The 72,089-nt window shown below is 42.3% G+C and overlaps 1 protein-coding gene across 1 annotated transcript; it reads left to right on the top strand.

Annotated features, from left to right (window-relative positions):
* Positions 1-48,230: 48,230 nt before the first annotated feature.
* LOC140475999 (EEF1A lysine methyltransferase 3-like) lies at positions 48,231-56,094 on the top strand. Its single transcript, XM_072567900.1, has 3 exons — positions 48,231-48,269; positions 50,373-50,484; positions 53,532-56,094. The coding sequence occupies exons 1-3, from the start codon at positions 48,231-48,233 to the stop codon at positions 53,942-53,944; spliced, it is 564 nt and encodes a 187-aa protein (XP_072424001.1). The 3' UTR covers positions 53,945-56,094.
* Positions 56,095-72,089: the final 15,995 nt, after the last annotated feature.

The following is a 72,089-nucleotide window of genomic DNA, read 5'->3' as shown; positions in this document are numbered from 1 at the left end:
ATAGAACTTTTTAAAAAGTTACATTCTCAAGTGAACTTTAACAATTGGTGTCATGTCGGCCCAGATAATGCATTTAAAATGTGAGGTGCCCTGTGTGAGACTGTCTGTGCCACAATGGCCTGACTGATTCTAATCTAAAAAATGGATTTACAGAATCTTACATGGATTTATGCAGTTTTTGAGCAAAATAAAATGTAATTCTGCAAGTACAAATTCACCCATAAACTTAGATGTGTATGTGGGGTGGGGGTGGGGGTGGAGTGGGCGTCGACACTCTGACATGTCTTGCAGCATCTACTGTGACAAGGTTGTGTGGTGTTGTCCTGAAAGCCAGGCAGTTTGCTACAGACAATGATCTGTTTAAGGTTTGGTGGTTGTTTAAAAGCGAGAAGTGGAGGTGTGGGTAAGGTCTTGGCGAAGTCAGAGTGTTGACACGGATACCACCATTACACTTGGGGGCACCTCCCAACATGTACGTGGCAAGTACTTATGCAACTCAGCCAATGTTGTCTATCTCATATGCTGCAGGCAAGGATGCCCTGATGCTGGTACATTGGTGAGACCAAGCAGAGGCTACAGAAATGGATCAATGGACACTGCACAACAATTAACAGGCAGGGGTGTTCCCTCCCAGTCAGAGAACACCTCAGTGGTCTGGCACTTTTGACCTCAGACCTTCGGGTGACCGTCCTCCAAGATGGACTTTGGGACAGGCAACAATGCAAAGTGGCCGAGTAGAGGCTGATAGCCAAGTTTGATACCCATAAGGATGGCCTCAACCGGGACCTTGGATTTATGTCACATTACAGGTGACCCCATTGCACTACACACACTCACACACATATGAAAGAACTAAAACCAACATGGTCATTCTAAAAGATGAGAGACTTAATAAACAATCCAGGTCTTTTTCAAAATATGTTTTCAGTTACATCGCACTGTAAACTTTTGCTATAAATTCTGTGTCTTACGATCTTATATTCCACAACCACGCGATGAAGGAGCAGCGCTCTGAAAGCTAGTGCTTCCAAATAAACCTGTTGGACCTGCCTGAATTGCTGTGCTTTTCCAGCACCACCCTGATACTGCAAAAATGCCATCCTGTATTCCCAATTCCTCGGCCTCCGCCGTATCTGCTCCCAGCAGGACCAATTCCACCACAGAACACACCAGATGGCCTCCTTCTTTAGACATTGCAATTTTCCTTCTCACATGGTTGAAGATGCCCTCCAAAACATCTCATAAACATCCCACACCTCTGCCCTCAAACCCCACCCCTCCAACCGTAACAAGGACAAAACCCCCGGTCCTCACTTTCCACCCTACCAACCTTCGCATTAACTGCATCATCCGCCAACATTTCCGCCACCTCCAAACAGCCCCCACCACCAGAGATATATTTCCCTCCCCACCCCTTTCCGCTTTCTGCAAAGATCATTCCCTCTGTGACTACCTGGTCAGGTTCATGCCCCCCAACAAACCACCCTCCCATCCTGGCACCCTCCCCTGCCACTGCAGGAATTGCAAAACCTGTGCCCACACCTCCTCCCTCACCTCCATCCAAGGCCCCAGAGGAGCCTTCCTCATCCATCAAAGTTTCATGTGCACATCCAACAATATCATTTATTGTATCTGTTGCTCCCAATGCAGTCTCATCTACATTTAGGAGACTGGACACCTCCTAGCAGAGTGCTTTAGGGAACATCTCAGGGACACTTGCACCAATCAACCCCACTGCCCCGTGACCCAACATTTCAACTCCCCCTCCCACTCAACCGAGGACATGCAGGTCCTGGGCCTCCTCCATCACCTCTCCCTCACCACCCAATGCCTGGAGGAAGAAAGCCTCATCTTCCGCCTTGGAACACTTCAACCCCAGGACATCAATGTGGACTTCACCAGTTTCCTCATTTCCCCTCCCCCCACCTTACCTCAGTTCCAACCTTCCAACTCAGCACTGTCCTCATGACCTGTCCTACCTGCCAATCTCCTTTCCCAGCTCTTTCTCCTATCCGCTCCCCCCTCCCCTCTGACCTATCACCTCCATCCCCACCCCCATTCACCTATTGTACTCTTGGCTACCTTCTTCTCAGCCCCACCCCTCCCACACACCCCCTCCCTCCCATTTATCTCTCCACCCTGGAGGCTTCCTGCCTCTATTCCTGATGAAGGGGGTTTGCCTGAAACATCAATTTTCCTACTCCTCGGATGCTGCCTGACCTGCTGTGCATTTCCAGCACCACTCTGATCTAAAAACCGTTGGGCTATAACCTGGTGTTCTGTGATTTTTAACAAAATCCCTTATAAATTCTGTGTCTCACTAACACCTGATGAAGGACAAAGTTAAAAATTAGATAACACCAGGTTGTTGTCCAACAGGTTTATTTGGAAGTACAGTACTAGCTTTCAGCACGCTGCTCCCTCATCAGGTAACTAATGGGGCAGGATCATAAGACACAGAATTTGTAGCAATAGATCACAGTGTCATGCAATTAAAATTATGTATTGAACAAACCTAGATTGCTGTTTAGTCTTTCATTTTTTAGGGTGGGTTACAGGTTTCGGTTCATTAATATGTAAATCCCAGAATTTCTTTTAAGTCACATTCTCGAAATAACTTAAGGTTTTATTAAAGAAAGGAGACATTTTAGTTCAGATAATGCATTAAAGGTGTGAGGTTAGAGTCTGTCTGTATCCCAATCTTGAGTCAGACTGGTTCTATTTCCAAAGTAGGATTTTATAAAATGTGATATGGATTGATTGACTGCCTGCAGGTTGCGTGTTTTTTGAGCAAAACAGAATGTATCTGCAAATACAATTCTGCAAATGCAAATTCACCCCATAGACTTATATGTATATGTGATGGAGGGAGAGAGTTGTGTAAGTGTGTGCGTGTGAGTGTGACTTCGCGTGAGAAAGTGTGTGCTTGCATGTCTGCCTGCTTGGTACAGTGAGTGCGTGAGTGTGACGGAGTATAAGTCTGTGAGTGTGTGTGTGCGTGCATGAGTCTTTTTTTACAAAATGAGACGTCACTTTTTTTCATAAAACCATGAGTTATTTGGAGAATGTGACTTAAAAGAAGTTCTGGGATTTACATATTAATGAACTGAAACGTGCAACCCATTCTAAAAGATGAAAGACTAAACAGCAATCTAGGTTTGTTCAATATAGGGTTTTAATTGCATGACACTGTGATCTTCTGCTGTAAATTCTGTGTCTTATGATCCTGCCCCACGAGTTACCTTGATCAGGGACCAGTGTTCTGAAAGCTAGTGGTTCCAAATGTTGGACTATAACCTGGCGTTGTGTGACTTTTTTTTAACTTTGTCCACCCCAGTCCAACGCCAGCACCTCACTAACCTGATGAAGGTGCAGCGCTCCGAAAGCTAGAGTTTACAGATGAACCCGTTGGGCTATCACCTGGTGCCGCGTGAGTTTTGACCTTGTCGAGTCAAAATGAACAGAATGACTACTTGTAGCCTCCTTCTTCCTGGTTCCAAAGGAAGGTGCTGATGGTTTTGAGCTCGCTCTGTTGCACTTTACGTTTTAAAGAAGGCGCTGCAGCAAAACAGAGCCTGCGCACGGATTTCCAAAGCCGTTTCCAAAAGAACGCGGCTTTTAAACAAGAATTATGAGGCAGCCGCGTTGGGAGAGCAATCCTTCTGCTTTGTAGGGACACTCAACAACAAATGCATCCCTGTCTGCGCATTCTACTCCCAGAGATTCACACTGCGGGGTCTTGTCTGGGAATCCCCACTGTGTGCAGTGATCATTAACCAAACCATTGACAGCTCAGCTATGGTTACACACACGATCCGCGGGACTGATTGAGATCAGCAATTCCTCACATGGTGTAAATTCACAGCAAGAGGCCCGGGCGGAAGCCGCTCCTATCAACTCACAGGCCAGTAATCCCGTCTGAATAACGCACATATTTCCATTAATTCAGCCACAATGCGGTTACAGAAACAAATTCATCTCCAGCAGCCGTCACCAATGATGAAAAGCGAGGAGCACTGGAGACCTCCAAAAGCGTTGTCAGTCCAAGCACGTGTGTGATCAGGCTGATATATAGATATCAGGATTTTTTTCTTTCTTGAGGAATTATTGGAATGTAAGCGATTGTTTCGAGATGACCAGAGTTCAACTATTTAGCAGATGCGCTACAGTTATATGCACAGTCTTTTCACTTGGTGTGTTGTGAGTAATGCTGGGTTCTCTACAGTTTTCTGCCCCAAGACAGTTAGTTCCACGGCCACGGTTTGGTTCTGACTGTGGGTTACAGAGATCGACAGAATGACCCCTCCGCTGCTGGAATCAATCTGAGCCACATAAAACATTGAATATAGTACAGTACAGAACAGTACAGGCCCTTTGGCCCTCGATGCAGTGCCGGCCTTTTATCCTACTGTAAAATTGGACTAGTATACATACCCTTCATTGTACAATCTTCCATGCGCCTATTCAAGAGTCGCTTAAATGTCCCTAATGTATTTGACTGTACCACTGCTGGCAGTCCATTCCACACACCCACCACTCTGTATAAATAACCTACCTCTGACATTGCCCCTAAACCATCTTCCAATTACTTTAAAATTATACTCTTTTATGATAGACATTTCCATCATGGGAGAAAGCCTTTGGCTATCCACTCCAGCCACGGCTCTCAACATCTTGTACACCTCTATCAAGTCACCTCTCATCCCTCTTCACTCCAATGAGAAAAGACCAGCGCCCTCAACTTTTCTTCATAAGACATGCCCTCCAGTTCAGGCAGCATCCTGTTAAATCTCCTCTACACCTTCTCTAAAGCTTCCACAGCTTTCCTATAGCGAGGTGACTATAACTGAACACATTTCAAGTGTGGTCTAACCAGGACTCTATAGTGCTGCAGCATAACCTTGCAGCACTTAAACTCAATACCCCTGCTAATGAAAGCCAACACACCATATGCCTTCTTAACAACCCTATAAACCTGGGTGGTAAATTTGAGCAATCTATGGACATGGACTCCAAGATCCCTCTGCTCCTCCACACTGCCAAGAATCCCGCCTTTAACCCTGTATCTGCATTCAAATTCAATTTCCAAATGGCTTCACACTTTTCCAGGTGGAACTCCATCTGCCACTTCTCAGCCCAGCTCTGCATCCTGTTTATGCCCTGTTGCAATCTACAACACTATCCACAACTGTGCCTACCTTCGTGTCGTTGACAAACTTACTAACCCACCCTCCCACTTCCTCATCCATGTTATTTATAAAACTCACAAACAGCAGAGGTCCCAGAACTGATTCCTGCAGAACACTGCTGGTCACCAAGCTCCAGGCTGGATACCTTCCATCTACCACAACACTCTGTTGGCTATGGGATAGCCAATTCTGTATTCCTGCAGCTAAATTTTCCTATATCCCAGTGATACTTTCTGAATGAGGTAAAAACAAGGACTGCAGATGCTGGAAACGAGTGTAGATTAGAGTGATGCTGGAAAAGCACAGCAGGTCAGGCAGCATCCAAGGAGCAGGAAAATCGACATTTTGGGCAAAAGCCCTTCAGGAATAACTATTTCTGATGAAGGGCTTTTGCCCGAAACATCAATTTTCCTGCTCCTTGGATGCTGCCTGACCTGCTGTGCTTTTCCAGCACCACTCTAATCTAGACTCTACTTTCTCAATGAGCCTACCATGGGGAACCTTATCAAATGCCTTGCTGTATACCACATCCACAGCTCTACCTTCATCAATGTGTTTTGTCACGTTCTCAAATAATTCAATAAGGGTTGTGAGGCATGACCTACCCCTCACAAAGCCATGCTGATTATCTCTAATCAAACTATGGATTTCCAAGTAAGCATAAGTCCTGTCTCTCGGAATCCTCTCTAATACTTTGCCCACCACTGACGTAGCACTGATTGGTCTGTAATCCCCAGAATTATCCCTATTCCCTTTCTGGAAGAAGGGAATAACATTTGCCACCGTCCAATCATCTGACACAACTCCAGTGGACATGTAGGATGCAAGGTGCAGCCATCTCTTCCTTCGCTTGTTGCAGTAACCTTGTGTGCATCTCGTCTGGCCTAGGGGAGTTACCTATCCTTATGTGTTTTTCAAAATTTTAAGCACAACATCCTTCCTAACATCAACCTGTTCAAGGTCCCTATCAGGAGAGAAACTGAAGCAAAGCATTTATTAAAGACCTCCCCTACTTCCTCTGACTCTAGGTTCAAGTTCTCTCCACTATCCCTGATTGGCCCTATCCTCACTCTTGTTCCTCACACAAGTGTTAGGGTTTTCCTTAATTCGACTCACTAAAGCTTTTTTGTGCCCCCTTCTAGCTCTCCTAAATCTATTCTTCAGTTCATTCCTTGCTACCTTGCAACCCTCCAAAGCCCTGTCTGATCCTTGCCTCCTCAACCTTAAGTAAGCTTCCTTCTCCCTCTTAACTAGATGTTCCACATTCATGTCATCCAAGATTCTTTCAGCCTATCACCTCTTCCTTGCCTCAGTGGGACAAACCTGTCCAGCACTATCAGCAAGTGCTTCCTAAACAACCTCCACACTTCTGTCGTGCGTTCCCCTGAGAATAGTTTAGGTGCCCCAGTTCCTGCCTAATAGCATTGTAGTTCCTTATCCCCCAATTAGATACTTTGTCATAATGTCTGCTCCTATCCCTCTCCATGAGTATAGCAAATGACAGGAAGTTGCGATCATTAACACCAAAATGCTCTCTCACCAAGAGATCTGACATCAGGCATGGTTTGTTGCCAAGAACCAAATCCAATATGGCCGCCGCTCTAGTTGGCCTATCTGTATATTGCATCAGAAACTCCTTCTGGACACATCAGACAAAAACTGCTGCATCGAAACTATATGGATTAAGGATGCTCCAATCAATATTAAGTACAGTCCAGTGAACTATCCACGCACACTGAAACTACAGTTTGTGAATAATGTGTTGGTGATGGAAGGAAAATCTTTGCTGGAGAACTCTAAGGCAGAGCCATACAGCGTGGAAACAGACCCATCTGTCCAATTTCTCCATGCCTACCAAGTTTCCCCGAACTAAACTCGCCCCATATTCCTCGAAAAATTTCCTATTCATGTACCTGTTCAAATGTCTTTTAAATCTTGTAAGTGTACCTGCATCCACCACTTCCTCTGAACGTTCATTCCACATACAAACCACTCTCTGTGAAAACGTTGCTCCTCGGGTCCCTTTTAAAATTTTCGCCTCTCAGCTAAAACATATGCTCTCTAGTGTTGAACTCCCCTACCCTGGGGAAAAGACCTTGGCTATTCACTTTATCCGCGCCCCCTATGATTTTATAAACCTCTATAAGAAGGACTATCCTTTGGAAACTCAAGCTGGATTTACTTAAAGTTGGACAGTCAAACAGAAGTGCGTATGCAAAGGGCGGAAGAAGTTTGCAAATGGTGCCGACACGATTGTCCATTTTAAATTTGAGTTTGCTTTTTGTTTATTAGTCAGCCCTACTAATGGGTATGAGGTTGGACACCCGCCATGAATTCGATGCGTTGCAGATTGTACACGAAGATTTAAACGGCCCACTCTCAGTCCTAAAGCAGTACAAAATCATACAATGCATAAAGCACAAAATATTTTTGACTTAACGTTCTCTTCTGGGTCTCTGCAGTTCTAAAATTATTCGGTTTCACTCCTTGTCTTTGTCGTTTCCCTGCAGTTTTGTTTTCAATCACATAACCACTCAGTTCCCCTTCTAACACCAGAGTTGAAACCGCCTCCTCTACACTCTTGGGGCGGTACATCTCACATTCTAACCACTCGCTGTGTAAGAAAAAGTTATTTTTTCTTCTCTGGTCATCACTGACTCTTAGGCCGATCTCCTCAAAGGAATAACATCTGCTTTCCAACATGTCTGCCAACGGAAGAAAGTTCGAACAAACTTCACTGTCCAGCTGGAAGTGTTCACGACGCCTCTATCAAACCACTTCCTGATCTGTTGTGGTTCTGTTCGCCGAGCTGGGAACTTGTGTTGCAGACGTTTTGTCCCCTGTCTAAGTGACAAGGATGTCACCTAGTTAGCACCCGAGCTACAAATCTTCTCACAAACTTTGAACACTTCCTGATCTTTTCGATGTGGACCTTTCCAGATTTCCCGAAGTGAATTTCTTCATCACTAGAACCAATCGTTCAATCTTTCCTGCAGCTTCGGTAATGCTATCATATGGTGTCATGTCCAGAACTGAACACAGTATTCCAGGTAAGGGTCATACTATGTTTTCTACAGGTTAAACATAACGGATTTGGTTTTGTACTCGGCGCCTCCATTTATACCTCCCTGAGTCCTCGTGTATTATGAACTGCTTCCTCAGTCTGCTCTTTAAATATTTAGGCACATAAACCCTCAGAGGAGTTATTGAATTCTCTTTGGAATCATATCCTCTGCTGCATTTTGCCTCCTCTCCATCTCCCTATTAACACGAACCAATTTACACTTCTCTGCAATAACTTTCACTTGCCACAGCTACTGCCAAGTTCACAAGCTGATCTATGCCTTGAAGCTTATCACTATCTTCCTCGCAGTTTATATTACTTCCAAATTTTGCACTATCATCAAGTTTTAAAACTGTACCATATACACCGCAATCCAGGTTACGAACGTACTAACGCAGTGGTCCTTCTTCGGGTTAGGGAAATAATTATTCTCCAGTATTCTCTGTTTCTTATCATTGCGCCAATTTTATTTCTGCGATTTTACTCCTCCTCCTATTCCGTGGGTTGCAGCTTTTCTTTTATATATATGGCCTCTTATCAAATGCCTTTTGCAGTTGTCCGTGCACCACATAAAATCACGCACTCTCTACTCCAGCAAAGTAATCAGTCTTGTTTGTTAAATATGGATAATCTTGAATTGGCTGGATTCCCACAATTAATCTGCCTTTGCCCAAGTGACGCATATTTTGTCCCTAATTATCCTTTCTAAAACTTTTCCCGCCATTGAGATATGATCGTCCAGCTTTTGGTTATTATATTTAACTTGATGCCGCCTTTTGAACCCAAGCTGAAATATTGGCAATTCTCCAGCTCGCTTGCGTCACTAAAAGTCAGCAGAAAGTTTTGAATAGCACCTCTGCAATTGCGTTCTTTATTTCCTCTGCATCAGTGGGCACATCTCATTGCATGCTGACTCGTTTCATACTTATTCTTTATTATGTTCTAGCCCATCGGTATCTCAATCATCTTTTATGATGACTTGGGCGTCGTCCATGCTTGTCGAGGATAAGTGCAAGTTATTGCCATCTCCTCCAAATATACATTCCCCTAAAGGACAACCATCCTATCTACTCTTTATTTTACCATATTTCTGCTGTTTATATCTATATAAAATATTTGGAGTCCAATTTATGTTAGCTCCCAACTTATTCTCATACTCCGTCTTGCTTCTATATTTTTCACTTCTCATACAGTCATAAAGTCATAGAGGTTTACAGCATGGAAACAGGCCCTTCGACACAACTTGTCCATGCCACCCAGTTTTCTCAGTTAAACTTTTTACAACCTTGGTTCTGGATTGCACTATCTGCTGTCATCTGTCAGATGTACCCTTTTGCTTTGACAATTTTATCTTGTTTTCTTTTTGTTTCAGTCTCCAGGCAGCTTTGCATTCATTCATCAACAACCACTTCTCTCCTCCTTTGTGCTAAGTAGGATTGCTAACCATGTAAATTCAGCGCTGGTTGTAGTACTGAATCTCGAAGAATTGATAGAATGCATCTTTAATACTCTGGTGGCCTTCCTGATTAGGAACCAAAACAGACAGGAAAGGAAATAATCTGAGACCAACCAGTGGAAAGAATAGTTGATATAGCTCTACTCCATATGATGATAGGAAATAAGAATAGGAATATGCCATTTGGCCCCCGGAGCCTGCTCCACCATTCAGTCGTTGAAAAGTGTGGTGGTAGAAAAAGCACAGCAGGTCACACAGCATCCCAGGAGCAGGAGAATCGATGTTTCGGGTATTAGCTCTTCATCAGCAATGTTCCTGATGAAGGGCTAATGCCCAAAATGTTGACTCTCCTGTTCCTCCGATATTGCCTGACCTCCTGCGCTTTTTCCAGCGCCATGTTTTTTGAATCTGACTCTCCAGCATCTGCAGTCCTCACCTCCACTATTCAGTAGGATGAGGCTGGTTCAACATTTGTCACATCCACTTGCCTGCCTTCTCTCTGACATGCTCAAGAATGTGCTTATCTCAGCCTTAGATATAGACAAAGACTCTGCCCACAGCTCTTTTGGCAAGCAGTTTCAAGGATTCTGAACTTCTAAGAGACAAAACCATTCCTCTCTCAGTCTTAAATTGGAGCCCATTTATTCAGAGACTGTGCTGTATCACGAGGAGAATCATCCTCTCTGTATTTACTCTGTTAATCTCCTCAAGTATTCTATATATCTCAATTAGATCACCTTCAAATTCCAACGATGAGTCCCAAACTGATTAACCAGAAGACAATCCCGTCATACTGGGCTTCATCTCAGTGAACCTTCTCTGAACTGCCTCTGATATTTAACATCTATCCTTAAATAAGGAGAGCAAAACTACTCACAATATTCCAGAAGTAGTCTCACCATCAGCATCTTTCACAGATGCAGTCAGGCTTCAGTATTCTTATACTCCAAACCCATTGAAATAAGGGCTAACATTCCATTAGCTTTTCTGATTACCTAATTAGACAAGAGGCCAGCTGAAGTCTAACTGTTGTCTTACTCACGTTAAGAGTAACCTCCTTGTTCTTGCATTCTAGCCCCTAGGAATAAAGCTAAGGATACTGTAAGCTTTATTAAATGCACATGATCTACAACCTTTCTTTGACTCTATATATTAGATTAGATTACTTACAGTGTGGAATAAGGCCCTTCAGCCCAACAAGTCCACACCGAACCGCAACCCACCCATCCCAGTACATTTACCCCTTTACCTAACACTACGGGCAATTTAGCATGGCCAATTCACCTGACGTGCACAGCTTTGGACTGTGGGAGGAAACCCATGCAGACACGGGGAGAATGTGCAAACTCCACACAGTCAGTCGCCTGAGTCGGGAATTGAACCCAGGTCTCTGGCGCTGTGAGGCAGCATTGCTAGCCACTGTGCCACCGTGCCGCCCATATATATTAAAGCCAAAACCCCTCATTTCTTCAGAGCCTTAAAATACTATCCTTCATTTTATACTCTAACTTTCTTTTCCTCCAAAACGTATTCCTTTGTACTTCTCCATGATAAAGTGCATTTTCTGCCTATGTGCTCAGTCCACTAACATGTGAAAGTCCTTTTAGGGTTCTACTCTTCCCCCTCACAATTTATAATGGTCCTGAGCTTCATCTCACAAGCAAACCTGGAAATAGGTCTTCGAAATCTATATCTTTATTACTTATGAATATGTCAGGTAAACCAAATGTCCCATTACCAATCCCTTCATAACTCCATAACAAACCTTCCTCCAGTCCTGAAAAACTCCATTAACTAGAACTCTCCATTTCTTACCATTCAATTTCATATATCATATTGCTACCATCCATTTTATTCTCTGAGTTTTAACATTGCACAGAAGTCTGTTGTGCAGCATTGTATCAATGTCTTCTAGAAGTCCATACACACCACAGCAAGAGGAACATCATTCTCAATGCTCTTTGTTACTTCTTCAAAAAAAACTCTACCAAATTAATGAAGCAAACTTCCCCTTCAGAGATTTGTACTAGCTCTTTTTAATTAACTTCCATAGGTCCATGTGACTATTAATTTTATCACAAATTCTCATTTCTAGGAGTTTTCCCACCACTGAAATTAAACTGACTGGTCTGGAATTGCTAAGCTCATCTGTATCCCTTTCTTGAACAAAAGGTCACAATTGTGATTTGGCAGTTCACTGTCTTCATGTCTGAGTCTAAAGAAGTTTAAAAATTATAGTCAGTCCCTCCAAAATTCCCACTCTCATTTCCTTCAATATCTTTGGATACATCTCATTTGGTCCTGGTGCCTTAAGTTCTTGACCCTTAACCAATACCTCCTCACTTTCAATTTTGGACCATCCGAGTAGTCTTTCTCCATCAGCGTGACCTTGGTAGCATCTGCTTCCAGGACATGTGCAAAGTATTCAGTTAATACCTCAGTCATGCCCCAGCATGTATTGTTCTCCTTTTTATTTCTTCATTGACCTACTACTATTTTTACCACCCTTTTACATCTGATATGCTGAAAGAAGATTTGGGGATTCATTCTTACTAGCTGTCAGACTCTTATTGTAATCAATTGCTTTCCTTTTGCTTTTTCATTTCCTTTCTAAACATTTGATATCCAGATTTGTTTTTGATTATATTTTCCACTTGACATGTATCATAGAACAATTTTCCTCATTTATCTTCACTTGATTTCTTTTTTCATCCTGGTACCTCTCTATTTTTCCTACCTTTCTTGCCCTACAGGGCAACATGGTGGCTCAGTGGTTAGTACTGCTGCCTCACAGCAGTACTATTCCATCTTCGGGCCACTGTCTTTGTGGAGATTGCACACTCTCCCCATGACAATGTGAGTTTTCTATAGGTACACTGGTTTCCTCCCACAGTCCAAATATGTGTAGGTTAGGTGGATTGGCCATGCCAAATTGTCCATAGTGTCCAGGGATGTGCAGGCTAGGTGGATTAGCCATGGGAAATTTAGGATTACAGGATGGGTGGGATGATCTTCAGAGGGTCAGTGCAGACTTGATGGGCTGAATGGTCTTCTTCCATTGTAGGGATTCTATGATTTCTATTTTTAAGGGAATATATCTTTACCTTGGCTAAACCATTTCTTTTTTGAAGGTAGTCCCATTGTTTGACTTCAGTTCTTCCCAGCAACCTAAGGTGCCAGTCTACTAGAGTTGAGTAGAGTAGATTTTATTTGTCATTTCTACCATATACAACTGATACAGTAAAAAGCAAGACAGTGTTCCTCCAGGGCCATGGTGCTACATGGACAGCACAAACTACACAATAATACAAAGAGCGGCATAAAATGTATAAGAAGTATAAAACACACAAATTACAGTGTAATAATAAAATGATAATTCATAGGCATTGTTCGAGAAGCAATTTCAAGTCATGCAAAGAATTTCAGATGGAAAAGAGTCTGTGTTACTCTGCATTATTCATTACTCTTCCCACCAATACTCTAAACCTCATGGTGCAGTAATCAATCTTCTAAATGCTCTCCCAATGACATTTGAGCTACTTAGCCTACCTCATCTGATGTACTTTGGTACATCATTTCTTATTGATCTTGACAGATAGTGCAGAAAAATCTCCTGCACACAAAGTAAGGATGTTTGCACCATTTATCCTTGACATTCATATAGGTAACATTCAAATAAGTCCCATATTATACCAAAGTATTTGTCCTGCTCTATCACTGCCTTGCAATTTTTTTCTTGAAAGGTTTCCTACTAGTTGGTGGTATATAGGCTATACCAACCAATGTCATTGCACTTCATTTTTGCTTTGCTGTAGCTAAATTGATGCTGTCATTGAATTGTATAGGACATTCTCTTTCTCTAATACAGAAATACAGTCCCAATATCCAAAGAATCTAAGCCGTCCCTTGACAACATCTTTCTAGCTTCCTATTCATTTGTCTTATCTTGTTATTTCCCTGTTTATGTGCTTATGGTGTCTGGAGCAATCCAGAGATTGCTACCTTTATGGTCCTTACTTTTTTTTACATAGTTCCCTACATTCTGAGTGCAGGAGCACACCCTTTTCTCACCTACATCATTGGTGCTCTGATGCTGCTCTGTGACATCATTTACTCTGGCACTGTAGATTTTGGGATCAGGTTTACTTCCCCAGCTACGTCTGATTTTTCCCTGAATTAATGGTTCTTCCTTCCCTCCTTTCCAGGTGAGCTACATGCAGTGCCATGGGTTTGGTTCTTACTGCACTCTGAAAGGCACCATTACTTTCACCAGTCTCCAGAATGAAGAATTGATTAGTGAGCACACTTTTCTCTGGGGAGTCCTGCATTACCCTGCCTGGTTCTCCCGGACTGTCTGGGAATTATTCATTCCCTCTTTGCCCACATGTTCCTACCTTGCAATGGGATCACCTCCCTAACTGTGCTTCCACTCAAGCTCTGAAACCCAGAGCTCATGTTTCTGCCACTTTCTGCACAGAGCACATCTAGATCATGTGATTTGTCAACAACTCTCTGAATGTCACAGGCTTGGCATTCCACATAGCTGAGCTGTCCAGACATAACCTAAACTTACTTTTGAAATACTTACCAAAAGTTGGAGTTTTGAGAGTGGAAAGTAGAACTGTTCACCTTTTCTCATCAATCAGCTCTTTCTCATATGCTGAAAAATTGATAGTTTAAGGTAAGGGGAGGAACCAATTCATATAACCAAAATTTTAAAAAAGTGCACCTCTTTCCAGTTCTTTGTGATCTTCTTTGGTTATCTCAGTTGGCTGGAAGTGGGTTTGTAACACAGAGTGATACTAATGACGCTGGCTCACTTCTGACACCCACTGAGATTACTGTGAAGGGTTCAGCTTCTCCAACTTCTCCTTTGCATGCTGATCCTCAGGTTAAACCACCACCAGTTGCTTTCATGTAAAGAGGGAGAAGCCTTATGATCCAGTAGAATTAAAGAGACTTTACCTTTACTGCATTATTTTAATTAGAAACTGAATTGGATCAATCATATAAATACTACGGATACATAAACAAGTCAGAGTTGGGAGATTGCCATGTGTAGCACACCTCCAGAGTTTCCAAAGTCTGTCCACTATTTACAAGACACAAGTCATGACCCAAATAGCATTGTGTGGATGGGTATCATTCAAGACGTTTGACACCAACCAGGACAAAGTGATCCACTTGAATGGTGCTGCATCCTCTCATTCAATGTCCACTCTCTTTATCATTGATGCACAGAGATCGCAATATGTAGCAACTTGAAGGTACATTGCAGCAACTCACCCAAACTTCTCCAACAGTATCTTCCGAGGCTGCAATTTCTGCTGTTTAGATGAACAAGGGTAGGATAAGAATGGGAGCATGACCATCTGCAAGGTCTCCCCCCTCAGCCAAGTTTCACACCAACTAGTTTGAAACTTCGCATTGATTTGGACTTCTCACAATTCCTTCAGTGCTGCGGAGTCAAAATCTCTGAAATTTCCTCATTTGGCAGCATTGTGGGAGACCTTGCACTGCAAGGACGGCCGCGGTCCATTTCCACCTTGGTTAGGGCAATTAGATAGTTACAACAAATGCTGTTCTAGCCAGCAACACTTCTCTGAACAACTGCTTTGGTGTTTGATTTCCATGGTTTCATAATTCTCTACCCTGCTGTCATTTTTCTGAGACACATTTTCAGCAATTTGGTTGAATCAAAGCATCTCTGTGCTCAGAAGTGGTGCAGATGAAGGGGGATGAGTGAGGATGTGTTCTGGTGTTGCAGTGGGGCAGTCAAACTGTGCTTGGGTTAGTAGATCTCTACTTTGCATTAATTGAATGTTAGTGCTCTGAAAGATGTCAATTATTATTTTCAGACAGATAACCTGATAGTTGGGACATAGTTACTGGCATAGTTGAGATACTACTAGAGTAGAAACCTAAAACCCTGAAGCTAATGCTCTGGAGACATGATTTCAACTTCACTGTGATAATGACCATGAAACCCTTTTTGGTTGTTCTCGGAGCAAAAAAATAACTGCTTTGTTAATGCCCTTTGTCTCTTTCTGGTCAGGGAATCTGCCCTCATTACCCTGGTCTGGTCTACATGTGACACCAGACTCACAGCGATTTCATTGACATAGCAATACACTTAATGTTAGGGTACTGGGGAGCATTGCCGAACAAAGAAACCTAAAAGGTTGCCAGTTCATAATTCCTTGATAAGGAAGCCAAGGTGAAGAAGTCATTTGGTACACTGGTCTTTAATAGTCAGTGTACTCAGTATGGGAGTTAGAATGTCATGTTGCAGCTGTACAAGAAATTGGTTTGGCCACTTTTGGAATACTGCATTCAATTCTGATCTCCCTGCTATAGGAATGATGTGTTAAGCTTGAGAGAGTGCAGAAAAGATTTCTAAGGATATTGATAGGGTTGGAGGCATTGGAGGTTGATGGGTGACCTGATAGAAGTTTATAAAAGTCGTGAGGGGCCTGGATGTAAAAGGGACTTAAAGGGCACTTTTTCATGCAGTGGCTGGTGCATGTACGAAATGAGCTGCAAGAGGAAATTGTGGAAGCTGGTACAATTGCAATATTGAAAACACATCTGGATGAATATACGAATAAGAAGGATTTAGTGGAACATGGGCACACAGGGTGGCTATGGCCTAGTAGCATTATCCCTGGGCTTTTAATCTTGACACCCAGATAACATTCTGGGTACCCAGGTTCAAATCCCATCACTGCAAAAGGTGGAATTTAAATTCAATTTTAAAAAACTAGAATTAAGAGTCTAATGGTAACTATGAATCTATTGTCAACTGTTGGAAAAACCTATCTTGTTCACTAATGTCCTGTCAGGAAGGAAACTGCCACTTTTACTTGGTTTGGCCTCGATGTGATTCCAGAACCACAGCAATGTAGTTGATTCTTAACTGCCCTCTGGGCAATTAGGGATGGACAATAAATGCTGCCTAGCCAGTGACTCCCTCAACCCATGAATGAATAAAGATAAAAATTTTGGCTAATGGGGCTAGATTAATTTAGGATATCTGGTTGACATGGATGAGCTGGATTGAAGAATCTGTTCCCATGCTGTACAAGTCTAAGAGGTTATGACTCTTAGGCTCTCTGACATGTCCCTAGCAAGCCACTCAATTCAGATACAATAAAGAATGGGTAACAAATACTGGCATTGCTAGCAACACTCATGAATTAAGGAAAGGAGTTTGTTGATTGTGAAATTGTGATGACAGATGGATTGAGGATTTTGTTAGAGAGAGTCTGAAGATGGTAGTTTGGAAGTGAAGGCTTTCAGGCCAATAAGAGTGAGTGGCTTGCAATAGAAATGAAATGAAAGTAGACAGTAAGTAAAATGTTGGAATTTGATTGAGGAAGCAGAATCCAGACTCAGGAAAAAAATGAGCCGGACAGGATAGCAGTGTAGGAGAAAATGAGTGGGATAAGCCATCAGGAATATGGTAGGAGAAAGTGAGGACTGCAGATGCTGGAGATCAGAGCTGAAAACTGTGTTGCTGGAAAAGCGCAGCAGGTCAGGCAGCATCCAAGGAGCAGGAGAATTGACGTTTCAGGCGTAAACCCTTCTTCAGGAAGAAGGGCTTATGCCCGAAACATCGATTCTCCTGCTCTTTGGATGCTGCCTGATCAGGAATATGGTGCCAGGCTAAAGAGGCAGTTTACCTCCATGGGGTAAAAAAGACAAGTTTGCTGAACAAGTGTGGAAACAGACTCAGTCACTTGTTGCGAGAGCTGAGAGGATGGAAAGAAACATTTTGTGGTTGGAGAAAAAGTACCAGGTTGTTTTGTTTTAGTTAATCCCCAGAACATCATCCTCCTGATCATCAGCAAAGTCTCTGAACAGGATGACCCTTCAGATAGCACATGACTGGGTGGAAGTGAGAAGTCAGTATCGACAATTAATATTACTCATTCAATTATGGGATGCAAATGTTACTGGTCGTGCAAGCATAGACCACCCTCACTTAGTTACCCCTGAGAAGGTGTTGATAAGCTGCCTTCTTGAACCCATGTGCTGTATGTAGACCCACAGTGTCAAATGGCTATATATTTTCAAGTCAGGATGGCTAGTAATAGAGTCATAGAGATGTACATCATGGAAACAGATGCTTAGGTCCAACTTGTCCATGCCGACCAATCTAGTCCCACCTGCCAGCACCTGGCCCCTATCCCTCCAAACTCTTCCTATTCACATGCCTTTTAAATCCACCACTACCTCTGGCAGCTCATTCCATACACGTACCACCTCTGTGTGAAAATGTTGCCTCTTAGGTCTCTTTTATATCTTTCCCCTCTCACCCGAAACCTAAGGCCTCTAGTTCTGGACTCTCCCACCGCAGGGAAGAGACTTTGTCTATTTATCCTATCCATGTCCCTCATGATTCTATAAACCTCTATAAGGTCACCCCTCAGCCTCTGAAGCTCCTGGGAAAACAGCCCCAGCCTATTCGACCTCTCCCGATAGCTCAAATCCTCCAAGCCTGGCAACATCCTTATAAGTCTTTTCTGAACTCTTTTTTCAAATTTCACAACATCTATCCGATGGGAAGGAGACCAGAATTGCACGTAATATTCCAACAGTGGCCTAACCAATGTCCTGTACAGCCACAACATAACTTCCAACTCCTGTACTTAAGGGTTTATGCCCGAATCGTCAATTCTTCTGCTCCTTGGATGCTGCCTGACCTGCTGTGCTTTTCCAGCAACACATTTTTCAGCTTCTGTACTCAATACTCTGACCAATAAAGGAAAGCATACCAAACACCTTCTTCACTATCCTATCTACCTGCAACTCTACTTTCAAGGAGCTCTGAACCTGCACTCTAAAGTCTCTTTGTTCAGCAACACACTCTAGGACCTAACCATTTTCTGTGTAAATCCTGCTAAGATTTGCTTTCCCAACATGCAGCACCTTGCATTTATCTAAATTAAACTCCATCTGTCACTTCTCAGACCATTGGCCCATCTGATCAAGATCCTGTTGCAATCTGAGATCACCTTCTTCGCTGTCCAAAACTTACTAAGCATACCTTTTATGCCCACATCCAAATCTTCCATGTCCTTTCCCACAGTAAACACTGATGCAAAATACTCGTTTAGTATCTCCCCCATCTCCTGCAGCTCCACACAAAGGCTACCTTGTTCATCTTTGAGGGGCCCTATTCTATCCCTAGTTACCCTTTTGTCCTTAATGTATTTGTAAAAACCTTTTGGATTATCCTTAACTCTATTTGCCAAAGCTATGTCATACCCCCCTTTGCCCTCCTGATTTCCCTCTTAAGTATATCCTGACTGCATTTATCCTCTTCTAAGGATTCATTTGATCTATCTTGTCTATACCTGACATATGCTTCCTTCTTTTTCTTAATCAAACTCTCAATTTCTTTAGTCATCCAGCATTCCCTACACCTACCAGCCTTTCTTTCACCCTAAGAGGAATATACTGTCTCTCGTTATCTCATTTCTGAAGGCTTTCCATTTTCCAGCCATCTCTTTATCTGCAAACATCTGCCTCCAATCAGCTTTTGAAAGTTCTTGCCTAATTTTATCAAAATTATCCTTCCTCCAATTTAGAACTTCAACTTTTAGATCTGGTTTATCCTTTTCCATCACTATTTTAAAACTAATAGAATTATGGTCGCTGGCCCCAAAGTGGTCCCCCACTGACACCTCAATCACCTGCCCTGCCTTATTTCCCAAGAGTTTTGCATGTTCTCTAGTAGGTACATCTACATATTGAATCAGAAAATTGTCTTGTACACACTTGACAAATTCCTCACCATCCAAGCCCTTAACACTATGGCAGTCCCAGAGTATGTTTGGAAAGTTAAAATCTCCTTTCATAACAACCCTATTTTTTTTACAGATAACTGAGATCTCCTTACAAATTTGTTTCTCAATTTCCCGCTAACTATTAGGGGGTCTATAATACAATCCCAATAAGGTGATTATCCTTTTCCTATTTCCCAGTTCCACCCAAATTACTTCCCTGGATGTATTTCCCGGAATATCCTCCCTCAGCACAGCTGTAATATTCTCCCTTCTCAAAAACGCCACACCCACTTCTCTCTTGCATCCTTTTCTATCCTTCCAGTAATATTTGTATCCTGGAACATTAAGCTGCCAGTCCTTCCCATCCCTGGGCCATGTTTTTGTAACTGCTATGATATCCCAGTCCTTTGATCATAACCATGCCCCTCAATTCATCTGCCTTCCCTGTTAGGCCTCTTGCATTGAAATAAATGCAGTTTAATTTATCAGTCCTCCCTTGTTCTCTGCTTTGTCCCTGCCTGCCCTGACTTTTTGACTCGCTTCTTTTCTCACCTGTCTCAGATTGATCTCCTTTCTCACTATCCCCTGGATCCTACCCCCCTCACATTAATAGTTTAAATCCCCTTGAACAGCTCTAGCAAACCTCCCTGCCAGTATATTAGTCCCCTTCCAATTCAGGTGCAATCTGTCCTTCTTGTACAGGTCACTTCTACCCCACAGAAGATCCCAATGATCCAAAAATGTGAATCCTTCTCCCATACACCAGCTCCTCAGCCATCTGCTCTTTCCTCCTATTCCTACCCTCACTAGCTAGCAGCACCGGCCAGTTGAGAATTTCTCCCTGATTCCTATTGACTCCAGGTTTGTCAATAGGTATTATACTAAAGAGTTAAACAATCAATCAAATATTCCAAACCTCTCAACAAATAGAGATTCATTGAGAAAGAAACTTTATGACAGAATGCATAATTATGGCTAACTAAAAGAGTTAAAAAATGATATCAACTGAAAGAAAGAGCATATGCTACTGCAAAGGTTATTGGTAGGCTAGAAAGATGTGAATATATTAGAAATGTGTAAAGAATAATGAACAAAATTTAAATGGTGAAATTAGAATATTAGATAAAACTAGCCAAACATATAAAAACATCAGCAAGAACATTTTCAAGTATATAAAAGGAAGCCAGTAGTTATAGTGAATGTCTGTGCCTTGAGGGTAGGAATGGAGGACTAATGGTGAGAAATAGGGAAAGGAAGAGATTTTGAACTAATATTTTCCATCTATCTTCACAAGTAAGAGTACTGTGAAAGTAGTAGAAACTCAAAGGACAAAACAGAAGGGAGGACTTAAAAGAAGTTTTATAACTGGACAGAAAATGTACTGAATAGCTAATTGAATGCTAACATTAACATAATAACCTGCACATTCTGCTTTCAGAATAAATGGATACAGAGATATTGGGTTCATTTGTTACGGGCTTCCAATATTCCACAATGCTAGAAAAGTGCCAGCCTTGGAAGTTGCAAATGTAACACACCTATTCAAGAAAGGAGAGAGATGAAATCAGAAAATTATGCATGGAATATTTCCATTTTCAGTTCATGTGTTTTGACAGTACAGATACATGGTATCTGATCAGCCATGGCTCAGAGTGACTTTTCTCATGAAATCCTCCACTCTTCATCTTATTAATTATGCAGCCAGGCTCTTGGGTAAACTTCTAGGGAATTGCATGGACAGAAATGCAGAAGATCTTGGCCCTGCTCGGAATTCCAGTGTTCATGCTATGGGTGCCTTATCTAAAACCCAGCTGTAATTACTTAAGGCTCCGTAAGTCAGAGATTGCCCCTCACACTTCGGTGCTTGACTGTTAGCACTGGGAACATGGCTCAGAGAAAAGGAAAGATAGCTCCCTACTTTATGACAGGTCACTGGATATCTTGATAAATAAGGTGGCTGAAAAGAGTACAGTCTTTATTCCACACATAGTCAGCCTGGACCCAAATAGCAGAAGGGTGATTGCTCTATCCAGGGTGAAGCAGAATGTCAGCAGTGTAGGAAGAAGGTCAATGATCTTCTGTGCTCCATGAAGGAAAATAGTACCATCTTATTTCTGCCACATAATGCTCAAAAGACCATGACTCAATCAAACTCTGACATCATGTACACTTCTCACCAAGCTATATGTACAACTCTCACTATTGCATGCATCATGCCTACTCAATGGCTCGCAGACACTTTATCCTTACATATTACTAATCCTCTGTGCCCTCATTCAAGGGAGATTGTTCACCACCTGTCCTGCTTATGTATTATGGCTAAACACTCCCTAATTCATTGTCATCACATTCATTTCCTTGGTCTCATTGTAGGAAATACCGCATTAACCCCACTCGCCCACCCTGGAATAATATCTGTACACAACTGCAACTGACCTACCTGTAATCCCTGGACTGGTTGCACTTGACCTGCAGAATTAACCATGATCTAATTCCTGGATTGTCAAGCTATAGATACCCAGAGTCTGATGGGACTAAGTGCCTTACTTACCATGATCAATCCCCTTGACTGGAATCAGATGATCTCCCTGACTGACTGTATGTAATGATACCTCCAGACTGGTTGAAGTTACCCTGCACCCCAGTAAGGACGCCTCCCTTTCAGACAAGGCACATGCTTGAAACCTAAGCTGTGTGTTTGCCACATAAACCTATAAGCATGCTGCAGGTCGAGTGTTAATGGAACATGGTGCCACACAACCACATGGCAACCCCTTTGGCAGTATAAGCGGCTGCCTCTCCCTCTGTAATGCTTGCCACAGAGGGCAGGCAGCCTGTAATTGAGCATTAAAAACCTTGCACACGAAGAATGCAGGGATACCTACACTAAATCATTGTTAAGCATGTGAATGCATGTGAAGAAAGCAATGTGAAGGAGAGAGAGTTTCACAGTTTCATAGTAATAGAAGCAGGGGTTGGCCATTTGGCCCATTGAGCCTGCTCTGCTATTCATTAAAATCATGGCTGATATTTCCATCGTCTCAGTTACCCCTACTTGCATTATCCCCAGAACCCTTAATTTCCCTACCATGCAAAAACCCATCCAACTGTGTCTTGAATATAGCTAATGAAGCTGCTTCTACTGCTTCCTTGGGCAGAGATTTCCATAGATTCACTACTCTCTGGGAAAAGCAGTTCCTCCTCATCTCTGTCCTAAATCTACTCCCCCTAATCTTGAGGCTATGTCCCCTTGTCCTAGTCTAACCCACCAGTGGAAACAACTTGCCTGACTCTATCATACCTATCCCTTTCATAATTTTATATGTTTCCACAAGACCCCCTCTCATTCTTCAAAATTCTAGTGAACACAGTTCTAGGCAGGTCAACCTCTCCTCATAGAGTAACTCTTTGGCAACCCCTAAATAATCAGTGAAGAGAGTGAGTACAAGAATAGAAGCCAAGAGCCATAATATGCATCTTGTGTGGATACATGAGATATGCATGGGTTGTCCCTACACACAAAATGACATGGCAGAAGTATACAGCCTGGCGTCCCTCAGTTCCAAGGTAAAACATTGAAAGAATAATGTAGTGGCTGAGTTGATTTGAGAACAGGCATTATGATGTAGTGATGATAGGTTTTTGCTTTTGCCAAAGTGTACGGACAAAGTATGTTGTCAATGGAGCATGAATACATATTGTTATGAAGAAGCAATTGGGTTCTGGGTGGGATAAGATTTTCCTGAGCTGAAGCTATCGCTTGCCCACTCTGATTTAGATTTCAGGAACTTATCCCAGCTATTTTCTTGGGAAAGTAGAGAAGAATTAGATGTGGTGTCTAAATAAGGTGAGTTGGGCTATTAATTAAATGCAAGTGCACGAAAATAAGGCATCTGTTGCTCAAGTGCAAGATTCTGAAATCACTATTTATAGTTGGAGGGAAAAATTGCCAAACTTTATTCTCAATGTTGACATTTTCATTTTTGTTTTGTCACAGGGTATATCCAGATTTTTCACTATTACTCATGTCATGTCAGCATGGGAAAATTCCACACCTAAGCCAACTTGTTTAGCATCTATCATTAGGGAAATACTCAAATTCATTATTAATAAAGCACTAATAGGATATTTAGGCAATCATCATACAATCATAGAGTCACAGAGATGTACAGCATGATCCAACTCATCCATGCTGACCAGATATGCTAAATTAATCCAGTCCCATTTGTCAGCATTTGGCCCATATCCCTCTAAATCCTATGGATTCATATACCCATCCAGATGCCTTTTAAATGCTGCAATTCTACCAGCCTCCACCACTTCCTTTGGAAGCCCAATCCATACATGTACGACCCTTTCCATGAAAAAGTTGCCCAATAGGTCCTTTTAAAAACTGTCTCCTCTCCCCTTAAACCTATGCTCTCTAGTTTTGGACTCCCCTGCCCTGGGAGAAGACCTTGGTTATTCATCCGATCCATTACCGTCTTTTTGTAAACTTCTGTAAAGTCACCCCTCAGCTTCCGAAGCACCAGGGAAAATAGCCCCAGCCTATTCAGCCTCTCCCTATAGCTCAAACCCTCCAACACTGGCAACACCCTTGTAAATCTTTTCTGAACTGTTTCAAGCTTCACAGCATCCTTCCTCTAGCAGGAAGACGAGAATTGAATGCAATATACCAAAAGTGGCCTAACCAATGTCCTGTAGAGCCTCAACATGACCTCCCAATTCCTATCCTCAAAGCACTGACCTATAAAGGCAAGCATACCAAATGCCCTTTTTACTATCCTGACTACCTGCACCTCCACTTTCAAGTAACTTTGAGCCTACATCCTAGGGTCACTTTGTTCAGCAACGCTCCCCAGGATCTTACCATTATGTGTATAAGTCCAGTCCTGATTTGACTTTCCAAAACGCAGAACCTCACCTTTATCGAAATTAAACTCCATCTGCCATTGCTCAGCCCATTGGCCCATCTGATCAAGATCCTGTTGTACTCTGAGTTAACCTTCTTTGCTTTTCAAAACTCCACCAACTTTGCTGTCATCTAAGAGCTTACTTACCATATCTCCTATATTCACATCGAAATCGTGATGTGGAGGTGCTGGTGTTTATATAAATGATGAAAAACAGTGGATCCAGCACTGATTTTGAGGCACACTGCTGGCGAGAGGCCTCCAGTCTGAAAAGCAGTCCTCCTCCACCACCCTCTGTCTCCTTCCTTTGGGCCAGTTCTGTATCAAAATGGTTAGCACTCCCTGTATTCCATATGATCTAACTTTGATAATCAGTTCAACCTTGTTGAACACCTTACTGAAGTCCATATGTATATCACATCCACCACTCTGCCTTCATCAATTCTGTTTGTTAATTCTTCAAAAAAAAAGCTCAATCAAATTAGTGAGACACGATCCCCCATGCACAAAACCATGTTGACTGTCTCCAATCCGTTCTTGCCTTCTCAAATACATGTAAATGCTATCCCTCAGGATCACTTCCAACAACGTGCCCACCACTGATATCAGATTCACTGATATCAGATATCTCAACAAGGGGCCCAGCAATAACACCCCTAGCTTTCCGCAAGGTTCTAGGGTACACCTGATCAGGTCCCAGGGATTTATCCACTTTTATGCACTTTAAGATATCCAGCACCTAATTTTCAAAATGTCGATATTTGTTTCCCCATGTTCTATATAGAATCAGAGAATGCCTGCAGTGTGGAAACAGGCCATTAGGCCCAACAAGTCTACACTGATCCTCTGAAGAGTATCTCACTCAGTTATGCTACATTTCCCTTAATTAATAAACCTAACCTACACACCTTTGAACACTATGGGCAATTTAGCATGGCCAGTTCACCTAACCTGCACATCATTGGATTGTGGGAGGAAGCCAGAGCACACGAAGGAATCCCACGCAGATACTGGGAGAATGCACAATCTCCTCACAGACTGGAATTGAACCCGAGTCCCTGGTGCTGTGAGGCAGCAATGCTAACCACTGAGTCTTCAATATCCTACTCCACTGTAAACACTGATGCAGCATACTCATTTACTATCGCCCCATCACCTATATTTCCTGAAAATCAGCAAACTCTAATTTTAAGTTGATCCCAAATTTTTTTGTGGATTCCCTCTCCAGTCTCTTACCAACCTCATTAAGCTATTAACTACCTTTTAAAGTAATGTTTCAGTCATTTTCATTCTGAACCTGAGAGGAAACAACCTCAGTGCAACCTTTCCTCCATACCAATTATTCAGGTATGATTTAACCACAATGTCAGACCATTGAGCATAACTTCAATTTTCTTGAATACCAGACCCATTGAGACTTATTTCTAACATTTTAGTAGTTTTTCTGTTTTATTTTTTGAACATGTATGTTATATCCATTCTTGGCATGTGCCCATTCATTACTCAGCTGGCATTTATTGTCCATTCATAATGGCTATTGGTACTGAATCACCTAATTGAGCTGCTGCAGTGGTTTGGGTGCAGATACACTGACAGTGATATCTGACTGAACTTTGTGCAGGAACCTAATTTTCTGCTCCAGCACAGGCTCTAGAATTTTTGCTCTTACTGCATTCTTGAAATGATGAGACCCAAAGGACTTGTGAGTTTGTACAATGTTAACCATAAATCTTTCAGTATCAGTGGAGAAATAGTACGACATAAATTAATGGTCTAAATGTGAATAAATTACCTTGACTTGAAGACCTGTATCCGATACAGTTTTCAACAAGTTTTGATCATTCAATTTGCATTCCATTGGTCGTACAAAACTTGATAAGTATTGAATGGAGAGACAAATGCCAAAGGTTTTCATCTGACAGTCATCAGCATAAATGCAAGGATGCCAAATTTGGAATGATCACAGCAGACTCAAAAATGGGCCCAAGGCCATCCATTTCAGATCTGAGAAGGGCCTACTCTACTTCCAATTGCCCTAAAAAGGCAAAATATTTCAAAAATCTGAGCAACAGTTTCAGGGATCCATTTCATGTTACAATGCAGTGGCTAAATGTGTAATGTTTTCCAGTAACAAGATGCTGCTGTCCATAAAAAGGGCATTTTGCTGACCATGCAATTAAATAAATTCAGACATGAATTTCCATGTTGTTGCAATGCCAACTATGTAGGTCATACATTCAAACAATAGGCTGGTTGGATCAAACTCTTTGGTCCTTTGCAACAGGCAGAGTGAAGACTGCACTGTGCCAGCATGTGTTTTACAGCCCAAAGCAAAAGACATATTGTTTGATGTGATCTTGAAACTGGAGGGCATTTGCTGAACAATCCTAAGTGTACTAACTGCTAACTACAGATCAACTTAAGGTATTCATTTCAGATTGTAATGTGACTCCCACACACTTGCTAGAAGTGACTTATGGAGCAACCCATTTTGTGCAAACCAAAGGAATGGTTTAAATATTGAAACTTTCTTAAATTGCCCAGGATCATGGGGATTTTATCTTTCTCTGTTGCTTTCTTATTCCACGTCTCAACTAATCTGAGTTGACTTGCTGACCAATTCTTTTCTCCTGTAGTATAATTTGAAATTTGTCATTCTTGCATTTGTCCTAGTGAATGCAAGATGAAATGTTTCACCTCCATGTCTTTTAGACACTTTCCAAAATCAGAATCTTTATAAGGTGTTATGTAAGAAAGGAGGAAGAGAGAAACAATGGAAGATAGGTCCTTTGACATAGCAGCAGTGGACAAATACTGTAATCCAATTTAGAGTTGTAGGAATGGACACTTAGAAAATCCTCTGAAGAGCACCCATTATTTTTTGAATTGCCAATCTGTTTCAATTTTTCCCAGACTTAATACTGCTCTGTATTTCTTCTCGGTTCCAAGACCAATTTTCCTAGAAAGTGAAGTAGGGTGTAAATTGGTGGGGATTCTCTTAATACTTATGAGTTAGGTGGGGAAGAGGCACAGACATTCTTATGGCACTAGTTGCAGTATGAAAAATTTAAGGGTCCAGTTTGAGTGTAGTGAATGGTTGCATGTTAGTTAATGGTTGCATATTAGTGAATGGGTGAGATTACGAATCGGCAGGATGGAAAGGTGAGTTGGCGGATGCAGTAAGTGTATAAACAGGTTGGGTAGGTGAGTTAAATGGGTAGGTATCTGTGGTGTTTGAGGAAGAAGGTGGGGGTGGTGTGGTTGGGTGGGCTGAGTTGATCGGTAGTTTTGCTTGCAATTGGGTGAGTCGATATGTGGTTCTGGTAGTAGGTTGATACGCCAGGTAGATAAGGTGGTAGGTAGGTGAGGTGATACTTCTGTAGGGTGGAAGGTAAATAAGGGGTAAGTGAGTAGGTAGATGAAATAGTAAATGTGTCAGAGATATTAAGCTTGGACCTGGGAGGTTGTCGTGTTGGAGGGCAGGTAGTTGTTTGATAAAGGATAGACAGGTCAGCTCAGCACAGGTAATCATGGGTTATATTGAGTGTTCAGGAAGGGTAGGTGATCAGATAAGAGGTCAGTCAGAAAGTTGGTTTGTCTCATGGTCAGTGGTATAGGTCAGGGAGAGCTGCTAGTTGATTGAGGTGAAAGTGAGGACTGCAGATGCTGGAGATCAGAGTCAAGATTAGAGTGGTGCTGGAAAAGCACAGCAGGTCAGGCAGCATCCGAGGAGCAGGAAAATTGATGTTTTGGCCAGGAGCCCCTCATCAGTAATGATTCATTCCTGATGAAGGGCTCCTGCCCAAAACATTGATTTTCCTGCTCCTCGGATGCTGGCTGACCTGCTGTGCTTTTCCAGCACCATTCTAGCCTTGACTCTGCTAGTTGGTTGAGTTCAGTGATGGTTCATTGAGGAATCAGAGGTGGTAGTTACAGTGGTGTGGAGGCATTTGGATATCAGGGATAAAAGGAAGTGATGTACATGTGGGATTGGGGTTGTAGTTCATGTGTTGCTGGGGTTGTTGTGTGCCAGAAACTAATCAGCTTCTAACAGTGGTTAGGAGGTAATTTGGTGTCAATGGTAGGGTGGGATGCAGGTTTAATGACTACTCAGGGGTCAGGATAGGTAGTCATGGTGTCAAAAGGGAAATCAATGGTTCAGTATTAGTGAATGGGATTTACAGAGTTATATAGCATGGAAACAAATCCATTCAACTTGTCCATGCTGACCAGGTTTCTCAAACTAAATTAGTCCCATTTGCCTGCATTTGGCCCATATCCTTCTAAAACCTTTCTATTCATGCACCTGTCCAAATGTCTTTTAAATGTTCTAACTGTAACTGCACCCACCACTTCCTCTGGCAAAACGTTCCACATAAGAACCACCCTCTATGTGGAAAAAGTTACCCCTCAGGTTCCTTTTAAGTTTTTCTCTTCTCACCTTAAAAACATACCTTCTGGTTCTGAACTCCCTTACCTTAGGGACAAGATCTATTTAAGGATGTAAGTTTGCTCGCTGAGCTGGAAAGTTCATTTTCAGACATCTTGTCACTATACTAAGTAACATCATCAGCGAGCCTTCGGTGAAGCACTGGTGATATGACCCACTTTTTATTTATGTGTTTAGGTTTCCTTGAGTTGGTGATGGCATTTTTTGTGGCGATGTCATTTCCTGTTCCTTTTCTCAGAGGATGGTAAATGGGGTTCAAGTCAGTGTGTTCATTGATAAAGCTTTGGCTGGAGTGCCACACTGCTAGGAATTCTCGTGTGTGTCTCTGTTTGGCTTGCCCTAGAGTGGATGTGTTGTCTCAGCTGAAGTGGTGTCCTTCCTCATCTGTATGTAAAGATACTAGTGAGAGTGGGTCATGTGTTTTTGTGGCTAGTTGATATTCATGTATCCTGGTAGCTAGTTTTCTAGCCTGGTCATCCAATGTAGTGTTTGTTACAGTTCTTGCAAGGTATTTTTTAACTGACATAAGTTTTACTTGTTGTCTGTAAAGGGTATTTCAAGTTCATTAGCTGCTGTTTTAGTGTGTTGGTGGGTTTGTGGGCTACCAGGACGTCAAGAGGTCTGAGTAGTCTGGCAGTCATTTCCATGATGTCTTTGATGTAGGGGAGAGTGGCTCGGGTTTTTGAATGCGTTTTGTCTGCTTGTTTGGATTTGTTGCTGAGAAATCAGCAGTCTGTGTTCATTGGGTACCCATTCTTTTTGAATACACTGTATAGGTGTTTCTCCTCTGCTCATCGTAGTTCCTCTGTGCTGCAGTGTGTGGTGGCTCATTGAAATAATGTTTCAATGCAGTGGCTGTAGTTCAGTATTTGGTCTGTATGTGTTGTTTTCCTATAGACGCTGGTTTGAAGTTCCCCATTGGCTGTTCACTCTACTACAACTCTAGGAATGGCAGTTTGTTGTTGTTTTCCTCCCCTTGAGTGAATTTTATGCCAGTGAGGGTATTATTCATGGTCTTGAATGTTGCCTCTAATTTGTTTCATTTAGTGGTGACAAAGGTGTCATCCACATAGCGGACCCAAAGTTTGGGTTGGGAGTTGGCAGAGCTGTTTGTTCGAGTCTCTGCATTACTGCCTCTGCTAAGAACCCTGATATCGGAGATCCCATGGGTGTCCTGTTGGTTTGTATGTAGGTTTTGCTGTTGAAGGTGAAGTGGGTGGTAAGACATAGATCCATTAGCTTGACCATATTGTCCTTATCGTCAAGCGGTGTGTACCACCCGTGCTTCACCAGAGGCTCACTGATGATGTTACCTAGTATGTTGATAAAACGTCTGAAGATAAACCTTCCAGCGCAGTGAGCAAACTTACATCTAGAACCTCAACCTGAGTGACAAATCTTCTTAAAACTCACTAAGACATATTTGACTCTGCAGTTACCCAGGAGTTAGATTAAATATTTTCTGCCTAACATTTCCTGGGTAACATTCCATGTAATAACATCAGAATTGCTTGAAGCCTCTGAGTCTAGCTCAGAGAGATTTATGGGGTGGACCCCAGGGAGCAGGAGAATTGCCCAATGAAAATTAAAATAAAACAGACAATTCCCATGGAGATTAGCATATATGAATTGCTGGAGCTGAAAGATTTGGCACATCATATACTATTTGAAAGTCAGCCCAAATTGATGAAAAGAAAATCAGATTCAAAAACTGTGTTAGAGATTTTAGTGATGCAACCTACAACCTGGTTAAGGGGAATGAAGGAGTTAAGTGGTTGTAGTGCATTTGGAATTTCAAAGGAAATTCACCAAGGTGTTACTCAAAAGCTTGTTACACAAAATTAGAATGTAGGGCTAGGATGAAGTATTACTGTGGACAGAGGATTGATTAATTGGCAGAAAATAGAGAGTAGGAACAAACAAGACCATTCTAAAATGGCAGATTGTATCTCATAGAATACCACAAAGATCAACATTTCTACTCCAGTTATTTTTAATTTATAAGAATGATTTTGATGAGGGGAATGCAGGAACATAACCATCTGTTGCTACAAAGTTAGGTAGGACCATAAGACCATAAAACTATAAGACATAGGAATGGAAGCAAGTCCATTTGGCCCATCAAGCCCACTCTGCCATTTAGTCATGGCTGATGCGTGCTTGAATTCCATTTACCCGCACTCTCCCCGTAGCCCTTAATTCCTTGCGAGGTCAAGAATTTATCAATCTCTGCCTTGAAGGCACCCAACATCCCGGCCTCCACTGTGCTCTGTGGCAATGAATTCCACAGGCCCACCACTCTCAGGCTGAAGAAATGTCTCCTTATTTCCATTCTAAATGGACCCTCTCTAAGTTTAAGGCGATGCCCACGGGTCCTAGTCTCCCCGCCTAATGGAAACAACTTCCTAGCGTCCACCCTTTCTAAACCATGCATTATCTTGTACGTTTCTATTAGATCTCCCCTCAACCTTCTAAACTCTAATGAATACAATCCTAGGATCACCAGCCAATCATCATGGAAGGTACACTTAGGTGGTGTTAGGGGGCAATTAATCAAAGAAAGCTTTTGGAACGATGAGAGATTGGAAATTATTTGTATTTAGATCGTCTTGACTGTTCTATATAAATGACTAAACATTCAGTTAGTTCCTAGGATAAAGAGATTCTCCTTCAGGAAAGATTAAGTAGTCTAGGCCCATATTTCCTTATGTTCAGAAGGACGGCAGATAGTCTAATTGAAATAGCTAAAATTCCTGAGATATTTAGCAAAGTGGATATTGATGTTGTTCATTGTGGGGATTCTCACAGGGTCACAATCTCAGACTGAGCTCTTCGTCATTTAGTTCCGTGATAGTTCTGTGGAGAGCTGTGAATCTTTGCAATACTCTGCCGCAGCAAGCAATAGTTGCCCAATCTGAGTATATTGAAGACAGAAGTCAATAAGCCTTTCACTAATAAGGTAACAAGTAAGGGTATTGAGGAGTGCGCAGTTCCAGTAGAATTTAGCCATTAGATTACTAGATGGCAGAACAGGCAAATGGCCGACCCCAACTCGTGTGTTAAAATGTTTTGACACCCCTCACTCCGTATTAAATACCTGTTGGACTCAGCATCCAAACAGGTGGTGGATATTTGATCAGAAATTTGCGCAATAACCCTGGAATCCACGTTCGAAAATGCTGCAAGATGCAGACTGGGCAATTCTGCTTCTTAGATTCCCGCTAACCCCAATGTCGGACAACTGCCGTGACGTTACCATCTGCAGGACACTGTAACAATCGCCAGTCAATAATTGGCAGGTATGGAAGAAGAGGGAATAACATGAGGGTTCATTGTATTTATAACTGCAATTCCTGTGATATGGCCGGTCGGAACATACTGATACCCACCTTTACACAAAGTCGCCCTGTGTGATTAAAACAAAACACTATCTGGGATTTAGGAGAAACCGATTCTGGGAGTGGCACAGACATTAAATTCAGATCATTGTTGGTTGGAGAGAAGCCGTAAATCAATGAGGCTAACAGCCCTTCTCATGAGGGAATGCCATCTCAAGCCCAGATAATTGGGCATGCGGCCAAGTTGAAGGCGGAATGGAGGAGGGGTGCGGCAGTCTGTTGAAATTATGGGACAGGGTCCGCTCCTTTTGGTTTGTCATCTCCATTGCGGGAAGTGTGTCGCTCTGGGACAGAATGCCTCGCCACGTCAGGCAGAGTTAAGCCAGAACTGCATCAGGGCAGAACTTGTGTGAACGCCGGTACCAAACCCGAATGAGAGAGAGTGTGAAGCAATGATGCACCAAAGGGCACTATGGTTTGATAGCACGTCCTAAGTGAAGATCGCTCTCAGCACAATGCTGCACCACTAGTTAAAGCATTGGATCCTCTCTTTTATTCTCCCCTCCCCCGAATCTTTGGAAGTGACTCTCGGTCACTTCCAACCCCTCAGATGTAAATCTAGAGGAGTGTGCTATTTATAGAGCAGCTGGCAAAACTATTAGTTTAACACGCTGCCAACCCTAGTTTGCTTGCAATCATTAACCCATTTGAAATAAACAGATTAATGACCGAATCAAAATAGCCATGACTGGAATTTAGTTCAAAAGCATTGACCCCCCCCTCCCCCCGCCCCCCGCACACTAAAAATAACTGAGGACCACTTAAAAGCCATTAATGACAGCTCAGTCGCAAAAAATCAGCCGGGCTTCTGCAGGCGAGGCGACAGGACATTGTCGTAGGGGTAGGGGGAAGAAACGCAGAATTGTCCACTGCATCTTTTGCATTCAGGCAACCAGAATCTCTTGGTGGGACACAGGTCAGCATCCCTGTGACGCTGCAAGGACGCCACAAGCCGGCTTCAAACTGCCGTGTAGAAGGATGAGGTAAATGTGGAGGCAGCACACCGAGTGGAATCCACTGGACTCTCCCTCCGCTGCACGGACTTGTTTTTGTTTTAGCTGGCGATCGAGCGTTGATCGCGTGTGTAGCATCCCTTTTGCTGGCGAGTGTGTTTGCCACGCTTTGACCTCACTTAAAGTAAATAAATGGGGTGGGGCGGAGGGGGGGAGGTGGGGGTTGGAAAGCAAGGCGAAGATGTCTCTGACTGGACTCTATTTGCCTGAGTCAGGTATGGCCAGTTCCATACCACCACCACCCCCTCACTTCTCTCCCACCCCAACGGACTGCTAACTGGTCCAGGCTTGACATCCCTCCATCTCGCTTCCAGATGATCTTGCAACCTATTGAGAGACAAGGCAAAAATCATCGAACCCGTTCTCTTCATTAAAAAAACAAAATGCTGTCCAACTCTGTTTCGGAGCTTAACAGCATGCGCCTAATTTTGTAAGTTTAAGTACACAATGTGCGGCCATCCTGGAGATAAAGTGTTGTACCACCCCACCATCCCCACGCCCCCTCTCCACCCCCACCCCCCCCACCTTTAACGGGGCAAACCGAAGCCTTAATCCTCCAATTTCTCATTCATGGGAGTAGGAGGAAGGTGTTCCGGGCCGGCGGCGAGCTTTCAATGAGGTGAGTGATCATCAGAGTCAAGCTGCGCAGAAACTGGAGGTGAGTCATTTTGCCTTTCATTGGGCAAGAAAATGCCATGTCTAAATGTGAGAGCAAAAGAACTTCATAGCTTTAAAATATCTTTGCAAGCTCACAATGCTTGTCAGCTTGTTATAACAAGGAGAATTCTAGTTTAGGAGCTGACGGACAAAAGATCTTTTCAAATGTAAAGTTTCAGCATTCCACTTTCCTCCGGGTGCTCCCGTTTCCTCCCCCAGTCTAAAGATAGATATATTGGCCATGCTCAATTGTCCATAGTGTCCAGGGATGTGCAGGTTGGATAGGTTAGCTATGGGGAAATGCATTATAGAAAGATGGTAGGGGATTGGATCTGGGTGAGATGCTTTTCGAAGGGTCGGTATAGACGGTGGGGCGAATGGCCTGATTCCCCATTTCCCCATTCTATAAGTGTTGTAAGAACTACCTGCTAGGAAGCAGAGTGCTGCCCTTACGTGGTCCGTACTTAGTGTTCATGGTCAAACTGCACACCTAACAGGGAGAATAAACCGGTGCTCATTCTGAAATAATTGGGTAAAGCAACTACAACGGAACATTGGCCAAAGGCCACAGGGTGTAAGTTATGGGACCAATATTAAAGCTGAAAGCAATAACAATTACTGGAAAACACTCTGCACTGTTCTACCAATGCAATTTTAGCTTGAGATGTGTTAAAAAAAACAAATGCTTTGCTATCAGTCAAGGATTGCCTGACCAGCAAATATCTTGGTACCTCGAAATGTTGAGCTACGGTTTAAGCGAGCGGAGCTGGCTGGGTTCTTCAGTGTTATTGGTTACCCGATAATCACGGAGATCGAGCACATCCTTTCAACCACTTAATTCCCTTGCCCTTCGGCCAACCTTCACTCTCGCCCTCCCTGTTTCGCCTGTCCTAAACTCCAGGCTCTCTTCCAACGTTAGCAATAACCTGTGCCTGAGACGCAATCAACCCCTCAGTTTTGATCCTCACTGACTGACTCTCAACTGATACTGTCCAAAAACTGCTCTCGATCCCCCTTATCTGGACAAATCACCTCTTGATAGCCCCCTAGCCCAATCTTCCTTCTCTTTGCAAAGCGCTTCAACGGAATTTGCTTCCTCAAATTCATGCCGTTGTTTCCCACAACTCCCTCCAATCAGGTTTCCAGGGCAATGCTTACAAGTCCATTGTAAGAAGTTGTGACAATGACCAGGATTAACAGCCTTACCTCCTTCTCAATCTGTCCACAGCATTCAAGAGTATACCACCCGATCCCATTCTCTAACTGGATGGAACTGTAATGTTTTATTGGTATCTGTCCTGCAATGACTCTCTAAATCGCCAACAATGAACATTCCAGTTGTATGCGCTCCAACCTCTAGTATCGTGTTTTAATGTTTTATTGTCTGCGCTGCTTTCAGCTCCCTTAGCTCAGACTCTGAATTCCCTCCCTAAACCACTTCACCCCTTTAAGACAAATGTCTCCTTGTATGTCTTGGTGCCAGAAAGATTTTACAGTAAATGACTATTGTTAAGGGCACTGGGACATGTTCACATTAAAGAGCTTGTAAAATCTAAGCCCCATTTGCTATTGCAGCGCTGGACGAAATGAAAACCATTGCAGTCTATGAATACATCTGACACCTGCTCTGCCTGGTCACAGCATTTTATTGAGTCAGTTATCTTTAGCTCATTATTTAGGATTTTATGACTTGTGGCCGTGCTTGGCTGAGTCGCATTTTTTAACTACAGTAGCCGTACGTAGACATTAAAGGACTTGAATCAGAATCATACAAAATGGAAACAACATGGGTCCAACTAGTCCACGCCAGCCAGCCCAGACAACCCACTGGTTGCTGCCACCAGGGAGTACAGCCTTCCAGTTGAAATCCAATGATTGTCCAATGCAACTGCAGGTCAAACTTAGACTGAGAATGGCTCTGTCTCATCACCGTGATGTTCACTTTCCAATCACCGCTGAATGCTATAATGCACAACTCACATCTCTCATCCCTCCCTTTTCTGTTATGCATTTTCCTTCTCGCCACAAGTGATGGACGAGGTTCATACAATTAACCTCTAAAGTGCAGAGTGAGGTTGGGGGTGGGCTGGTTTCGCCCTATCACCAAGAGGTACAGGCTTCAGGGTTTAGCACAGAAACATGAGAATAAAAAGCTTCCAACACAATGCGGTGAACTGTCCGAGGTGCTGTCATTCCACTGAAACCACCAAGAAACAAAAGGCTTTTAGGGACTTTCTGTGCTCTCGTTAGTAAAAGGAACAATATCTTTAGTTTACGTGTAAAACACTTTGAAGGTTCCCTGTTGGTGCGGAAGTCACTGGGAAAGTGCAATTTTTTTATTGATTCCTTCAAAGTGTACTTTCTCTTCGCTTCCATCGTCTCTGCAACCTACTAGTTGACCGAAACGATACTGACTTTTTTCTTTCGCTTCTGTGACAAAAGACGCGTTTTATATTTATTCACTCTGTCTACGAAGGATATTACTAGAATATATTACTTATCACACAAGAGGGAAAATGAATAAACTGCGCCTCCATTTGGGGAGAGAGAGACTTCGCCCCTATCTGGTGGTGGTGGTGGTGGTGGTGGTGACCTCTAACGGATATTGTCCTGATAATGTTGGAGACAAGAAGAGGGACTGTGCATTGAGGGCTAATCCTTCTTTAACATTTACTGATACAGGATGCAATATCTGTCTCGGGATAAGACTTTCTATTACCAAGGAGCACAACTTCAGATTATTCAGAGGCCTCTTTATTCATTGCATTGAATCTGCAACCTCTTGGTGATATCAACCCAACTTGTGGAGCAGACCTCACTGCCGACACCCACCCTGTTGTATGAGGCTGCCTGTCCTTTTGCTTAACTTGGGAAGGGTTTGCTGCTACCATCCTCTTTCAGGGCAGGGCTTTACAGGAGCTGCTTGGTCTAGTGTGGAGTGGGTGAAAGCCACTTTTAGGTACTTAGAAGACATTCTTGCCTTGAACAGGATGCTGTTTAGTTTGTGTTAACAACTGAGTATAAGGTAGACTGGTAGTCTCTGTAACGATGTCTCTGAGGAGGATTTGGGTGGTAGATCGATCTTACTCCTTCCGATCTCAAGCTGTTCCCCACTAACTAGGTCTCTATGACAGCATCAAGGTCTTCCTTCAATACTGATCCTGTCAGTCTCTGACCACCCTTAGAGAACAAGCACAAAAATTATTCAGTTGTAAAATTTCATCTGCCAATGTTAAGCAATAAGATTGGAGCTTCAAAATCGCTGAGGAAGAACGGGCAAAATCATAACAGGTGGAATGCAATGAGGTAAACTGTAAGGTTTGGTAGGAAGAATGGAGGAGCTGAATATTACTTAAATGGAGAAAGACTGCGGAAAGGCGCAGAACAGAGGGATTGTGCATGAATCACAAAAGGTTTATCCAAGGTCAGTGGGTAATAGGGAAAGCAAGTGGAATGTTGGTCATTGGTCAACAGGTGTGGAGTCTTAACATAGAGGAGTTGCATAAGGATAACACATATCATGTTTTCTCACAGAAGCAAAAGAGAAAGGAAGGCAGTATTGGCTAGGTTAACCAGCAACTTGCAGAGGCTATGGAACCGGAGAGAAATTAGGCTTTGAAGCAATCAATAAAATGATACAAGGCACTAGCCAGAACATAGCTGGGATATAGTGAACAGTTTTGCGCCCTTACCTATGGGAAAGATAAACTATTATTAGAGGTATTCTAGAGAAGGTTCACTCGGTTAATAGTGGGTATGGAGAAACTTTCCTTGTTGAGAAGAGGTTGATAATGAAAGAGGTTGAGTACTTTGGGCCTATACTCATACGAAATTTAGAAGGATCAGACACAACGTTTTTGAAACATGCAAGTCTCTGGGAACTTGACAGGGTAGATGCGGAGATACTGTTTTACCCATTGTGGAAGAGTCTGAGAGCAGAGAATCTCAAAATAAGGGTTTACCTGCATAAAATAGAGATGAAAAGAATTTATCTTCTCTGTGGGTAGTTAATCTGCGGAACGTTTTACAACAGAGATTCTGTGACTTCAAGTATATCTAAGGCTGAGATTTTTAATCAGTAAGGGAATTGAGGGTTGTGAGGGAAAGGCAGGAAGGTCAAGTTGAGGATTATCAGATCGGTCATAATCTCATTGAATGATAGAATAGACTTGATGGGCCCAACGTCTTCTGATCTTAAGACTCTTTGATCTCAATATCTTTTAAGAGGGTAGAAAAATGTGCAGAACCCTGGTCTGGTTAGCGAACCCAAATCAATCACCAGAACCAATATAAACAGTAGGTGATGGAGAAACTCAGGATGTCCTGCGGCATTTGCGGAAAGAGAAAGTTAACATTTCCAGTCCAACACGACTCTCCTTCCGAACTCAGGGCCATTTTTTTTGTATCTGTTAACGTTTCCTTTGTAACTACTGACCAGAGAAGACATTCTGGTTAAAATTGTGCGTCATGGGTGAAGGCTTACTTTGTACAAGAACACTGGTTGGTTAGGGACCACACTTGACCGATAGGGGCAGGTTTTCAGAAACTGACAAGAGGCCAGCAAGACATTATAGAATCTTACGAATAAAATCAAGTGGACATTAAACCAGGCAGTCAGGAGCCGTGATGATAGTGGACAATGGATGCACATTTAACGCTGACGGGAGAACCTACCCTGTATCTTCGCTTTTGAAAAGATGAAGCCGACAAATTACACCCGGATTTCAAGTGAGGCTTAAAAAGAATGACAATTTGGAGAAAGCATAAAGAATGGAAAGGGCCATGTTAGAGCTGGTCTTGTTTAAACTGGAGACTTGAATTCATTCCCTCTATGCGCGGAAACTACTGAAATGGAGCATCCTGAAAGGGAGAATGAACCAGGAACAAAAATATGCTTTGGAGAGTGGGTCTGCCTAAATTAAGACCTGATATATCACAGCGGAGGCCTGGATCCACACATAAAGCCACAGAAAGTTGTCTTTGACAGCTGCCCGTGTCCCACATGGATGGAGTTAGAGGTCTCTGAATCTGAGTGGAAGGGGACATGCCAGCAGTTATAAACTGTCCTTAAACAGAGATTAGCAGACTCAGGTAGACAGACAACAATGTCTTGCTCTTCCTAGGCCGCTGTGGACAAAAGAAATTGGAGTTTCTGCTTCCTGGACTGCTGCAGGTTCAGAAAAATGGTGGGTATGCGATTGGACTGTGCACTGTCGCTTGATAATCAAAAATAACAAAGCACGATACGTCAATGAAACAAAATCACACAGATGTCTGACTCGGCCATTTGGCCCATCTGGAGAATTGAATAGAAGTGCTGGACAATTATCTAAATTCAATCAATGCAATTTACTCGAAGATTTTCTGCAGCGGGGGGAAAAATGACTTTACATTTCAACAAGCTGCTCCGTCCAAGATCTTTGCTCTGCTTCACCGGACAGTACAGCGACCTGGGTCTAATATAAAATCATGGAGGTTAACAGTATAGAAGGAAGGAGAAGTGACCTTATATAAAATCATGAGGGGTATAGGTCGAGTTAATGGTAGGTGTCTTTTACCGAGGATGGGGGACTTCAAGACTAGGGGGTACATTATTAGAGTGAGGAGAGAGATTTAAAAAAGACACGATGGGCAATTTTTTTTATACAGAGGGTGGTTCACGTGTGGAATGAGCTTTCTGAGGAAATAGTGGATGTGAGTAAAATTACAACATTTAAAAGACATTTGGGTAAGTACATGAATGGGAAAGGTTTGGAGGGATATGGGCCAGGAGCAGGCAGGTGAGACTCGTTTAGTCTGGGATAATGTTCAGCACGGACTGGTTGGACCAAAGAGTCTGTTTCCATGATGTATTAGTCTATGGCTCTGTGATTGTACCGGTTCCAGAAAGAGCTACCCGGCTAGTCCCACTCTCCAGCCCCATCTCCATAGCCCTTTAAAACCTCTGTTACCAGTTCAACGCCATTCATCCCTCCCCATTTCTTGGGACTAGCTTTCCACTGGAAAAAAAAAGCACACACATTTTCTAGTCATTTTAAGGATTTACAGTGCAACCTAAATCTGGCGAGAAGTCGACTGATGGATACTGAGGATGAGTGGGAGTAGACCACAACAGGAAAGCTTAGCAATACCACCTCCCCATGCGCCTGCCCCCATCATCTTATGTGGTAAGAGGATTTCTGTGTAATAAGAGGTTACAGTGCCATGGAAAGGAGGCAAATATGTCTATTATCATTGATATGAAGATATCGACCAGAGTGTAATGGAAGCTATGATGGAGCAAACAAAATAATGTCACACTTCGATGTCTGATTTCTTTGAGTGGAATGATATTTCAGTTTAGTTCCTTCACAGCTGAGTAATGTGACTGGGAATTGGTTAGATACTCACTCAAGGGATTTTCTCCATTGGGATAACTGGGGACTAGCCTTGGCACTTCATTGATGACCACTCTCAGCGGCAGTCTGAGGGCTACTGTGTGTGGAGATGACTCAGGTCACACTGCGTGACAGTCCCACCATCTCTTCGATTGCACAGGAAATACATGTGATCTGCAGCAAATGATTCTTTCCACTTAATGCGGACAAAGAATTCTAGAAAATGGTGACAGCATAGAAGGAAGCCATTCGGCCCGCCGTGATCTTGCCTGCCCCATCCCAGCATGATGGATATGCTCACACCAGATGAATTGCAGTGGTTCAAGAACACAGCTCTCCGCCACCTTCTACAAGGCAGTTAGAGATGGGCAAAAGATGTTGGATTAGTCAGCGATGTCCGCATTCTAAGTATAAGTTTTAATAAGTGACAGCAATCATATGCACTCATTTATTGCTTCATCTTACTTTTCTAGTCTTCTTTTTCATCCAGAGAATATCATTTGGCACTATCTTTGCCCATTGTGAAAATATAGCTCAGGTATATAAAAATACTCTCCTCTTTTAAATGCAGGTCATTGCTCTATTAAAGTTTGGTCTGCCATTTTTCTGATTTCAATTTGCACCATGACCAATGGTTCGTTACCACTTTCCCCCTTCCTCAGATTGCTCTGAAGTTGTTTCTTTGACTCTGGGCAGGATAATGCTGTCCAGGATTCACACCTGCAGCCACAGAACTGCTTATTTCTTTTCTTAGTTGAAGTATTCTATATTGCGCCATTTTCCTAATCTGCCTTCAGTTGGTGGGCCAACCATTATGATGACTCTAGGCAGAAGTGGGTACTGCAGATGCTGGAGATTAGAGTCAAGATTAGAATGGTGCTGGAAAAGCACAGCAGGTCAGGCAGCATCCGAGGAGCAGGAAAATTGATGTTTTGGGCGAAAGCCTTTCATCAGGAATTATGGTGACTCTAGTTGTGTTTCACAGAGGAAGAATTATTCTCACCAGGATTTAGATCAGAATACTTGCCTGGTCCTCCTTGACTCAATTTTGGTCCCCCATTCCTTGTCTGCCAACATACCCTTTTGCTGCAGAGTGGTTGCATCTATAAACATGTTGGCAATGAATCCTGCAATCTCATAGGTGGACTATAGGGAGAACAGCTGCTTATGAAGCTTCAAACCTCAGAATTCAAGTTGCTGCAACCAATGACACTATCTGGGCAAGCAACTGCCACGACTTGAGCAGTGTGTTTGACTTCCCTCATTGAACAGAATGGGAAATCCACAGGACAGAGGTAATCAGTTAATAAACTATTAAGTGGCTTAACAAAAATAAATGTTGAGGCTTAAGTGAATAGTGATTATAGGGAGAGGCAGAACAGGCTGGGGCTGTTTTCCCTGGAGCATTGGAGGCTGAGGGGTGACCTTACAGAGGTTTACAAAATTATGAGGGGCATGGATAGGATAAATAGACAAAGTCTTTTCCCTGAGGTCGGGGAGTCCAGAACTAGAGGGCATAGGTTTAGGGTGAGAGGGGAAAGATATAAAAGAGACCTAAGGGGCAACTTTTTCAAACAGAGGGTGGTACGTGTATGGAATGAGCTGTCAGAGGAAGTGGTGGAGGCTGGTACAATAGCAACATTTAAGAGGCATTTGGATGTGTATATGAATAGGAAGGGTGTGGAGGGATATGGGCCGGGTGCTGGTAGGTGGGACTAGATTGGGTTGGGATATCTGATCGGCATGGACGGGTTGGATTGAAGGGCCTGTTTCCATGCTGCACATCTCTATGACTCGACGTCTTCATTAATTACAAAAGGCATATTTCCATCATTCCAAATGTAAAATTATTGCTTGAGATCAACTTCAATAGATCAAAGGACCCATGAGTCATTCCATCATAAGAATATACAGTTATACAGCATGGAATCAGACACATCAGTCCATACTGAACATAAACCCAAACAAAACTAATATCACTCGCCTGCACTTGACCCATATCCCTTGAAATCTTTCTTGTTCATGTACTTACCTAAATGTGTTTTAAACACTAACTGTACCCACATCTATCACTTCCTCTGAACGTTCATTCCATACATGAACCACTCGCTGTATAAAAGAAAAATTGGCCCTCGTGTCTTTTAAAAAATATTTCTCCTCTCACCGTAAAAATATGCCACCTGGTCTTGAAATCCCCCACCCTAGAGAAAAGACACCTGGCATTCACTTTATCTATACTCCTCATAATTTCATAAAACTCTGTAAGGCCACCTCTCAACATTCTACCCTCTGGTGAGAAAAGCCCTAGCCTATCTAGCTTCTCCTTATAACACAAACCCTCCATTCCTGGCAATGTCTCTGCAGCCTAATAATGTCTCCTGCAATGTAAAATCGTCACTTGAGCATTATTTAGTCACATCCTTTTTTTTAATTCACTCATGGGATGTGGGTGTTGCCGGCTGGACAGCATTTATTGCTTATTCCTAGTTGCCCTTGAGAAGCTGCCTTTTTGAATTGCTACGGTCCAAGTTGTACAGGTATACCCACATTTACATTAGCACAGTGGACATAACAGCAAGTAACCTGCATTTTCTTTTTCTGGATTATTGCAACAACAATTTGAAATGAGTTAGAGACTACAAAGGAAGCTTATCAGATCCAAGAAGAACATTGAACAGTGACAAGAGGCAAAACAGAGAGCCAAAAGGAAGAATCAGAAACAGCTAAAGCAAAATTCCAAAATAGGACTTGAAGGATCCAAAGGGACACCCAGAAACCAAGAGACAAATTTCAAAGTGTAGTATATTTGATGTAACAAAATATTCCTTATGTTCCCATGGTTATTAAAAATAATTCTCAAACATTCTTAAACAACATAACAGGCATTAGGAATGATGGATAAATTTTTCTTCAATGAGGAGTTTCTTAAATGAGTTCAAACTGAAAAGGTTTATGGTGGCCCAGACAGTTGAAAACATGATCACCAATAGTGGAGAGATTAAAATTGGGTGTGCTGAAGAGGACAGAATGGGAGGAGAGCAGGCATCTCTGAAAATTGAAGGGTCTAGGAAGATTACAGAGGTGGGGAGGGGTGATTCAGTAGAAATGTTTGAAAGCAAGGAGAAACATTTACATTTGTTTAATCAGTTGCCACTGGCGACCACAGGCATAAAGGATGAAGAGGTCTTCATGTCAAATAGGGGCATGGTCAGGGGAATCATGAATTAGATCAATTGATGGATGCGGCCTAGAAGATATTACTCAAGATTTTGATAACAAATACATAGGTGAGGATTTCAGCAACTGATGAGTCGAGGCCTCGGGAAGTTAGACAATGTTACACAGGCAGATGTAGTGATAGCATTGGTATATGCTTGGAAGCTACCTCAGAACCAAAGATGACACCAACATCGTGATCACTCATTTATTAGATATACAAGTTATAGATAGCTCTTAGACTTGGATATTTGACAGTGTGAGGCCTAGAGTTGTTTGTGAGGCATTGGAGTTTGTGGGTTGTTGATGATTTTGGCAATACCCTGTACAAATGTTTGGTTGGAGGAATGTTTTCTGCATTAGACCTTGATGCCAGACACTTGAGGCACTGGAGGATTTTCACACTCATTAAGAATGATTCCAAAGTGTAAACCTTCAGAAATTTTATGGATACAGATATTCTAGATTAAAATAATTCAGGAGAATTGCAAATACTGAGTTTAACTGCAGGTGGGTGTTTACACAGCCACCACCAGACTAAGTTGTATTCAATTCAAATTTCACTCTCTGAATGGTGGGATTCAAACCCATGTCCCCAAAATTTAAAAGCGTGGATTGCCAAAATCACCTTTATACCATTGCCACCCATTTAGTTATCTATTGTCCATTTGATTTCCCCAATTCTGATTGTCACCTCTGGGCCCAAAGATTAATTTGATGAAAATGAATGAATTCCAAGTAAACTAAAACCTCTCCTACTCCTTTCATAGCATCTGATTAATTTTAAACCACTCTCCCCACCCTTTTCCATATGTGCATTGTTTGTCTGGGTCTCCCATTTGAGTTTCTGTTCTGGATTTGCTGACTCTGTTTCCTTAATCGTTGATTCAAAAACCCAATTTTGCAGTCTCAGATTCTCTTGTTTGGACCTTCCATTTGTCCTCTTAGTGCCTCTGAATTTCTGTTCTAATCACTGATGACTGCTTTGCTGTTTCTGCTCCCAGTTTTCCTGTCTTCAATTTTTTGATTGGCTTCCTCTATCAATGCTTCGGTTTGACTCTTTTTGCCTCTTTTCTCCTTTTACCACTTCAAACTCCTTTCTCTGCCTCTGGCCTGAATCCTCAGACCTTGGTTAAGCCATGTCTAATTCTGTTTCTTCCACCTTTGATACTCCACCTAAACTCTCTGAGCCTCCTCTTGTTTCTTTGAATTTTCGTGCTCTGCCTCTGAATATTTCATTTGTTCTATTTTTCAGTATACTTGTTTGTTTGTTTTCCCCCTTTTCTGTTTCTGATTCTTGTTTTTCAGTCTGTTTCTCCTCTTGTTCCTGTTTATGAATGTTTCTGTTTCCTTTATGTTCACTGATTCCTCTTTTGAGCCTATGCATTATCCATTCAATGCTCCAGTCCCTCAGTCTGACTTTTGATTTCCCTCAAAGAGCTTTTCATTCATATTTTTATATCTCGGACCCTCCTTGTGTGGTTGCCTCATCACTGATGGTGCTTCTAATCCCATGGCAACCTTTGGACCCTTTCGTTTTCCCCTCTGCGCCTCAATTGGCTTCTGTCTCTGATCTCTCTTATAAGATGTAGGCCTTAGCGACAGCCTGATTTTGACCCTGCTCCACAAATTGAAATATATCACTTCATCAATTGGTTCTAACAATGAAGAAACCTGATCACTTCTTATTGTATTTGCTGAATGAACGCAGGCAAAGAGTGACAGTTCAAAATCGGATGAGGTTATGTGACCTACGTAGACATTTTAGCACTCATATTACCATTCTTCTCAATGTATACCTGATAATCTGCTTTATTTTCAGACAAAGGTACAGCAGGCCAGAACTACCAATAGAATTTCAATCGTTTGGTTGGACAAAGTTTAAGACTTGCAGAAAAACGACACATTTTATTAAAGCTATTTTTTTTCTTTTTTTTGACAACAAGTGTACAAATCTTTATTTGATTTCCACCACCAGGAAGAAAGGAAACACTAGGGTGGCCAGTGACAAGCAGTGCCCTTCTCATCAAAGGGCAATGCTGTGTGATCAAAAAAGTGAAGGGAAGGGTAGAGATTAAATCAGAATAGAGTTGGAGGGCGAAATAAAACACTCCACTCCCCGCAGTGTCCACCTCTCCCTGAACAGCTCAAGGGAGTTGGTAGACACCATGTGTTCCTTATCCAGGGATACCCAGGTTCAGACATAGCCTCAGAAGAGGGCAGGCAATTGGCCATAACCACCCCCTCCACGGCCCGCTACCTGGACCTGTTTATGGCCAGCTTGGCCAGGATCAAAGCTTTTTATCTTTAAAACAATTTGCAATAAATACCATAGTAAAAGGAAAACAATATATTGCATGAGACATGAGCGCTGATTGGTTGACAAGTTAACTCTGTGGCAAGTGACAATGCCTGGACCAATTACAAAGAACCTAACTGGTATAAAATTTAAACTAATAATTAAAGAAAGCTTGAGACTTAATTGGCAGTCATCATTAACTGCATTCTCCATTGCAACACCTCTACTAATTATAGACCATTTGAAAACCAATCAGCAATGAGTATAAAATGTGTCTTTAAAACAATAAATAAGTCTTTTAAGCTGCCTAATATAAAATTTAACATATTTACTGAGAAATGAGTTATGTCTAATTTCAAAATGTGATTGTTCTTTTTTACAAACTGTATAATTTCTCACAAACTTTTAAGTTCTACTAGGAAAATTGTGGACACTTCACATTTGACAATCACTTTATTGAACTGAAAGGCTGCTAGCAAATTCTCAAGTTTTTTTTCCAAATGTCGCATTGATGATCCATGTTAATTAAGCTTGATGTACATGACATAGTGGGTCTTGACTTTAGTGTTATACTGACTTTTTTAAAACAAAGAAGTAAACTAGACAGTGTGCAAAGGTTAAGACAGTAGGGGAGTACAATCAATGCAAAGAAAAAAAAATAGTTGTGATTCAGCAGTGAACCACACATTTGCAAATGACATTTAAATTATATAACCTAATGCTGGGACTGTTAGTGGGGTCAAAATAGAAAACATGCATCACTTTCAGGGAAAATTACTGAAAGGGAGAAGATATTTTGGTGTTATTGTGCATAGATCACAAGAGGTTCATGATCAAAGTAGGAAAGTTATAGTTAAATGTTGTGTTCTAGTAATTGAACTTTGCCAAACAAATCAAAGTAGCACCATTTTTTCTTTGATTTGGTCAGTTTTGGTGAGATAGTGGTTTTGGAGACGATCTGAGGAAAGCTTATTGCCAATATGAAGAAACCTAGCTCACTATATTGGTCCATTGACCTTGATTTGATTTACAGTGGAACTGTCTGTCCTGGTGAAAGCCTATAAAATCACTAACTGGATACCATTCCTATTAATAGATTATTTCAGTTCAGTGGCCAGTGGAAATGAATTAGAGCTATTTAAGAGTAGGGATATACTGAGTAGTTAGTTATTCCTTTTTCCACTCCTAGTGAATGGCAATCCTCTGGAATGGATGGGAGATGTCTGTTGTGAGTGCTGATGGTCTATATACTTTTAAGACAGAAATGGACTCATTCTAAATTGGTGCAGGGATGCTTTCATATTGAAAGTGACTGAAATTGTCTTTCTGGATAGCATGTATTCTAAGTGATCTCTTGGATTGAATTTGATCTGTGGGTAGTGACAGACAGGTATAAGAGAGGAATTTTTTGGCGTATTTATTTGTTATTCAGCCTGATTTTTCTTTTTCTTTACTTTTCTACTCCACTATGGAGGGAAGCTATGGCAGTGGTCAGGAGTGGAGAAGTGATGTTGGAAACATTGAAAGCCGTGGTCAGATCAGATTATCCTTGCTGCTTCCTTGACATTGTGAAAGTGGGGCAGGCTTGATTAAGAACTTGGGTTCACCATGTCTATTAATTTTCTCACACTCACGTGGTTTATGACTCTTCCAGACTACAGTTTCTTCTTTTTCAATCAGACAGGCTCACTCAAGTCAAGCTCCCACTGATCCGAGTCGGAGCCGTGCTTCAGGCCAGAATCTCCCAAATGATGAGAAAACAGCCACCAGCAACCGGGAAAGTTTCAAGGAAAGGTTCAAGAGGATGGTGAAACTCCAGTGCCAGGAAAATACTGGCCGCACCTCCCAAACAATTGAATGGCTCTTTCCGCAGCCTTTCATCTCTGAGAAGCAGTTCCAATTCTGTGGACACATTTTGAACATCGCTCGATTTTTTGGCGGCGATTTGGGATTCTCCGCCTCTATCTGGGATGCTGTAAGTCACTTGGCCTTGGATGCCAATTCCATTGTATAGGCAAGAAGAAATGATCCTTGTTTGACTCTTCTGTACTTGTTTTAATGAAATGTCTGTAGGGGATTGCAATATTCTTCAACTAACTTACACCTATCCGCATTGACCATATTGAAAAGAAATGGGAAGAGGAATAGCCTATTCAGCACTCAGTTATGTTCCTCTGTTCTATTAGATTGTAGCTGGTCCAATTCCTTAATTTCATTTTCACCAACTTTCTCCATATCTCTTGATATACTGCCTTAATAAGATTCAATGAACTCAGAATTGAGAAGTTTAATTGAATCTATATCCATTTTCAAAAATATTTTGTGATTTCCTCCACAAATGGCCAAGCCAATATTGAGATTAACCCCCTGCTTTGTTAATATCCCTGAATTAGTTACTGATTTAACAATGGGAGGCTTGACTGATTTACCTTTCATCAACCGTGTGGTACTTAGAAGAAATGTACAATCCCTGTTGTGACTAGATTTGAGATAATGCAATTTGGTTCAGATCCAAAAATTGAACCCGTGATCCTCAAAGTTCTTGTGACACTAAATGAATCTCCACTTGAAACATCATCTCTCCATCCGAGGGAACTATAATGAAACAAACAATCTTAACTTGCCTGGAAGAGATGTGGCAGTGAGTTAAACATAAATCTTAGCTCGCTCTACCTAAACATCAGGAAGACTAAACGCTTCATCATTTTGATCCATTATCAATGTAATGTATGTCTTACTGAATTCAGAACACCTCTCATCCTAGCAAATAAAAGCACAGTCAAACCAAGTTCTCCTCAGAGGATAGTCCTGCCATTTTACTATTTTTCTACTCTAAACAACCTGTATTGTTGTACACAGGCTATTGTGTACAATCACATGCTTTGAGCTGAAGAGTAGCACATCTCCCTTTGGACACTGGCCTAGGCTAAGCTAGATGATACACCACATTCACAAGCTGAGTTTTGCTCACTTCCACCAGAAGGATTACTTCATTACATCAGGCAGAGCATAACCTGCTTCCTTTCCTATCTTTGTCACCATTAGGTCAGATTGTTTCTGACATTTCCTTCCAATAAATAGCAGCTCAGCCACAACTCTGCTACTAATTCCATAATTTAGTTGTGCATTCTCCCTGTCCATATTCATTGATATTGATGAGACAGCAGCTCTTCCCCATTCCAACATCCACTCCACCCAGGACCATCACTATGTCCTTCCAGTTTTCAAATCTTATAGCCTTACATATTCACTGTAAAGCTATAACTCACTCAGCAGTTTCCCTAACCTCCTCTTCACTGTGCTTATTCCCGTCCTTTAACCCAGCAATGCTAATGGTGCCTATTTCGTCATTATGTTGCTCTTAATCCACTGGGAAATAGAGTCATAGAGTCTTACAGCATGGAAGCAGACCCTTTGGTCCAACCACTCCATGCCGAACATAATCCCAAACTAAACTAGTCCCACTTTCCTGCTCCTTACCCAGACCTGTCCAAACCTTTCCTATTTGTATATCCATCCAAATGTCTTTTAAATGTTGTAATTGTACCCACATCCACCACTTCCTCAGGAACCACCCTCTGTGTAAAGTATTTGCCTCGCATCTTTTCTAAATCTCTCTCCTCTCACCTGAAAATGTGCCCCCTAGTCTTGAAATTCTCCAGCCTAGGGAAAAAAACAACTACCATCAATTCTATCTACACCCCTCATGATTTTATAAACTTCTGTCGGTCACTTCTCAACGTTCTACGCTCCAGTCAAAAAAGTCTCAGTTTATCCAGTCTCTCTTTATATCTCAAATCTTCCATACCTGGCAACATCCTGGTAAATCTTTTCTGAACCCTCTCCAGCTTGATAATATCTCGCACAAGTTTGATTTTTTTAATTTCAAAAATATGCTTTATTTATAAAAGAACACATTGTCACAGATGTAGTTCAGTTTTCTACAGTGGCAAGTAAGCAAACAAAACACTGGACTTTGACTCGATCCAAAAATCTAAAGGCCTCTCTTATACATATAATACTAAAATTTACATGTATTTGAGACACTGGGAGGTCAGATAACTGAATGGACCCCCATTTATCTTTAGCAGGAAGACCTCAGACAGTGGTCTTTCCCCACTGTGCCTTGACAGCAGCTGCCCCAAGCTTTAGTGTGTTCCTCAGCACGTAGTCCTGGACCTTTGGAATGTGCCAGTCTGCAACACTCGATCGGGCTCCTAGTTCTGGAAGACCATAAGTTTCGGGCAGACCAAAGAGCGTCTTTCACCAAATTGATGGTCCTCTAGATGCAGTTGATGTTTGTCTCGGAGTGCTTCCTGGGGAACAGACTGTAGAGCACAGAGTCCTGCATCACGGAGCTGCTCGAAATGCATGTGTTTGATAGGTAAGCAAGACTCCCATTCCCAGCTTCATTAATGTCTACAGGGAAATGTCTATCTTCACATTCCCAACACTCTCCACCCTACCTCTCACTAACAGTTACTGTAACCATTTTCATCATCTTCTCAACTAATTTATTCTACTGTGACAGTCCGATTTTTCTTTCCAGGCCCTGGTGCTTTGTCGATATTTTGAACAAGAGAAGATAAGTTTTACTGGGAAGAAGGTGCTTGAACTAGGGTCTGGAACTGGAATTGTGGGGATCCTAGCTGTTCTGTTGGGTGAGTTAAAGAATGATTGTAAACTTCGATTATCAACGTGAAAGATAATGTGCAATGGTTAAGAAAATGTATATTGCATATAATGCGCACACACACAGACATACACATACAGATACACACTCATACACATATATGGCTGATTCTCTATCTCAATGCTCCATACCCCCACTTGTTCCCCATACCATTTGCTGCCTGTAAAATCTAAAAAATGTACCTATCTACTTCTTGTAGTTTGGTCTCCACAGCCTTTTGGGGTAGAGATCTCTACAAGTTTCACAGCCCTTTGAATGAAAAAACTTTTCAGTCTCAGTCCTAAATGGTCTGCTCTGTATATTGAGACTCTATCCACTGTCTCTACACTCCCCGGCCAGAGAAAACACCCTTCCTGTTTCTAGTCTGTTTACCCCTGTTAGAATTTTGTACATTTCAGTCATATCCTTCTAAGCTCTAGTAAATGCAGGCATCATAAAACCAAACTCTCCTCAGAAGACTATCTGACTATATAATATTGTCTTTCTATCCCAAGCAATCTACAATTCCATCTCAAGCAACCTGTGGTTTTACACACAAGCCGAGAAAAACAATGGCATGCTCCCATGCTTTGGACGTAAAATGGCACATCAGCATCCAATATCGTGGGCAAGCCACGAAGGCACATTAAGTGCTGGAATCTTGTTGCCCACATTTGGGAATGCCCACAGGCATTCAGGGTGCCCAGCAGAACTATTCAAATCCCTAAATAGTTGGTTAAAGCTCTTATGTGATAGCTCTTCTGGGTTTTGGTATCCTCTATATGTTGACTTGTCATATATTAAACTGATCCGCCAAGATATGGAGATGCTAGGAAGGGTTGCTCAACAGTATTTTGATTCGTGCGTAGAACTTATTTGCTCATTGTCATTTAAGGCTGCTAAGTTGTGAATTTTCATGCATTGATTTTGATCCTGGCAAGCTGGATGTGTCTGCTAAATGGACTTTGTTGGTGTGGCTCTATTCTCTGCTGTTTTAGAAACAATTTGACATCAGTTACTGATGAGCTGATAGGGTTACTGCATCATTCAAGGGCAATAAATTGCAAAAATGATAAAAACCAGCTGTGCTGGTGGGCGGCATGGTAGCGCAGTGGTTAGCATTGCTGCCTCACAGCGCCAGAGACCCGGGTTCAATTCCCACCTCAGGCGACTGACTGTGTAGAGTTTGCACGTTCTCCCCGTACCTGTGTAGGTTTGCTCCGGTTTCCTCCCACAGTCCAAAGATGTGCAGGTCAGGTGAATTGGCCATGCTAAATTGCCCGTAGTGTTAGGTAAGGGGGTAAATGTAGGGGTATGGGTGGGTTGCGCTTCAGCGGGTCGGTGTGGACTTGTTGGGCCGAAGTGCCTGTTTCCACACTGTAATCTAATCTGGCTTCAACCAGAGGGTCTGACTGATTATTCTCCCATAGCCTCTGCAATTTCATGAAGGTGCTCATTATTCACATAGTGTGTTGCTGCTGGTGTTTTCGCTTTTTGACCATTTAGTCACTTTTAAAACCTTCAGGGTCAATAACACCTCAAATTACTTCTAACTAGGTCATATTACAAACAGGGTTAAAAACATAAGCATTATCATGTAATTAGTGGTAACACTACTTTACAATATTTTAAAATCAATAAAATGACCAGGGGATTGCAAAGTTGCACACAGTGCAATAAATAAAGGAAACAGCCTGTCAGCAATTAGCGTTCATGGCTCTCATAATTTGACAGAAGAACTGCAATGTAGGGAGTAGACACATGCACAGACATGCACACACACCTCCTTTTAGCTGGGAACGATATTGATTTGAGCAGGCCCTTTGCCAAGAAAGAAAAATACTACTTTGAGCATTTTAAATGTTTTTGGCTTTGCTTTGAACCCAGCTTTGCAGGGATGTTTTCTCAGTAGATATTAATAACACCTGCAGTAATGTTACACTACAACCTATTTAAAAATATAGTGTGACAAGGACAGCTGGGGACAACTGTCAGCACTTAAGTAAATTGTTTTCTATGTCCTTTTAACGTAACACCAAGATCATGGTATTTAATTGCAAGAGACTTAACGAACCAGCATTAGTTCTTAAATATGCGAATATTTAAATTGTTTCCTCCATCTGCTGTGAATAACTTCAAAACGCTGAATTCCTGAGAACACATTTGAGTGCTGAGTACCTCAAGGACAAGTATTGGAACAGATTCCTTCCTGGTTAATTTTACCCTGTGTTTTTGAAGAGAGTAATTAGATACAGCAGAACCAAAACATCCTGTAGTTTTAAAGGGCTTTTGCCACATTATCACTTGCAGACAATGTACACGACAGTAATGCACAAGGGCAAATGACAGTGCAGCAGTAACTGAGCTCTGCTGTCTGACAATAATTTCTGTAAGATTTGTTTTGAAAACTTTTAATTTCAGAAAGCCAGAAATGCCATGCAATAGCACTACCCTGTTCTTTTGATAAAGATCTTTTTTGGACTGGGAAAAAAATCGTAAAATAAATACATACTTTACAGAAGCGGACTATTTGTTTCAGTAGGTCTGTGCTGGATTTTTGTTGGCCATCCAGCCACCCCAATTCTCTTGCTCTTTTCCATTGTTGTGCATTTTGTTGTCCTTTCCAACTACATACCAGTTGACACATGGAACATTGTGTCAACTCAAATATGTCCTCCTGTAAGTTTATGTCTACTGGTTGCTCATCGCTAGAAGAATGATTTAACAGCTTGGTTTTCCAGGCTGGCTGGCTTTTTGCCACCCAAAAGTAGGTTGTGTTTAGCTAAATCAGTTCAAATGCAAAGCTGCATTGTGAAGATAAGAGGGTCTGATTACAGCACATTTTGGCCGCCCTGACATCACAATCCCAGCATGGCACAGACTCTATGCTTCAAAACCCTATGTATAACCGACCTTGTGTGCCAGTCTCCATGACGCCGACATACAATGCACACATTTTCTCTCTGTGACCAGTTAGGTTTGGTAATTGATTTATCACATAAATGGGCACTGATAATGTTTCATTCTTTGTGCCAGGTGGAGACGTTACTATCACAGACAAAGACAACGTGTTGAGCCAGATAGAACATAATGTCTCTGCTAACATCCCTGCTGATTGTCGGCATCGTTCAAAGGTCTGTGCTCTTTCCTGGGGTAAGGACCATATCAACTTTCCAACCGACTATGATTTCATCCTGGGTGCAGATATTGTGTACACCTCCCTCATCTACCCCTTGCTGTTAAAGACTCTGCTGCATCTGTGCTATGAATCGACCATCATTTACCTCTCTACCAAATTGCGCAGAGGGAACCACTCTATCTCTTTCCATGAGGAACTTTTGCCTAAGTATTTCAACTGTGAACTTGTCCACAGAGTTGAGGACAAAAATATCAATGTGTACAAGCTTAGCAAGTTGAATCCAGTGACGACAGATGATGCTTTGATGTAGAATCAAAGAACTGTACAGCACAGAAGAAAGCCATTCTGTCAGTGCTGACTCTTTGATGACGTTTCCCCCACTTATCTGCTCTGTAGAAAGATGGATCTTATTTAAGAACATGGGCAGCCCTTCAAGCCTGCTGTACCATTTCATAAGATTGTGGCTAATCATCCACTTCAACATTACTTTCCTGCTCTATCTCTGTAACACGTTGATTTTAGTCTTGACGATATTTAATGACTGAACTGCTATAGCCTTTTGCAACAGAGAATTCCAAAAATTCACCTCTGAGGAAAGAAATGCCTCCTGACCACAGTCTTAAATAGTCTGCCCATTTTTCTAAAGCTATCCCCTGATTTTAGAAATTCCAACTCAGGTGAAAATATTTCCTCTATCTAAGCTGTTAATCCCTGTAAGGATTTTGCTTATGTGAATGAAATTACCTCTCATTCTTCTAAACTTGAAAGAATATAGGCCCAGTCTAGTTTATCTTTCCCCCATAGGACAACCTCTCTCTCTCTCTCTCTCTCTCTCTCTCTCGTTCACTCTCTCTCTTTCAACCCTTTTTCTCTCTCTCTGTTTTCTGTCAGCCTCTCCTGTTGTCTTTCTCCCATGGCCTGGAAATACCCTGCTCCCCCATCCAAGGCTCTCCCTCAACTCCAAGGTTTCTTCCCCATCAATATTGACCCCAAATTTGTGCCCCTCAAATATTGCCTCCAAATTATGCCCCCCAAACCCGTGCTTCTCAAATATTGCCCCATTTCACTCCAGGAGCTAGGGTTGACTTTGTGGAATTATAAGCATTTTTTTTTGTTGACTACACCTTCTCAAATATATATGTGAAAAATATTGAGCATCCCAACATTTGATTTTCTCTGCACATTTTCTCCGTTTGTGTAGGAAATCAACACAACTGCAAAATGAGGGTAGTGTTCTCAATTTAGCTACCTTCTTGTAATTAACTTCAGCCCAACTAAGACGACATCAGCTCTGACTCATTGCTAATATCCATGTCTTTATCAGAATACTATAGATTTCAGTCCTACTTGAGCACAAACTCTTGGCTAAGGGTGTGATAGGAAATGCACTACAGTCCTACCATCTCATTGCAGAGAGAGAGAGAGAGAGAGAGAGAGAAAGAGACAACTGGGGCAATTTAACCTAAGAATCACCACAGCTCAGGAAAGGAAGCAAGTTGAGAGGAGAGTGCTTCATGGTAACCTCAGCCAGTATAGAAATTGAACCCATGCTGTTGGTATCATTGTGTATCAAATGTCAGCTTTCCATCCCACTGAATTAACTAAACCCTTAACTTCGTATTGCTGAAGGCACTGCCCTTTGGACAAGACATTAAACCAAGTCTTCCCTGTCTTTTCAGATGTAAAAGGTTCAATGGAAATGTTTTGAGGAAGAGTTTAAGTATGATCCCGAGCATCCTGACAATCACTTATCCTTCAAACAATATTGCCCCGACTCTTATCTCATTACAACTTATACGAGCTTTCTCGACCTTGTGACTATAAGATGTTGGAAGAGAATTAGGCTCATTGATTTGGCCCATCGAGACTGCTGCTCCATTCAACGGTGGATCTGATAATCCCAAACTCCACTTTCCTGCCTGTTTTCCTATAACCTTTGATACTGATTAAAAATCTGTCTATTTTGGCCTTGATTATGTCTTTCAACCCAGCCTCAATAACCCTTTGTGATTCACCATCCTCTCAGGGAAGAAATTCCTCATTTCTGTTTTAAATGCACGCCTTTTCCAGTCCTAGACTCTCCCACAAGGGGAAACAGTCTTTTCCCATCTATCCTGTCAAGTCCCCTCAGAATCCTATATATTTCAATAAGATCACCTCTCATTCTTCTAAACTCCTATGGGTACAGGGCCACTTTATCCCTGAATTTTCTACATTATGGCAATGGCTATATTCCCAAAGTAATTTATTGGTATAAAATGCTTTGTAAATGCCCAAAATGGTGAAGTGCACTATATATATAAAAGAAACAAATCTTTCTTTTACTGGAATTCTGAAACTGCATTTTAACCCTACACTTTTCCCGTTGGTATGTAACACTGAGCTGAGTGTGAGATAAACTGCATTAAATGCAGTTAATGTTGTGCCATTATGATTTTGGTGTGAAATTTTATTTTTGTCTGTTCATTTGAAACCTGAATGCCCAGGAATGAAATAAAAGAATTGTTAAGCAAATAAATTACATTCATCATCTTTTGTTTGGTATTTCAGGCTATAACAACTCTTGAAGTGCTGTTTCCTTCGCAGCATTGTAAAAATGATAAGACTTGAATACAGCGCGGGGAGGGGTCAGTCAGCCTGACACATCCTGCTGGGGTCTCTGCAAGAACTCAGTTCATCCCTCACCCCTACTACTCTCGTCAGCCCTGTAAATGTTTGTCATATAATTACGAAATTTGCCTTCAAAAGTCTGATTGACTCTATCCCCTCCAGTTTCTCAGTTGGAACATTCCAATCCTTAATCACATGTTATATGAAAACCATTTTCCTCATTTTTTTTGTCAATCACCTTAAACTGATATCCACTTGCTTCTCAGCCCTAAAGTGAAAAAGTTGCCTATTTGATTTGTCTGGACCCCTCAAGATATTGAATCCTTCTGTCCAATCTCCTTTCAAACTCCTCATCACTAATGTGCAAACATATCTGACAGCCATCATCCCTGGAAGCCTTCCAGTAAATTATATTTGAACTCTCTCTCGTGCCTCCACAATCTTCCTAATGTGAATATCCATGATTGGTTAAAATACTGGAGTTGAAGCATTATTAGTCCTTTTAGACAGGTTCACTACAATAACTTGTCTTTGTACTCTGAGCTCTGTAGTGATTGTAACGAGGTCAGCCAAGTGGGCCTCATAGAATAAAAGTTCCCTGATTGGGGCTGTTAATCTGGTCCAATCAGGGAACCTTGGCTGACAGATATAAACTTCAGTGTAAGTGGAGTGTATTATTTCCCCTTCCAACTCTATTTTGATTTAGTCCCTACCCTCCCCTTCACTGTTTTGATCACACAGCATTGCCCTGTGGTTTGAAGGGCAGTGCTTGTCACTGGCCACGCGGGTGTTTTTCCTATCTTCCTGGTGGTGGAAATTGAATAAAGATTGGTGCACTTTGTGTCTTTCACTGTGTCTCACACCTGCACACACACACCATGGGTGCTGGGGAAAAAATAAGCACTACCGCACTTAGGCGGTAGTGTGGGGATAAAGAAAAAAAAAAAAAAAAACTTCAGTGTAAGTGGAGTGTATTATTTCCCCTTCCAACTCTATTTTGATTTAGTCCCTACCCTCCTCTCCACTGTTTTGCTCACACAGCATTGCCCTTTGATGTGAAGGGCAGTGCTTGTCACTGGCCACTCGGGTGTTTTTCCTATCTTCCTGGTGGTGGAAATTGAATAAAGATTCGTACACTTTGTGTCTTTCACTGTGTCTCACACCTGCACACACACACCATGGGTGCTGGGGAAAAAATAAGCACTACCGCACTTAGGCGGTAGTGTGGGGGTTAAAAAGGAAAAAAAAAAAACAAACAGGGAATTTAAGGGCAGTGCTTGTCCAAAAAAAACAAACAGGGAATTTAAGGGCAGTGCTTGTCACTGGCCACTTGGGTGTTTTCCCCCCCATTGTGTGGAGATATCGGATCAGTGTGGGACTGTAAAAGAAAAGAAAGAAAGAAAAAAAAAAAAAATAAACTTCAGTGTAAGTGGGGTGTATTATTTCCCCTTCCAACTCTATTTTGATTTAGTCCCTACCCTCCTCTCCACTGTTTTGCTCACACAGCATTGCCCTTTGATGTGAAGGGCAGTGCTTGTCACTGGCCACTCGGGTGTTTTTCCTATCTTCCTGGTGGTGGAAATTGAATAAAGATTCGTGCACTTTGTGTCTTTCACTGTGTCTCGCACCTGCACACACACACCATGGGTGCTGGGGAAAAAATAAGCACTACCGCAATTAGGCGGTAGTGTGGGGTGGGGTAAAAAAAAAATAAACTGCAGCGTAAGTGGAGTGTATTATTTCCCCTTCCAACTCTATTTTGATTTAATCCCTGCCCTCCCCATCACTGTTTGATCATGCAGTATTGCCCTTTGAAACGGGCACTGCTTGTCACTGACCACTTGGGTGTTTCCTTTCTTCCTGGTGGTGGCAACCGAATAAAGATTCATGCACCTTGTGTCTTTCACTGTGTCTCACACCTGCACACACACAACATGGGTGCTAGGGAAAAAAAATAGGCACTACCACAATTAGACGGTAGTGTGGGGGTAAAAAGAAAAAAAAAGCAGTGTAAGTGGAGTGTATTATTTCTCCTTCCAATTCTATTTTGATTTAATCCCTGACCTCCCCTTCATTGTTTGATCACGCGACATTGCCCTTTGAAAAGTGCACTGCTTATCACTGGCCACTCGGACGTTTCCTTTCTTCCTGGTAGTGGAATATAAATAAAGATTTACGAACTTGTTATTTTTTCGCTGTGTCCGAAACCTGCACACACACGACATAGGTGCTGGGGAAAAATAAGCACTACCACTGTCAGGTGATAGTGTGGAGGGAAAATTTAAAAAGAGGGTGTTCAACATCCTGACACTCTGAGAGCTCGCTCTGAGGGAGCTGGATCAGTGTCTAGGACTCTAAAAAGAAAAGAAAAATAACAGGAGCGCTGGGGCTTTGTTCACTCTGAGAGCTGGCTCCGAGGAAGCTGGATCAGTGTGTGTGAAGGACTTGCCACTTTTCTGTATAGAGGAAAGGAGAGGAACTCCTGAACAGCCTGGAACCACCCAGTCATTGTATCTTATTTACTGCCTGTTGGTGTGTTCCGACTGAGGACGAATTTATTTTGAATTTTTGTTTTTGTTTCTTTATTGGTTATTGTGATTGTTTGTTTTCTGGCTCTTCTTTCTGTTACTTCTGTTAATTTGAAGCTGTGCTCAGCTGCACAGGAGCACCACCACTGCTGCTGCTGTTACTGACTGGGCCTGCTCCTACTACTGGAGCCTGGAGCTCGCCTGCACCCCAGCACTGCTACTGCTGGGGGACTGCTACCACTGCTGCTGCCTGGGCCCCACCTGCACCGAAAAGAAAAAGAAAAACAATAAACAGGAATGTAAGTGAAGTGTATTATTTCCCCTTCCAACTCTATTTTGTTTTAATCCCTGTCTTCCCCTTCACTGTTTGATCACACAACATTGCCCATTGAAAACGACACTGCTTGTCACTGGCCCCTCGGGTGTTTCCTTTCTTCCTGGTGGTGGAATATAAGTAAAGATTTACACACTTGTTGTTTTTCACTGTGTCCGACAACTGCACACACATGATATGGGTGCTGGGGAAAAATAAGCACTACTGCTGTCAGGTGGTAGTGTAAGAAAAGTGGAAAAAAACCCAGGAGTCTCAGGGATCCTGTTTGAAGAAAAGGGGAAAAAAAACAGGATTAGATTACTTACAGAGTGGAAACAGGCCCTTCGGCCCAACAAGTCCACACCGACCTGCAAACCACCCAAACCCATTCCCCTACACCTAACACTACAGGCAATTTAGCATGGCCAATTCACCTAACCTACACATTTTTGGACTGTGGGAGAAAACCCAAGCTAAGAATGTGCAAACTCCACACAGACAATCGCCTGAGAGGGGGATTGAACCTGGGTCTCTAGTGCTGTGAGGTAGCAGTGCTAGCCACTGTGCCACCGTGCCATCCACCTTACAACAGGAGTGTCAGGGGTTCTGCTCTCTCTCAGAGCTGGTTCTAAGGGAGCTGAATCAGGATTCTCCATGGGTAAATAAAGGGTGACATGGCGACGGGATCCCAGCCTCTGTGGAGTTACTTCAAACTCTATTGAGGCATGCCTTAATGGGGCTGCTGGATTCCCAATGCTTCAACCTCTTTTAATGGACTTTGCAGCTTCAGCCACTCTTCACTGGGGCCTTAGTGGCTGTGTCTTGAATACTGGGAAGATTTCCGGGGGCGGGGTCAGTTCTCACAGGCACATGAGGGTCAGAACCCACATTAGTTCTTACCCCCAACCTTCCAGTGGACAAATCTCTTCAAAGGTAATGGATTCCACTCATCTACAAAGCCCCCGGCCTCATTTTGAAAAGCCCATCATATACGTGTGCCTTGTCAACTCGTCTCTGAACCTGGGCTTGCTTCCTCTGAAATAGAGTCACCTGAGAGGAGATTTATTTGAGCTTGCATAAAATGATCAAGCCCTTGATAGAATGGATGTAAAGGCTTAAACAGGTAGATCAATAAGTAAGAAGCACAGATTTAAATTAATTGATGGCAGACTGAGAGAAGAATTGCTGAGATGCTTTTGTTCAGCCAAAGGGAGGTGCAATTCTATATTGTTTTCTCTGTAATTCATTCACAGCAGGAGGGCTTTGCTGACTAGGCCAGCAGTTAGTGCCCATCCCTAATTGCCTAGAGGGCAGTTCAGAGTGCACCATATTGCTGTGAGTCTGGACTCAGATGTAGGCCAGACCAGGTAAGGATGGCAGTTTCCTTCCCTGAAGGAAATTAGTGAATCAAATGGATCTTCCCCTGGCAATCAGCAATGGATTCATGGTAATCATTAGACTCTTAATTCCATACTTTTATTGAATTCAAATTCCACCATCTGCAATGGTGGGATTCAAACCCAGGACCTCAGCACATTACCTTGGTCTCTGGGTTAACAGATAATACCACCAGGCCATAACCTCTATGCAAGTTATGTAGTTAACTGTGGAAGTTATGTAGTTGACTTAGCGTTGCAACGTATCATGTTACAGGGCTCCAGTAACAGATAATGATAGTGCATTGTGATAGGTTAGTTAAATCACTGGGAGATGAGCTAATGCTGAAGATGACGGTGCTGTAATGCGATAGGTTAAATGTGATCGAGGGAACTAGTGTAGCAGACAATGATTAGGTTACAAAGGTAAAGCACGCCAGCATGATTGGGTATACTAATGCCATCAGATAGGTGCGGGAAGAATAACTGTATAAATTGCAGGAGAACAATTGTGGGGAGTCGGGAAGACATTTTGCTGGCTCCCACAGCTTTGATTTTGCAAGATTAAAGTTTAATTTCATGAAGGATTTTCTGCGTCTCCTGGTAATTTTTTAAAATAGAGCATTGAGTGATTCTTCCACAACACCTCCCCCTACCCTCATTAAACTGAGTCAAAGTTCTTTGCAAGTTCAAACAATGCTTAAGTATTTACTTGGTGTACCAACAACTATAGGGCTACAGATCAAAAGTCCTGCAGTTAAGTGGATGGCACTGTTTTTATCTGGCAGAGACAATGGGTTGAACAGTTTCCTCATTACCAGGAGTGCTCTATCTTTTTAACTTGAATTGATATTGTATCTTTATTTTAGCACACTAGTGTGTTATCATGCAAAATTTGACATTGAACCTCATCACAGGATATTTTAAGATGAGGAAGACTTTGATGAGAAAGGTAAGGTTGAGGGAGTGCTTTAAAGGAACAGAGCATTCAAGAGGCAAAGAATAAGTCCAGATGAAGATAGATTCCAAAATTTCAGGCTTTGCAAGCTGAAACCAAATTGCCAAAGGTGAAGCAATTAAACTCAAGGATGAACAAGAAGGTAGGAATCTGAGTGGACTATAAGCAATGGGCATTTTAAAATATTATTGTTGTGGGGCATCAGTTTTTCCCAATGTGTGTTTCTTTAAAAAATTGTACACAATGCTTACATAGAACAGTATAGTGCTTGATGCTGCACTGACCTGTGGAACCAATCTGAAGCCTATCTATCCTACACTATTCCATTTTCATTCATATGTTTATCCAATGATCATTTAAATGCTCTTAAAGTTGGTGAGTCTACTACTGTTGCAGGCAGTGTATTCTACACCCCTACTACTCTCTGAGTAAAGAAACTACTTCTGACGTCTGTTCTATATTTATCACCCCTCAATTTAAAGCTATGCCCCCTCATGCTAGCTATCACCATCTGAGGAAAAAGGCTCTCACTGTCCACCCTATCTTATATGTCTCAATTAAGTCACCTCTCAACCTTCTTCTCTCTAATGAAAACAGCATCAAGTCCCTCAGCCTTTCCTCATAAGACCTTCCCTCCATACCAGGCAACATCCTAGTAAATCTCCTCTGAAACCTTTCCAAAGCTTCCACATCCTTCCTATAATGCAGCGACCAGAACTGTAGGCTATACTCCCAAGTGCGCCCGCACCGGAGTTTTGTACAGCTACAACATGACCTCATGGCTCCGAAACTCAATCCCACTATCAATAAAAGTTAACATACCGTATGCCTTCTTAACAACCCTATCATCCTGAGTCACAACTTTCAAGGATCTCTGTACATGGATACCGAGATCTCTCTGCTCATCTAGACTATCAAGAATCTTACTTTTCGCTCAATACTCTGTATTCCTATTGGGCCTTCAAAGTGAATCACCTCACACTTTTCCACATTAAACTCCATTTGTCACCTCTCAGCCCAGCTCTGCAGCTTATCTATGTTCCTCTGTAACTTGCAACAACTCCATCGACCTTAGTGTTATCTGCAAATTTAACTAATCCATCCTAGTATGCCCTTATCTATGTCATTTATAAAAATGACAAACAGCAGTGGCTCCAAAACAGGTCTTTGCAGTACACCACTAGTAACTGAACACTTCCCATCAACCACCACCCTCTGTCTTCTTTCACCTAGCCAATTTCTGATCCAAACCGCTAAATCCCCCTGAATCCCATGCCTCCGTATTTTGTGCAATAGCCTACCATGGGGAACCTTATCAAACACCTTACTGAAATCTATATACACCATATCAACTGCTTTACCCTCAACCACCTGTTTGGTTACCATCTCAAAGAACTCAATAAGGTTTGTGAGGTACAACCTACCCTTCACAAAACCATGTTGATTATCCCTAATCAACTTATTCCTCTCTCGATGATTATAAGTCCTATCTCTTACAAACTTTTCCAACATTTTATTCACAACCGAAGTAAGGTTCGCTGGTCTATAATTTCCAGGGTTGTCTATACTCCTCTTCTTGAACAAGGGAACAACATTTGCTATCCTCCAGTCTTTTGGCACTATTCCTGTAGACAATGATGACATAAAGATCAGAGCCAAAGGCTCGGCAATCTCCTCCCAGGCTTCCCAGAGAATCCTAGGATAAATCTGTTGGGGAAGAGTTAGTATTTGCCTGGAAGCCATTTTCCTAATCCGAATGAGAAACCATTTTGTGTCCCTGGCCAGAACTTTGCTGGCTGTGCAGTCCTTACTATGAGGTAATGTGAATGGTAGGCTTTATCTTCCTAAGGTGCCAAGATAGAGTTTCCTCCCTTTGCTGAATGATCAGCGCAGGCTGTAGTAAGCTGACATAGACTTGCCAATTAGTCCCACTTCCTTCATGAGATATTGCCACTTCATGGTCATTCAGTTAATTAGGGATATCTCTGCTTAGTGTTAGCAATCTGTGTAACTAGCACAGGTGGTGATACCATTTGTTCGGTCCACTTGTGGAATGCATGATAGTGCTTCAATTTTGAACTTAATGACTAACCTCTAATTTAGTACCAACTTGTAAGCATGCCAAACTGTAATTAACGAGCAGCTCCTATCTGTTTTCTCTATATGATCCTGTACTATCCTGATGTACTTCGGAATAACACCGAGTCACGGTTAGGACAGTGAATTCCCCATGATATATCGTGTAATAAACTAATCAGTTCGCAAGGTCCGAGTCTCGAGAGTTTTCTTCAATAAAATCCTACCCAGCCATTACAGGGGAACAAAGTCGGCACAGCTCCTACTGGAATGTTTCCCGATCCAGCTTATTGAGAACCTTTATTGTAGTGCTAAGGAAAAGTACAGAAATCAGGAGGAGCAAGACCCAGGGATGGATGTGACAAAAGATGGTCATTTTCAAGTTGAGGTGTTGCTGGACTGTGAGCTAACCTAAGGCTAACGAGTGAATAGGACAATGTTGAGAGCGTGGCGCTAGAAAAGCACAGCAAGTCAGGCAGCATCCGAAGAGCAGGAGAATTGACTTTTCGGGCATCAGCCCTTCATCAGCAATGAGGCGGCCACATAATTAGCATCATTCCTAATGAAGGGTTTATGCCCATATCATTGATTCTCCTGCTCCTTGGATGCTGCCTGACCTGTTGTGCTTTTCCAGCACCACACTCTCGAATCTGATCTCCAGCATCTGCAGTTCTCACTTCCTCCTAACTGAATAGGACAATACCTGGGCAGCAGAGTTTTGGAGCAGCTTGAGTTTGTACAAGATGAAAATGCGAGGTCACCCAATAGAGTATTGAAATAGTCAAATCTAGAGATAAGTAAGGTCTCTTCAAAGTTTAAGGATTTCTGCAGCAGATGAGTTGAAACGAAGTTAGTCATACGAACATACAATTTAAGAACATCAGTAGTCTCTCAAGTTTGCTCAATCATGTAATAATAAGATCATGACTTATCTGATTGTAATCTGAACTCCACATTTCCACTTACCTCCACTAACCTTTAAAACCTTTCCTTAGCCAATTTATTCACCGGTGCCTTAATTCCATTCAAAAACTCCACCTCCACTATCTTTTGAGGAATGGATTGCCAAAGATTTGCGTTACCAAGGAAAAAGAAATTCTCACTTCTGCCTTAAATAGATAGCCCCTTATTTTTACATGGTGAACCCCAGTTCTAGATTCTCCAGCAAGAGGCAAGATCCTTTCTAGATCAACTCTGTCAAAACATCTCAGGATATTGTACTTCTATCAAGATGCCTCTTCTTCTTGAAAACTCCAGTAGAGCCAAGCTATCCATACACAATCATTTCTTAGAAGGCAACCCCATTTTTCCAGGTATTGGTGTATAAACCTTCTCCGAGCTGCTTCAAACACATTCATATCTTCTCTTAAACAATGAGACCTGTGCTTAGATGTGATCTCACCAGGGCCCTGGAAAACTGACACATAAATTCCCAATTTTTGCATCCAATTCACCTCGTAATAAATAATAACATTCTGCTAGCTTTCCTAATTACTTGCTGGACCTGCAGGATAAATGTTTGTGATTCTTGCACCAGGACACACCAATTCCTTGGCAGCTCTGAAATCTCTCACCATTTGGATAATATCCTTGCTTTTTATTCTTCCTGCCAAAATTGATCCTTTCACATTTCCATGCCTTAAACTCCACGAGCCAGATCTCTGCCTACTCACTTAATCAATCCTATATCCTTTTCATAGCCTCCAATGTTCTCCTTACAACTAATTTTTCTACCTATTTTAGTAATCACGTCTTCAGTACCTCCTTCCAACTCTGATATATATATTAGAAGGCTGAAGCCCTCAGAACACAGATTGGGTTTAAAGTGGCCTGCAGATTATCTATCTTGAAAAAACAATGAGCCAGATTTTCGGGGGCATTAGGCTCAGGTCTCAGTGGATTCAAGAAGATTAGCCAGGGATCCCGGAGTATTAGAGAGGATTAGCATGGTGTCTCAGAGAATTCGAGAGGATTAGTCCTGGGTCCCTAGTGGATTTGAGAAGATTAGGCTGATATCCAGATGATTGAGAAGAATTGTGGTCCCAGATAACTTGTGAGGTTTTGCATGGCAGGTTTGGGGGTTTGGGTCTGGAAGTCGGGTGTTTGTTCTGGCATGGGTCAGGTCAAACCCAAACTAGGAGTGTGGAGAGGTGTACAGGGCCAGTGGCGGGGGCGGGTGGGGTATCATGTCTGGTTGGATCGGACGGTAGGATAAGGATTGGGTCCAGTCACGGTTGCAGTGGGTGAGGGTGAGGGTGGATTTGAGTTTGGGTTGAGTTGGGTCTGGTGGGGGGCTTGAATCTGATGGTGGGGGGTTGGGATTAGAATGGGGAACAAGTCTAATGGTGGCGGTGGTGTAAGTGGGAGTGTGTGATTTAATTACAGTTGTCGTTTAATAGTTGCTGAGGTATTAATCAACGTATTTAATAGTCTGACTTTTATTGAGTAACTATTCTACTTGATTTCATCAGAACCATCTGATGTCTTTGATTTTTATGGAGACTTGCAGAGGGTTCTGTGGTAGGAAAACTGTCTGGAGAAAAGTTCAATTTCCTGGCAATTCCTGGCACAAGTGTTGGCCTCAGCATGGCACTACAGCGTCCTCTAGTGTGGATGTCAAGTATGGCTTACATGGTGTAGTGGGTAAAAGTCATCTCAACACCATTTGTTAAAAGTAAGCTGCTGTAGAAGCTATCCAAGCAGATTCATAGTTTAAAAAAATTATTAGAATCACATAAGAAGACATGCATTGTAACATTTTAAAAGGCACATGAAGCATATTAAAATAATGCATGTTTAAATATCTAATAAGTCTAATTAATTGTGTCTGTCATTTATACTTCAACATTGTAAACGTTGGAAGAAACATTAAAAAGTGTGAAGATACATTTAAGATGTTGAACAATTTAAAAAAAAAGATTTTAAAAGCCTGATAAATTAAGTTTGAGAAAGGCTGTCAGGTTTGAGAGTCATTTTGGAATTGGAACACCTCTCCTACCAGTGTGACTCTGAATGTTTGCAAAATTTCCTAATGGCAGAGTTCCATGCTTCTGCACACAGCAGCCCTCCAATGTCTTTTGAGAAAAAGTCTTCATTGCTAGGTGATTCACTCAAATGTTCAAAATATCCATTTCCTCTGTTTGAGAGCATAAGAGACAGGAGCACAGAATGATCCAGAACAACTTAGAAATTCCTACATTGCTCACAGTTATGTCACCAATAAAAATCACCCACCTCCACCTTTGTAACATTCACAGACTTTGCCACAACTCAGCTCAACTGCCGCTTGGACCTTTGTTAGTGCATTCTCTCCCTCCACACTGTGCTACCCCAACATGTTTCTAGCTAGTATTGCATCCTATCACCTATAAACTTGAGGCATTTCAAAGCTTCACTGCCCATGTTTTAACACGCAGCAACTCTTGTTCCCCTAACATACTAAACTAAATTGACTCCAGGTTAAACAAAGCCTTAATTTTAAAATTCGAGTTCTCCTCTCAGCACAGAGATGAGATTTTTGTCTGTGCTGTGTCTGTGTAGAAGCAGAGAGAACAGTTTCCCAGTGGTTGGTTCTGGGTGTAGAGGAGTGGTTCACCTTCTGGAGTGCTAGATAGAGAAGAGAGCAAGTAGGAGAGAGACATTTGATTTCTGAACAGCAGGTTTCGGTCACTGGACCCACCCTGACTGATTAACAGGCTCAGTGTCCTTTATCAGTGACTGATGACAAATTGTGTGGAGCCTGTTTGTATGGCCACACTATCAAAGAGAGGCCCTGAGATCTTCAAACAAAAAAAACTTTACAGGGAGGGCACACAAACAGTGGTAGACATTTGGAACTTGCAGTGATTGGAATAAAGTCAAACAGGTGGACCTCATCAAATATGAATTCCCTGAATGGGGCTGTCAATCTGGTCCAATCAGGGAGCCCTAGCTGACAGAGATATACAGGAGTGTTAGAGATTCTGTTGACAGCTGGCTCTGAGAAAGCTGGATCAGTGTCAAGGACTCTCCTTGTGTAAAGAAGGGGTGACTTGGTGACGAGAAACCAGCCTCTTTGGAGTTATTTCAGTGGTGATGAGCGTGGGATTAATGATGTAATCTTGCAAAAGCGCCTGGATTTCAAACAGGCACTGGCTTTTTCATTGGAAAAGGTGGCAAGTGGAGCACAGGGATTGCAGGGTATTCCGATGGAAATGGACACCCTCAGCAGTCTGACTGAACCTGGGGAATACCACTTGAGTTAAAGGCAATGGCATAGCCTCACTTAGGGCAACAGAGGGACTCCAGGCCAATGCACAGATAAACCCAAAAGCAAAACCAAGCCTTGGCCAAACAATTAACATTTGCTTCAGGATCTGAGCTAGCAAGTCATTGTAGTTGCTGCTGTAATGTGGACTTGAGGCAGCAAAACAGCTCCACTGGAGCTAAATGGAGTGAGAAAACTCATAGGCCAGTATCCAGGAAAGTACACATCCTGGAAAGTCTGACTATGTCTGGTTTGGAGCAATTAAATTGTTTAGCAACGTCCAACTTAGGACTCATCAAAATAAATCCACATTGGGACTCCAACCCTTAAGATTGTGCAAGACCATAGCACACATTTTGTGGAATCACACATTGCCCACTAGCATGCTCAGACTGTCTGGGATCACTTGGTTCTGGGGCACAGTGTCATCACCCAAAATGATACTTTGATGTAAAGTTGATAATTGCTTTGAAGTTTCGATTTCATTTGAGTGCCCTGTAGGGACTGTCTACAGTAAGTTCAATTAGTTCCTTCTGAAAGAGTATCCTCACCTAAGCTTTGTCACTTTTAGCAGAGTCTAGACAGCATCGTGAAAGACTGGTAACCCCCTCTTTCTGAACCATGACTCAGTCGGGAGTTTTCTCACTTCTGGGTCTGTGCATTGTGGCTTCAAGGTTCTTTTCCAGGGATAGGAACTCAAAGCCAAGCTTGGCCTTCCAATGTAGCACAGAGGCATTGCCACACACTCAAGGACTCCATCCATCAGATGAGATTTGGATGGTCTGCTATCCCAGATGGATATAAGTGATCCCATGTCACTATACTGAAGGTGTGCTGACCAATAGTTGCCCCGCAATTGACACTGCCATGTGATTCTGTCATGACTGTGTTGCTGTTTATGGATCCTGGCTCTACGTGAACTGCAATTCATACCCATCGTCGATTGCCAAACTTCAGAAACACTTTTACAGACTGTAAATCATTTTAGGATGGCCCGAGGCTGTGAAAGTTGAGCTGTGAATCCAATTCTTTCTCTCTTTTGGAACCTATCCTGAAGACGCCTCGCAAAAAAATGTTAATAAACAAAATTTGACACCAAACAGTGTAAAAAGATACTGACTTCCAAACAAGAGTCATGTCGGACTTGAAGCATTAACACTGTTTGTCTTGCCCCACAGATGCTTCCAGATTTATTAAGTTTCTCCAGCACTTTTTGTTTTCATTTTTATATGATAAAACTATGAGGACTAGTGAGGAAAGGCTTGATCACTGAGGTAGGTTTTAAGGACAGATGCAAAGGAGAGGAGAGAGGGGGAGGGGAGAGAGGGGGAGGGGAGAGAGAGAGAGGGGGAGAGAGAGAGAGAGAGACACTTGGGTTCATGTCACATGACAGGTGATCCCACTGCACGATAAACACACACACACAACGCACACCACACACTCAAAATTTAGCTAGTGAAACATGCTTTCAAGGTGAGGGTGCCTTGAAACTTTTGAAAGTGAAGGATCAGGCCAGTCCTCCGATATGCTCTCACCTCTGTTCCTTTTTATTAGCGACAAGACTGCAGGATACGATAACAGGAGCAGTACCAGGCATACCTGAAGATGAGGTGCCAACCTGGTGAAGCCACCAAACAGGACTACTTGCATGCCAAACAATATGAGCAGCAAGTGATAGACAGGGCTAATCAATCAGATTTAATCTCTGCAGTCCTGTCCTATCTAGTCTTGAATGGTGCTGGATAATTAAACAACTCACTGGAGGAGGAGGAATCTCCACAAATATTCCCATCCTCAATGATGGAAGAGCCCCACATCAGTGCAAAGGATAAGGCTGAAGCATTCGCAGTGATCTTCAGCTAGAAGTGCTGAGTAGATTATCCATCTTGGCGTCCTTCAGTGGTCTCCAGCATCACAGATACCAGTCTTCAGTCAATTCGATTCACTCCATGTGATATCGAGAAAGGGTTGGAGACCCTGAATATTGCAAAGGCTATAGACCCTGAAAACATTCCAGTGATAGAACTGAAGATTAGTGCTCCAGAACTAGCTTCTGCCTTAGCCAACCTGTTCCAGTATAGCTACAACACTGGCATTTATCCGACAATATGGAAGATTGCCCAGGTATGTCCTATTTATAAAAAGCTGGACAAATCCAACCCAACCAATTACCATTCCCATCAGTCTACTCTTGATCATCAGTAAAGTGATGCAATGGTGCTATCGATAGTGTCATCAACAGTGCTATTAAGCAGCACCTGCTCAGCAATAACCTGCTCAGTGATGCCCAGTCTGGGTTCTATGAGGGCCACTTCATGACAGCCTTGGTTCAAACATTGACAAAAGAGCTATATTTGACTGAGTGTGGCATCGAGGTGCCCTTGCAAAAGTGGAATCAACGTGCACCAGGAGACAAACTCTGGTCACTGGAGTCATACCTGATGCATAGGAAGATTGTTGTGGTTGTTGGAGGTCAGTCATCTCAGTTCCAGGCTATCCCTGCAGTAGTTCCTCGAGGCCCAACCATCTTCAGTTGCTTCATCAATGACCGCTCCTCCATCATAAGGTCAGAAGTGGGATGTTTGCACCATGTTTAGCACCATTCACGACTCCTCAGACACTGAAGCAGTCCATGTTCAAATGCAACAGGATCTATTCAATAACCAGCCTTCAGCTGATAAGTGGCAAGTAACATTCAGCTCACACAAATGCCGGTCTATGACCATTACCAATAGCAGAAAACCTAATCACCATTCCTTGACATTCAATGATGTTATTACTGCATCACTGAATCCCCCAGTATCATCATCATGGGGATTATCATTGACCAGGAACTCAGCTGGACTCACCACATAAACACAGTGGCTACAAGAGCAGATCAGAGGCTCTAATATTGCATTAACTCACCTCCTGACTCCCCAAAGCCTGTACACCATCTGCAAGGCACAAGTCAGGCGTCTAATGGAATACTTCCCACTCGCCTGGATGAGTGCAGCTCCAATAACACTCAAAAAGCTTGACACCATCTAGGAAAAAGTAGCCCACTTGATTGGCACCACTTCCACAAACAACCACTCTGTCTGCCACCAATGCTCAGTCACAGCAGTGTGTACTATCTCCAAAAGGCATGCAGAAATTCACCAAAGATCCTCAGACAGCATCTTCCAAACCCATGACCACTTGCATCTAGAAGGACAAGGGCAGCAGTTACATGGGAACATCACCACCTTTAAGTTCCTGTCCAAGCCACTCACCGCCTTGACTTGGGAATATATTGGCGTTCCTTCACTGTCACTGGGTCAACATCCTGGAATTCCCTCCCCTAATGGCATTGTGGGTCAACCCACAGCAGGTGGACTGCAGCAGTTCAAGAAGACAGCTCACTACCACTTTCTCAAGGGCAAGTAGGGACAGGCAATAAATGCTGGCCCAGCCAGCAACACCCACATCCCAGAAATTAGCAAGAAGAGAAAGAGGCTAGGGCTGGGAAGCCCATTTATAACTCCTATAGAGAGAAAGGTGAAAGAGTTCACTGCAATGAATACAGAACAAATGTTGAGCAGAATGTCAAAGGAGAATGTTTCCTGGCTCCTCACAGTTTGCTGTCAAGATTCATCATGCAAAGTATACATCTTTTATGCTCTCAGTTTGCTAAGTATATTTGAGCTGAGCTTGGAACCCAGTTCCTTGTACTGGTTAACTTCCCAATACTTGATATATCATCATTCCATGTTTGCCAAGATAGATAGTATGAGCAGGATGTCCAAGCACAGCTTGCCCCATGGTCTCATGTCCTCCTACTCCTCTTTGACCTCCACAGCCGGGGCCACAGGATAGTAACAAACAGCAGGATTCTCATCTAAATTTAGTGCAGGAAAATTGAGGTCAGTTTAGCCTGCTCACCAGGCTGACAGCCTTATAAACTTTCCATGTCGTTGGTCTATAACAGGAAAAGTAAGAAGAGATTTAGTGCATACTATTTATAAACAAATATTGCCGTGTTGTGAAATGATGTCTTTGTGCAAAACACTAATGACTTGGGAGTAAACATGATATTCACATTGATTTTGAGTGCTCTGTGTAGGGACACTCACCACGAAAACAGCCAGCTACCATTTGGCAGTATCTGTTGTTGTGGCAATGTAGGGGACCTCTAAAACACTTTGCAAGACTCTCTGGGACACTTTGAATCAAAATGTGGGATCTAGATTCTAAATTAAAACAGGAAAAGAGGATAACATTGTAAGTTAAACTGATACTGTTATTGTTAATATCTATGCAGGTGGTACTAACCTGAGGGTTAACAAATATAAATCCTTGTTCTCAGGTAGCTTTGAGATCAGGAGCA

This window comes from Chiloscyllium punctatum, chromosome 4, assembly GCF_047496795.1.
Source record: "Chiloscyllium punctatum isolate Juve2018m chromosome 4, sChiPun1.3, whole genome shotgun sequence".
Classification (NCBI taxonomy): Eukaryota; Metazoa; Chordata; class Chondrichthyes; order Orectolobiformes; family Hemiscylliidae; genus Chiloscyllium; species Chiloscyllium punctatum.
Note: the sequence above shows the minus strand (reverse complement) of the source record. Positions and strands in the feature narration are given on the sequence as shown.

Bases quoted from the DNA above. Each gene is read 5' to 3' on its own strand.
- LOC140475999 (XM_072567900.1), top strand. From the start codon at position 48,231: ATGGGAGGCTTGACTGATTTACCTTTCATCAACCGTGTG. The intron at 48,270-50,372 runs GTACTTAGAAGA...TTTTCTTTCCAG, and splicing joins TACCTTTCATCAACCGTGTG to GCCCTGGTGCTTTGTCGATA. The intron at 50,485-53,531 runs GTGAGTTAAAGA...TCTTTGTGCCAG, and splicing joins GATCCTAGCTGTTCTGTTGG to GTGGAGACGTTACTATCACA.